General features: G+C 46.6%; 1 long non-coding RNA gene across 1 annotated transcript; it reads left to right on the plus strand.

Annotated features, from left to right (window-relative positions):
- The first annotated feature begins 14,108 nt into the window (after positions 1-14,108).
- On the plus strand, positions 14,109-56,000 carry LOC144123137 (uncharacterized). The gene is made up of 4 exons (XR_013313017.1): positions 14,109-14,278; positions 34,689-34,792; positions 38,468-38,540; positions 55,604-56,000. It is a non-coding gene; the product is annotated as an uncharacterized LOC144123137 (long non-coding RNA).
- Positions 56,001-72,089: the final 16,089 nt, after the last annotated feature.

The raw sequence follows: 72,089 nt of genomic DNA on the forward strand, positions 1-72,089 counted from the left end.
TTCATGTGAAATGTGTGCAAACGAACTCTGATTAAACCATATCTTACTCACAAGCTCTAAATAGGAGCATGAGTAAAACAGAGGCGTGGATATCTAGGAAACAAAACTTTTTCTTCAGTACTCCGAATGGGATTAAATTACACTCTGCACATGTGCTGACGACAATGTGAAATGGTGTGATGGCGATCGTTTCACACTGAGAAGTAATGGCAGCTGACCACTCAGTTCCTTCAGATTTTGCTCCCTACGTTTTTGTTCTGCAAGCTCATAACTGACCACAAAGTTTGTACTTTTTACTTGTGCTTTTGCCACTATCGTCACTATCGCCACAATTGGCACTATGCCACTATCGCCAAGTTTGATATTCTCCCGTCGCGTAGTGGCGGAGCTCAGAGCGGTTCTGGAGAGCTTTACGTAATATGACTTATCTTTTTCGTCATGCAATTGACAGAGACTGCGAGGAACGAACGAAAGATAAGAGTAATATTTTGGAGGGGCCATAAGAATTCTCATTTGGATATAGGTTCCAGGAACTCTCGTGCAATCCATTCCTATGAGCAGTGAGCGCGCTTTCCAGTGCCGTACGTTACCTGGCAGCTGGAGCATCTATGGAACGTGTTATCGCCAGAAATCTTCTCATTTGTTTCATTAAGAATAGGCGCCAACGTTTGCAGCGTTTCCATTCCCTTGGTCTTAAAATTTGACTTCACCTTCTCCATTGATTTTGGAAGGGTGTCGAGCTCATTAGAGAAACGATATTCGCATTCAAACATTGCCCTTCTAGTTTAATTTTCTATGCACAGAAGAGCGGTTCTTGCTCTTTGCCTTGACATTTTCTTGTGGCATTTCGTCTGTTCTTGTGTTTCAGTCCCCTATGCATCTCATTTTGCCGTCGGTTGCGCCTTTTCCACCACTCTATCAAACCTGATAAATGAAGCTTCCAGCGCCGTGGTTTTGTCCGGGTGACTGATCGTGGAAATAAGAGGCTGACTACGAAAGGGGGACGATCGTTTCCATGCAGGTTGCCTAAAACAACCCATTAGAATGGTGAAAAACAGCAGAACTGACAGACAAATATAAAAGGATCATTCTTCGTGAGCTCGCAGAGCGGCAAGTAGTTTTAACGTTGTGCTGTAAGGAAACACTGAAGTATGGAATAAAAGCCTCTATAATCAACCTCTGGTACCCATTTTTTTGCTTCCTCAAAAAAAAAAAAGAATGCGCGTTGAAGTCACCAACTACCCGGTTAGGTTCTGGTAGTTGTTATAAAAGGATATATAACTAATGGAAGCTTAATTTAGGGGAGGTTCAAGATATACACAACATACTATAATTGTTTTGTATCTAACCAGAGTTGCTGGTGCAGTATCCAAACTGGTTTAGTTACAGCTCGCGTGCTGCTGCCACAGCTTTCAGCCGGCTCGCCCCCTCGCGATCACGGCGAAAAATGTATATATTTTAAGCACATTTAGGATCCGAAGACCTAGATTTGTCTCTTTCATGCATAAGGCAGCAGGAGAGATTAAGGTTGAGATGTTTTTATATCATTAGTTTTACTTAAAAGTACTGTGCAGTTACCCTTTGCTATAAAAGCCGCCTTCATGAGTACATATAATAATAAAACTTTTTTAACATGACGGATGCCAACAGTCACCGAAAAGGAAGAGCATAGGTGATGTGGATTTTTATGGTTTTCTAAATATGATTTGTGCTAATCATCAGTAGCACATTAGTAAGGCAACGATCTTTGAAAATTGATTGGGAGGCAGAAGAAAAAACAACGAGATGCCGTTGGTGGGATCCGAACCTATGACCTCCAAATTATGCAATTGACCTATGGCGACGGCTTTGTAATCTGCTTTCGTGGGTATTAATGTAGTGCGTGTTGCGTGACATTGGGAGCGTTCACCAGCGCCAGCCTCGTCCTTAGCGGCGGGCGTAGTACGTCCTGTATTACCGCGAGTGTGACGTAGAATGCCATCGAACAGTCAGGGCAGAAGCCTTGGGAGAACACTCCTATATTTCCTATGGCATGAAGACTCCCAGAATCAAGGCCCTCGTTAGCTATTCTGCAGACAAGCGAAGGTAGAAGAGGATCTTGTTATTCTAAGCATATATACGGCGGAAGCCAACAGTCACTACAAGCAACGGGGATAGGGGATATATTTCTTATTAATTTTAAATATATTTTGTAGTGTACTGCAGTGCAACAAAACTAAGGTAATGATTTTCTCAAGATTATTAGAAAGCAGAAAAAGCAACCACACGCCTCTCCTGAAATTTGAACCTACGACATGAGTTGGTTTTGAGCCCATCACGTGTGGTTTCTCATTGTTTACTGATCTAAGGAGTCCCGCGGTCTGTCTGATGTCGAGGGTACAGGGCGTCCTTGCGTTGAGTGCATCGCTTGTGTAGAGGCATTGTACGCCCGTGCAGTAGGCAGGTCGATGTTCGAGAAAGAACTGGATGTGTGGGAAGAGGCCTGGAGGCCTGCCAACAAGTGGTCGGCGCAGCCTGCCTTAGGGTTGGGAGAGCAGTGTTACCTATTCCGCCAGGGGGTGCAGGTCGCCCTGCCGAAGGCTCACTGTGTGTGGCCTGGACGGCAGCTGAAATCTGGTAGGGTGTGCCGCGTGCGCGGAAAAGTTTTTTGTTATGAAAGAGCATATCTGTCACACCAAATCGTCTTCTTGCCTCTTCAAATGAGATTTTTTCCTGTGCTTTAGGGTGAATATTTGTTTTACCTTCTTCGAGGACGGGTACTCCCTGGAGTGTGCAGCGTGGTCTTCGCTGTCTTCGCAGCGCGATGCAGAGTCTCATGCCTCAGAAGTGTGATCCCTCGTAGCGCATTTCGGCGCGTTTTGCGATGGCGGCCACTCTAAGCCGTGGAAAAACCTCAGCCAAATAAACATCATCGAGGGTTGGTTATGTATGTTCTTACATTGACCTTCAGATAACCGTCTTTGATTATGCCAGGCGATGCGCTTGTGTTGAACGTGAGAATGAGACGTTTTGTGTCTATTTCCTTATTAATCGTCCGCGTCTTGATCCGGTGGACATATATGACATCTTGCTCGGTGCGCCTTTGAGGCATTTCAGTTTCAGTAATGTGGACCCAATTAGTTTCCAAGATTGCGCCTGGGACAGTGTTGAGAGTTCGGCGGGGAGTGACGGAGACGGAAATTTCCCCCGTGGATGCAAAGCTTGCGAGTTTTGAATACTGTGTATTCTCACGCAGTTCGAACAGTAAGTGAAAGCTGGCACCGTGTAGCTAAGGCCCAAGGCATCTGTATTGCACATTGATACTAAGGGCAGGGATATGATTCTTGGTTTTCTTCTTCCTCGCTATAGACGACATTTATTTCAGGTAAAGCTCCCATAATTTTCTGAAATAAATCTGCTGATTCGTTCCGCCCCTCTTTGAGAGAGCTCTCATTTTTGGAAAGGGGCCAGTCACAAAAATTTTTTCGGCCATAACGCAAACCACCCACCATAAAGCCCAAGTAGAGGACGGGGTAGGAACTTGCTAGGAAGTCCTGCTCACACCAGCTGGGCACACGTATTGTAACCACATATGGGGAACTGAGAATATCTGCTCCACATCTGCTTAATATTAATTATCAGGAAAAAAGGAACAACTAGGAATAGAGGAGGAGACCAGAAAGTTGTGAAGAAAAAGATAAGAAATTCAAAGATGACGAACAGGACAGCAAAAGGCTACTGCCAATTTCCCCCTGTGAGGTAATGCCGGAGGTGCCATCTACAGAAAGCTGAGGCAGAATGGTGTCTCGCCTTCACCTGGGGCCCTTAAAAGCCCGAACACTCGGCATTGGCTCAACTAACAGGAACCTCTTTTTCCGGGCACGCCGCTGCCACTGAAGTCTAAGAGTACCCACAAAACATCCGTTGTGTTGTACTGTTGACAGAGACATTTGCTTTTACTGATACCCCCTCCTGAGGGGGAAGGAGTTTTGTAAACAAAGGCAAATGTTTAAGGGAAATTTTACAATCTGCTATTTAAGCTATTTACATTCAGCAAGTTCAGTGGCTTTGTAACCACTCGGAACTCGGCACCTCTCAAAATTCGGCCGGCAATTTGCTGCCGTATCCTCATTGAGTGGTTAATTAGCAAATACACAATGCGCATTGCTCTTTTAGAAAAGAAGCCAGAAACTCATACATAACACTACAAAAACGTTTTCTCAGAAGCATTTCCTAGAGTGCTAGAGCCTTCAGTATTTGACGCTGTAGGCGACCGAGGAAAGAAACAAAAAATAGCGCACTAGTGACATCGAGCTTTCTAACCTCTGTTTTGGGAATGTAGGCCGACGGCAGAGAAAGCATGTTCTTGGAGCTCTATTCATGGCGGCTTTCTTGTTTTCTTGTTTGATGACGCAATGTGATGTAGAATTCCATTAAAATTCCTCTACCTGCTCCGGGTAATTTGCATTCACTCGTGTGAATAGCAGTAAAGGTATATAGTTTTGGTCAGAACTGAAATATATCGTAATTGTCAGACGTACGTAATGCTTTGTATTTCAGCTAGAGATTAGCGTCCCTGACGCGGTGTTTATTATTTCTTTCCAGTAAGTGGTGCTGACAGAGCAAAATACTGCATGCCGTATGATTTACGTTGATCTTTGAAAACTTGTTGCAGCGTCACAGCGTATGATTGCCAGCCATCAGTTTTGACAATATAAGATTTTGTCAAAACCGCTAAAAATCATCGCTTATTTGTTAATTGTTACCCATTTTTTCACCATGACGCGAGGGTAGTGGCTGCAAAACCACATAGTTTTACGTAATATGTTAAAATGCGCTTTAAAACTTCGTCCAGGAAAGAAAGCACCCTCTATACCTGCAGCGCTCGTGATCTACGGGAAATAAACAAGGGCGCAAGGGGGATACGGGCATAGCCAGTGCGACTGTGCTGGGGCTCATACACTCCCGCTCACCATCTTCAAAAATTTTAAGAGATGCTCACTGTTAACTGGGTTTTCGCCAGGGGACACATTTTTACTACTTTTTGTAAGATAACACCCACGCAGAACTGCTTGCCTACACCCCTGGCAGAAAGAGAAAAGACTTAAGGGCCGCGGGTGGCAGGGGACCCTCCGGCATTACACGATTACCAGAGATACAGCTGTGGGCTGAAATGACCAGACACGCCACTCCCAGGTCGACACCTCCTGATGATCGGGACAAATACAAGGAAACTATGCGTTCGCGCTCAGAGAAAAGTATAGCAGTTGTGAATTTTAAATGAACGCTGGCAGGAGTACAGGATAAAAGATCGGCAGTGCTTTGTTGATTGTAGAACAGGCTTTGCCGGCCCTATATCTGCCGCCAAATATGACGAGTTATTGCGACTGCAGCGCGCTTTGGCTTCGTAGGAAAAAAAGTGTTGAAAAGTAACGCTTCTTTCATATTGCTTGATGCAATTCTCAAATTTGTGTCTAATAGAGGCATTGTCAAGATGCAGGGTACTGGGAACAGCGGTGCGGACTTTCAAGCCAGTTTTTTTTTTCTTGACAGTTTGCAGGACCTCTCATAACTCTGCAGGTGGCTGTTGTTAAGAAAGGTGAAATAGCAGCACAAGCATTGCTTATTCTACCTGACAAGATTTCAGACGGAAACTTGAGAGTACAACTGGAATGTTTTTATTTTCATGTATTCCGCTCGTGCAGTCACAGTATGAATCACCATAATAATATTTTTCACTATCACAGTATCAGTCAGTGGTAACAAACTACGATTTTTGCACACGTTTCAGAGCAGCTATCGTAGACAGAGCATGCTGCAAGTCATCGAGCATCAATTTTGGGCGCAGTCTCTGAAGAATGCAAAAACTAACAACGGTTGCTGTGACTTGTTGGTGCTCGCTGAAGAAATGAAAAAAATGGGCATAAGTGAAAAACATTCAGCGGAATTTTTTGATACTTGATAGCGCAAACGCTGATCGAAACTGTTCGCGTTTCGAAACCATTTGAGAGTGAAGAATAAACACGCACAGCTGACCGGCTGCGCACACACCCGAATCATGGCGTTGCCCCTGCTTAACCTCCTGCTCAGGCGACACAGTTCACAGCAGCCTGCGTGGACAGAGCATGCTGCATGTCATCGAACATCGATTTTTTTTTTCAGTTTATTTGTTTGATTCTGATTAACAGAAAGCGGAGGAAATGGAAAAGCTAAGAAGCCTGACAAAGGCCTCTCCTCCGTATGCAGTCAGCAGGGAGGCATCAGAAACATATAGAACTACAATTGCGAACAATTGATTCCATTTTTAGGGGACAAAACGGATAAAAAAGCGACAATGAAAGGTCATAGATACTAGCAAAGTCAAAGGAAAATGAATCAAATAAGTTAAATGTTCTCTTGCAATATTACTTTCTTAGGGAAATTTTTGGAAGTGTGCTTTCGGAAATGAAGTAGTTTTACAGTGCGATTTAGTAGAGACAGTATTTGGAATTGTACGTGTTGCCTACCGTAGTTTTTTTCTGACTTAGGGATTTTTCTATGTGTGCTTTGGAGGCAGTACTGTGCAGCGAGCTTTGCTGCGGTGTAAAGTTTCTGGTTCTAAACAAGTTGCAACAGCCTACAACAGTATAATTAGTTAGCCTTTATCAGGGTATACTTTCGGAATTATGGATCTGTCGGTAAATATTGTCGTTGCCCGTGGTTGTTATGAAATTAGTTTCCGATGAATAGTGTCCGATGGCATAGTCTCCGATGAACGTAAAAAACGAACAGCTGTTGCTGTGACCTGTTGGTGCTCGCTGAAGCAGAGGAAAAATGGGCACAAGTGAGAGAAATTGAACAGAATTTTTCGATACTTGATAGCGTGAAGGTTCAGCGAAACTGTTCATGTTTTGAAACCATGTGAGAGTGAAGACTAAACACGCACAGCTGAACTGCTGCGCACACAGCCGGATCCCGGCGCCGCCCCCGCTTGACCTTTGCTCGGGCGACACGTTTCACAGCAGCCATCGTAGACACAGCATGCTGCAACTCATCGAGCATCGACTTTTTTTTCAGGTTATTTGTTTCATTATGATCTACAGTAAGCGGAGCAAAGCAAAAGGCAAGAAGCCTCACAAAGGCCTCTGCTCCGTTTCCATTCAGCAGACCGGCATCAGAAACATATAGAACTACAGTTGCGAACAAAAGGAATAAGACAGGCAACACTGAAATGCCATAAATGCTAGCAAAGCTAAATAAAAATAAACGAAATGAGTTCAATGTTATCTTGCAATACTACTTTCTTGAGGAACTTTCTGGGTATTGGCTTGCTGAAATGAAGTAAAGTTGCTCAGTGCGATTTAGTAGAGATGGTATTTGGAACTGTACGTGTTGCGAACCGGAGTTTGTCCTTACTAAATTGATTTTTCTGCAATGTGTGCGGAAGCAATACTCTGCAGAGGGGTTTGCTGGGCTGTGAAGTTTCTGGTTCTAAATATGTTGCAAAAGCCTATAACAATTTAATTGGTTGGCCTGTCGGTAAATATTGTGGTTGCCGGTGGTAGTTTTCAAATATGTCTCCGATGATTAGCCTCCGATGAATGCAAAAAATCAACAGCTGTTGCTGTGACCTGTTGCTGCTCACTGAAGCAAAATAAAAATGGGCACAAGTGAGAGAAATTCTACAGAATGTTTCGATACTTGATAGCGTGAAGGTTCAGCGAAACTGTTCATGTTTTGAAACCATGTGAGAGTGAAGACAAAACACGCAAAGCTCAACGGCTGCGCACAGCCGGATCCCGGCGCCGCCCCCGCTTGACCTTTGCTCGAGCAGCACGTTTAACAGCAGCCATCGTAGACAGAGCATGCTGCAAGTCATCGAGCATGGACTTTTTGTTTTTTTCAGGTTATTTTTTTCATTCTGATTTACAGTAAGAGGAGCAAAGCAAAAGGCATGAAGCTTCACAAAGGTCTCTGCTCCGTTTCCAGTCAGCAGACAGGCATCAGAAATGTAGAACTACAGTTGCGCACAAAAGGGATAAGACGGGCAACACTGAAAGGCAATAAATGCTAGCAAAGCGAAATAAAAATAAACGAAATGAGTTCAATGTTCTTTTGAAATATTACTTTCTTAAGAAACTTTTTGGGAAATGGCTTGCTGAATGTAGTAGTTGCTCAGTGCGATTTAGTAGAGATAGTATTTGGAACTGTACGTGTTGCGAACCGGAGTTTGTCTTTACTAAATTGATTTTTCTGCAATGTGTGCGGAAGCAATACTCTGCAGCGGGGTTTGCTGGGCTGTGAAGTTTCTGGTTCTAAATATGTTGCAAAAGCCTATAACAATTTAATTGGTTGGCCTGTCGGTAAATATTGTGGTTGCCGGTGGTAGTTTTCAAATATGTCTCCGATGATTAGCCTCCGATGAATGCAAAAAATCAACAGCTGTTGCTGTGACCTGTTGCTGCTCACTGAAGCAAAATAAAAATGGGCACAAGTGAGAGAAATTCTACAGAATGTTTCGATACTTGATAGCGTGAAGGTTCAGCGAAACTGTTCATGTTTTGAAACCATGTGAGAGTGAAGACAAAACACGCAAAGCTCAACGGCTGCGCACAGCCGGATCCCGGCGCCGCCCCCGCTTGACCTTTGCTCGAGCAGCACGTTTAACGGCAGCCATCGTAGTCAGAGCATGCTGCAAGTCATCGACCATGGACTTTTTGTTTTTTTCAGGTTATTTGTTTCATTCTGATTTACAGTAAGAGGAGCAAAGCAAAAGGCATGAAGCTTCACAAAGGTCTCTGCTCCGTTTCCAGTCAGCAGACAGGCATCAGAAATGTAGAACTACAGTTGCGCACAAAAGGGATAAGACGGGCAACACTGAAAGGCAATAAATGCTAGCAAAGCGAAATAAAAATAAACGAAATGAGTTCAATGTCCTTTTGAAATATTACTTTCATAAGAAACTTTTTGGGAAATGGCTTGCTGAATGTAGTAGTTGCTCAGTGCGATTTAGTAGAGATAGTATTTGGAACTGTACGTGTTGCGAACCGGAGTTTGTCCTTACTAAATTGATTTTTCTGCAATGTGTGCGGAAGCAATACTCTGCAGCGGGGTTTGCTGGGCTGTGAAGTTTCTGGTTCTAAACATGTTGCAAAAACCTATAACAATTTAATTGGTTGGTCTGTCGGTAAATATTTTGTTGCCCGCGGTAGTTTTCGAATGTCTCCGATGATGAATAGCCTCGCAAAAAGGCAGAAAATTAACAGCTGTTGCTATGACCTGTTGCTGCTCACTGAAGCAAAATAAAAATGGGCACAAGTGAGAAAAATTCAGCGGAATTTTTTGATACTTCAAAGCTTGAAGGTTCAGAGAAACTGTTCACGTTTTGAAACCGTGTGAGACTGAAGACAAAACACGCACAGCTGAGCGGCTGTGCACAGAGCCGGATCACGGCGCCGCTCCCGCTTGACCTTTGCTTGGGCGACAGGTTCACAGCAGCCGTCGTAGAGAGAGCATGCTGCACGTCATCGAGCATATATTTTGGGCATAGTTTTAGAAGAATACGAAAATCGGCAACTGTTGCTGCGTTGCTGTGTGACATGTTGCTGCTCGCTCAAGCAATGGAAAAATGGTCACAAGTAGCATCACATGTCACGAGAAAATATCAAAACGATGTCGACAGCTGCTACATAACCCAGGCTGTTTAGACATGTTTGTCAGTGGTGTAAATGCTACTCGCCGAGCGGCGGAGTCCTCCAGAAGGCGAGGCGTCCTCCGATTACAATACAAAAGACGGATGGCCACAACAATGCCTGTACCTCGGCACGTGTGATCCCTGCACAAGGCACACAGTATTTGCGAAACCAATAACGCGGACCTCGCACCGAATCGTAAAGGAGGGAAAGCTAAGGACGTTGGCATATTATTACAGTCTCACTGATAGCAACAGCAGTCGGACAGAACGCACCAGGCTGCAGTTTTGGTCAAAATCCGCGGGCGGAGAATTGGGTGGATAATGGCCCCAAAAGAACAAGTTCGCGAAATTGCTTGGATTGCGCCCTTTGCGGGTCGCGTTTGGCTTCGTTGCTCAGTTCCAGGAGCAGCGATTTGTATAGCACGCGAACGAACCGGAAGCCTAGCCTCAAGACAATAGAGCACAGAAATCCAGTGACTACAATATTAAACAGGGAAGTACTTGCAGCTATAAACATGCACATTTCAGCTACCAACGACTGCTGCGGGAATTCGGTTTGCGTGAGAGAAAGAAATAACTTTATTAAGACTGATAAGCGTCAAGAATTTCCTGCGCCAGGGTAGGGAATTTCAAATGGTCCGATAGCTGGAGTGAAATTTCCTGGCCGCCACGTTTGAGAGTTTGGTGTAGGTAATGGAGGAATTAACGGGAGTAGTATCCGACAACAGGGAATGTTCCAGATTAGGATAGCGTATGAGGCAATTTGTACGCGCAGGAGACGGTCGGAGATGGTAGAGGAAGAAGGGGCATGGGTGAGGAGTGTACTACAGTCGATGCTCCAAGAACGCATAGTTGAGAGTGGTTACATATTTCAGAGGAACAGCAAGATTACGAGGAGTTTATGTAATGTCATCACAGTAAAAATTTATTTCATGTGTCTAACCGGAGAGATGGATAAGGCTAAAGGATCCCAGGATCTAGGAGTTGAAGGACGCGTGCAGGCGAAGCACATCTTAATTGCCTTGGATCCAAACCTGATTACTAGTCCACCTCAGTGTGGCTGCGTGGGGACAAATTTTGGTAAAAGTGTTGCAGTTCACCTCTGAGTTGTGCCAATATGCATCCCATCCCTACAGCGCGAATACCTTGCATCAAGTCGGTGTATATTGTATTACATATATCTGAAATATTTACATGCGATAATTGCGATCCTTGCACGAGGTTTGCGTTAGGAATGTGCTTACGGTATGGGTACAATTTATGATGGCTAAATCTGCGGAGGCAATTAAAGTGAGTGCATAATGTCTTTTTTGCATATGAGGACGGAATAATGGGTCTGCTCTCGACGTTCACTGAGACGCCTGCATCGAAGGGGGTGGGCTGAATGCTGAGAAGAGGCCCGCATCCATAGGTGCGAATTACCGCTAATCTAGAGGATGGAATTTATGTACAAGAATGCTTTCTCCAACTGTGATTTAAAGTGGCACAGTTCAAAGAGACCGAAGTCCTTTTTGGTTTAGCCTGACTTTAATCACTGCATCGAAAGATGCAGTCACTGGTAGAGTACTGCCAACGCATGTCCGACCACATTGAGGAGTGAACGAGAACTGAACGGGAAACTGTCGCTTCTATTAAATAAGTGCTTATCGCGCCGATGTAACGCGTCATAATTCGATGATGGCAGCGCCAGCGCGTGGCCACTCAGCACTTCGCCAATAACCTTTGTTCCTATCCCTCTTCACAACCTCCTCTTCTCTCTCCCTCTTTTCTCTCCCTTCTTTACCAGGTGCAGTCTGCAGTCCGCGCATTACCCTTTTCCTCCCGCTCCGCACGTAACCTGCAATTTAAAATTGGTTTTTAAGGAAAAGAAATGGCAGCAGTATTAATCTCACACCACGGTGGACTCCTGAACCATTCTAAAAGGGAAGGAATAAAAGATGAAGTGAAGAGATGAAGAAAAAGGTTCAATTGTAGAGGACTCCCGAATAATTTCGACCTCCTGGTGATCTTTATCGCGCAGTGACATTCACAGCACACGACGCCTTTGGCGTTTCGCCTCCACCGAAACGCTGCCGCTGCGGTCAGGTTCGAACACGGAAACTTCTTCTCTCTCGTAACCTGCTCTTTACTTATCACGAAAGCGGCTTCATCAGACGGCCTTTTGAAGCGTTAACCTCACTACACCATTTAACGCCGATTTCGACATGCCTGGCACAGCTCTCTACTGCGCATGCGCCGTAATATTTCGAGGAATGGGTAAAAATGAGAGGATACGCACGCTTAGTGAATAAAAAAAAAACCTGAGTAAAAGCCGGGAACAGAACCAGGGCCTTTGGCGATGGCGACAGGGACGCTTCCAGCCCGCCACGATGGCTCGATGTTTAAGAATCAATAGAGGCGCGTCTAGTTTTCCTCCTTTTCAAACCTTTGTTTCCGCCTTTGTTTTTCCGCCTTTGTTTGGACAATGTCCATTCAAGGTCGGGACGGTGATCTGCTCATTGAGGTCTATAGTGGGAAAGTCCATGAAGAGAGGGGAGCGATTGGTAGGGAATGAGTATACGCAAAGAACCGACAACTGAGCGAGTTGGTGCATAATGGACGTGGCAAAAAACAGCGCAGCGATGGCGGACACGTACGAAGACAGAAGACGGACAAGCGCTGAGTATACAGGTCGCGGAGCTCGGTTTGTAAGGCGGAAGGGCGTAGTGGGAACTGGTGCCCTTGGGAAGTGGGAACAAAAGCCGGTTGCTGCTTATGCAGTTAAGTCATGGTCACGGGTTCGATCTGGATTGAGCATGCCTTTTATGTGATCAACTTTATACAGTGGTCTATCGCGAAGGTAGCGAGGTGTTTTTTGACCTGTGGCTTCAATTGGTAAGCGCCTTCGGCAAAGCGAATCACGATAATCAGTGTGCGAAGAGTGTGTAGCAGTCGTTTTCTCCTCTTCGAGTTACAGATCATGTGGTGGCCGGGATTTTGTGAATGGGCCGAGCTGAAATTTTCCTGCGTGGCTTTTTCTGGGCTTGTTTGAGTGCTTTCGTCTAACCCTCAAGATCCCCATTTGTATGAAGGGAATCGACCAACAAGGAAGGACTGCCAATTAGTGAGAGAAATTGTGCTTTTACGGGAGCAGATATATCAAGGAACCACTTTGGAGCGGTCGTAAGTCTCGAGGCACAAATTTTTGCAATTCCCAGTCTGTACTGCTATAGTTATACTATCCTAATAACTCTAAATATTTTAAGGGACAGTGAAATATTCTTTCAACACATCCTGGAGTTATTTGTAACAGATACTGGCTTTATTTGTAACAATCGCGAGCTGATTATTCTTCTATATGCATCACAATCCAGCGCTTGCTACACCTTCTGTTAAATATTCGGCATACAAGGCACTCATCTGCGCTAAACTAAATTGTGTAATTCTATTTTTGACAGTCATCATAGTGTCCTAACCAAAAGACTAGAATTGATTGAGAACCTCGATACTCGACTTACTGACACTAGATCGATTACTCTCAGATTTGAAGTATTAAAGCAATAACAGCACAGCTCGATGAAAATCCTCCACGCACTGCGTCGTATAATGACCGAACTGGTTCTTTTCGGTAGATTTTATCCGCCATTGCCACCAGGTAACAAGAATAATAAAGCGTATGCATAGTCACATACCAAGACTCATTTTTCGTCCGCACTGCCAGTGATTTAAGCCACCTGCCAGATCATATTTCACCATCAGTGACTCCTCAGGCTTCAAGTTAGCAATCGAGTCCATCACCCAAGCCTGCTCACGTAGCGACATCTTAGCCATGTTATGCGCACCCCTCATGTAAAATCACGGCTGGGGACCGCTGAGGCAGAAGCTTCACTCACTTATGTTCACCACCAAGAACGACCACAAAATGCTTGTACTGTTAAAATTTTCTCGAGCGGTCAAAAAGGGTTGAACGTAGCGTTACACGCCGAAGAAAAATTACATTTCACTGCTCATTCAAGAACAAGGATTGGAACGAGTAAATTTATATATCGAGAACACCACTGAAATATTACGAGGCCTCTTCGAAGAACCGTCAATCACAAACAAAGAAACGGTATGCGTGACATGACACAAGCTCATCTTTCAACACAACTGCCAGTTCTATAAACAGAGGGCAACATCAGAAACCAGCTTGGTAACTCGATATAAAGCGAAGAAAAATTTACTTGCACGATTCGGTTGGTTACTGAAAGCGAGCTGTTCCAAAATTTGTTTTCTGCCGTGACGCCTTGTTTCTCTGCGTATATGTCAATTCAAACGAAATCGCTTAGAAAAAAAGAGTGCGTTTTGTTTTGTGCTTTTTTAGTGTACGTGGGCCGGCGCTGAATTTTAAAGCAACCTTAAAATGATATTTTTTTATGATTGCTCCATAGAAGCAGCTAATAAAAACGTAGCAGTTGTGTAAAGCCTCCTTAGAGCCAGCTTGTATTCAGGCGCTAAACGCAACCTATCCGATGTGACTGAACTCTTTGTTCATTTTTGCCTTTATAAGGGAGGCAAGCCGTGCAAGTGCACACAGTCGGCCGTTTCTCGTCGCAGTTCAATACACATTGCAGGCTAGTCGTTGTCCATTGTGCAGCGAAATATTTGGTAAGGTGCGCCAAGTTCTTGATACTTATTCGAGGTTAAGTGCATTTGCGGCGGCACTTAACGAAATAGAAATTCCTTATTTTATTCATGAATGTCAAATTTTATTGCACCACTTTGATGTAACTAATTTTTTATGCACACGCTAATTATGACACGTCTCTTCGCTACACGCCGATCTTTTATTCCGTGGAGGGTTCATTATAGTTTTGTCGCCACCTGTATTTCGTTCGAATGCGGGTTTTCGCTATATGCGAGACCCCTTCCCTTTTTTAATCATAACGTATTGCAGCATTGCTGTTCGATAAAGTTAGAGTGTCTTCTACAGAATAACGTATTCGGGGCGAACAGGAAGGTTTGTGTTCCTCACAAGAAAACTCCCACGACAGAATGCTCGCACAGAAACCTTTCAATGACATGGAGCCTGGCCAAGCTAAAGCATTGCCCTGCCCCTGCCCTTCTATATGTACTAATCTTGATCCTTACCTTTTCACAATAATATGTCTGCCTTTGGGTAATAAACAATGACTCAAGCACAAAAAATCTATCTCGACTGTAACGAACGCTTGCTTCTCCATCAGTACAATTAGAACCGACAGCCTCTTAAACTACCACCGGTGCAGCCGGATAACGTCCGGCACAATGAAATGGGTGGAAAATACAGCTCTGCACTAAACCATAGCTTCCTGCTTTATATCAGCTCCATGTACTCATGCTCTCTTCAACCACAATCCTGTTTCGCAAACGTTTAATGCAACACTGGAGAAACTGCCGGAGCTAAATTGAGATGATATTGTGTGCGAGTGAAATGCTGGCGTGGTCTCGCAGTCATCAGCACAATGTATTTCGTAAAGACGTCCCACTGCAATAATAATGAGATCTCTTAGGCGGCCCTCGGTCGATCTTTTGAAAGTGTTAGCTTTTTCTGGTAGTGCTGATTCTGTTGTACCTCCGCCTTAAGCGTATGACCCGAGAGTCGTACAGGGTTACTGCCCATGCGGGCGGAATTGGTCATCGACTAATTGCAGATCGCTGGCAGTCCCCATGCCACTCCTGACAACGTGAGTCAGTGGTTAAGCGATGCGCCATTGCTCTGGCAGGAGGCTGTTAGGAACACAGCCACCTGCGGGGCTTGTGAGACAGTTTGCTCTAAACGAGCAACGTCTCTCGACCGATCATTAATTTTCCGCCTCACGATCGGCAGTTTTCTCACAGTACTGTGGGTAGGCTGCCACCTGCCGCGATGCTGTAGTTGTGGTGACGTCAGAAGGTTCGCACCGCGCCGAGGGTCACGTGCCCCGTGTCGTGCGTGACGGCTATCACCATTTGGTCATGCGCCGAGCCACTGATGGGTTAGGTGGCTACGCCTTGTAAAGTTCACTTATTGTAAGTATTTCATGCAATGCCTGCAGCGACATGCAATAGGATATGATCAAATCGATCTTGAGTGCTTGACTGGCTTTAGTATGACATGGGTTGTTTGACTCCGGCGCACACTGACTGTTACGTGCTGCAACATTTCATAACATGCCGCTGGACAGCCGTACTTCTGACGTTCTAATTGTGCATTGAAAATGTGGTGAACTGCACCAAAATCGTTCTCGCTGTAAACATTTCGGTAGTTTTTGGCACGCTGTTTACGGAACCAAACGTGTTTGTTTACTCGTTAGCTCATTAATACCTGCATTACGTTTTCAAGATGTTCCCAGCTTTACCTACTCATAGTTACGCTCTATGACTCCGAATTATATTGTCGCCATGAAGCTGCTTCAAACGAGCCACCACCTCTCTGTCATTAAGCTGCTGTTTGTAATCTGCAGTGCGCCCTACCCTTGGTTTAGTGGAAAAGTGCTGAATAATTCCGTCTTATTGGCGTTCGCACAGGTTTTCAAGACTATGCTTCGTGGAGTTAGTAGCTATTTATTAATAAAATAAAAAACAACAATGCAAGGAAAATACCTTGTTGCCGCAGCATCTGCCATCGAAACCTGTAGCACCTGATGTGCGGCTAGAGAGACTAATAAAAAAAACTAACAGGACGGTTACGACTGTGTAATGAGAGATTCAGCGATAGCTGTGTAGGCAGTTAGTTTTGGGGATATTTTCCTGGCGCACTGGAGTAGTGGTCAATTGACGCATCCCTGCACTGGCAGGGAGCTGCTCCAAACAGAGCCACCCGTAGGCATATGCGACCCAGGTTGACCGTGACATAAGGTGAAATGCACCCACCACCCTAAGGTGACGGGTGGATATTATTAACGCCCCAACCGGTTAAGCCGAGAGCAACGATTCCGGACTACTACGGCATCTACCCGCCCATTGGTGATGGGTGGATGCCATTAGCGCACCCACGGGTTACGCCGACGGCGACGACGGCAGCGACACCGGACCAATACACGCCGGGCGACTACGACGCGCAAGCCAGGGACGGGCGCCTAACAGCTATCGCTGCAAAAGGCAGGGAGTGGACAGGGAGACGGAAAGGAAGGGAGAGCGTTAGTATGAAATTATCGGTGTAGGGCGGCAATATGCACTATGTACAAATACAGGATGTTGCCTGGAGCACGCAGGCACGTTTGCGGCTGCCGGAAGACTTTGAGGACATCAAGGTTTGTAGATCGTCATATATTTAAGACTTCGCCACTGGGGCGCATTGCTTGATGCATACGTATAGGATCGAAAAGAGCAGTAGTTGCCCCTAAATAACAAGCATGGCAGTTGTTTATATGGAGGACGAGAAGAAAATTAGTGATAGTGTAGACCTTTACGGATCCCAGATATTCGTCCTAATTGGATCTCATTCCACTTTTGGTTTTAAAGGGAAGTCAGAAACGAGATAAGATAAACACTCTAAGATCCGAAGTGTTGACTTTCGACATTTCTTACGTATTACTTTTGCTAGCCTTCCTTGCTTTTTTTAGAGAGAACGATTGTTCATTGGAGTGTTTTCGCCTGTTCAGAAATTTCGAGAACTTATCATTTTTGCTCACCTTTATGTCGTAAAAAATCGCCAGAAATTTGTGCAATTTTTACAACGCGCAGTTTTTTATTCCGAGTTCTTACTGCTAACTGCTTTTGTTTTGCCACCTATTACTGCAATTTTTATTGGCTTCTCCTTCGCTGCCTTATATGGTGCCCCGGCAGAGGCCTTCAAGGGTTAAATGAATTCATAACGATGACTACAAGAGAAGTATACCTGTGCAAATACCAGAATGTTCCAGCGGGCTTCCTCAGAGTGATGACTTAGCGTGCTTAGCCTTACCATAGGCACTGCTTAGAAGCCAATGCTGTCCAATCGTTATCACGCTTTCATGTGACACAGCCACGTGTTGGGGCTTGAGTGCAGCGGTGTCATTGAGGTAAAGCATCTATCTGCCTTGCGTGCAAGAGTACAGGGGGAAGAATCCCGGTGGTGGCGCGCATATTTTAACCGGGAGAAAAAAGTTGGCTTGATGAAATTAAAGAGGCCTGTGGTGCAGCGTGATCAAAGATGTGCAAATGCCCTCACTTTTAATTTTCCACTGTCACCCTCAATTTGAAGTTCATGGCCCTCCTTCAACCTCGCCCTCATTTTGAAAGTCATCCTGCCCTCCCTCACCCTCATTCTACCTTCCAAAAATTTGCTGGACTTCCCTCGCCCTCGTCCTCATATCGTATGCACTCCCTCACCCTCACTAAGAGTCGTTTTGAAACACGTGTTATTTTTTGTAGTCGGCAAATTCTGGAGATATTATTGAGTATAAAACATATAAACCCTGAAGGCATTATTAGGACGATAGGCTAGATGATTATACTGTGGTACGTGTGGCAATATCCAGACAGTTACAAGACGCGCCCCAAAATATCACTCTGAATTTACTTCTGCAAAACACTGGATGCACAAATGTGCCCTGCACATATAAAATTTCATTGTTATCTATATGTACTGCTCAAATGAGTCAGCGAGTTGCTGTTGTGCAAAAGCTAATGTACTCCAAGGATATTTACAAAACAATGCAGTAGCGTTTACCAGTGTTTTTCAGCAGCGCTTGGGACAAAGGACGAGGCAAGTGCACTGACACGGCACAGATCAGCGCCGTGTCTGTGAATTTGTCTCGTTCTTTGTCCCCTGCGCTGCTGAAAAACAATGTCACGCCAACTTGCCCAAGCTTCTACAGTATCAGCGTTTACCACGACAGTTAAAAATATTAAGCACAGTATAGATTCAGAGCAAGGAAAGATTTTAGGTCGCTTAATTACCAGTACCCGATGACATTGCTGTAACACTAGGTCTTCTTAATTTCACTGCTTCTAATCTGCCGCCATTTCGTGCGGTTTGCTGCATGCTCGTCTGATCACGCTTGCACGCGCATGAATGGAAGATGATGAAGACCACGCTTTCAAACTACAGCCTGAGAGAATGGCAGTTTAACACGCCTGGGCGCGGGTATGCGACGCAGACGACGAGATTGCAAGCACTGCTTCAGAGCTTGGCAGTTCGTTCAGGCAGGATATTAAGATTTCTGTCAACTGATTGTTCATCTGAGGGAAGTGTATGAACCGACCTACTTTAAATCGAAGTGGCGCTCCCTCTTGGTGATGTGCTCAGTCTTACCTCGCGTCTAGTGCTCTGTTGCTCTGCTTTTTGCGATGTGTGATGGTATTTCTTAAGTGCTTTGTAAATACTTTAGTTAATGTCTCAGCTTTACCTCTCGACCAGTTGTCTGTTGCCCTGCCTTTTGCGATGCGTTTCATGGCATTTCTTAATTTATTTATTTATTTATTTACAAAAGACTGCTGGCTTTATTGCAAAGGCTTAAGCAGGAGTGGGTGTAAAATACACTTTGACAAAAAGAAAACCTCCCTGAGGTACACGCAACTCAGCACACAATACCGAAAAAAATGAACGACGAAAAGAAACAACATTATACAATATTAGACGACGCCTGGCGTCAAAATGAGCACTGGGGAAAAAAAAAGGAAAATGTTAAATGCTGCAAAATTGTTACGAATTCCTAAGCGACTCCGTAAATGACTCCACAGTAGAAGCCTCTACAATATTCGCTTTGAGGACATTCCATTCCCGCACAGTACGGGGGAAGAAAGAATTCTTGTATGTTTCAGTGCGGCATGAGTATTCCTTCACTTTTAAAGAATGGTAGGATCGTGTCGAACGACCCGGGACGAGCTCAATGTACTTGCTGCTGTTAATTCCTAATTTGTTGTGAACAATCATGAACATGTATTTAAGCCTCTCGCGGTCTCTCCCGAGCTGCAAAGATCTGGTTAATGTAAATAGAATATATTTTCAATATATTAAATAGCATGCTTAACAAAAAAAGCTGCGCCGATGGCATAGTGGTCTGAATCAGGGGCCAGCGGAACTGACTTTTCAGCGTCGCCGCCGGTTTGGAGCCCGCTCCCCGAGAACTGAACTTTTTTATTTTTTACTGTCTTCCCCCAGTGTGATGCTGGCTTCCCGCTGCAGTGAGGTTCATACCCAGCAATTCTGAACGTAATCATTTCTGAGCTAGAAACCGGTTATGAACGCGTTTTCTTATATAATGCAAGATTTCACTATAAGAATCATATCTGCAGATCACCCGACGGCAGTCTTGTACTTTTTTTCTATTCACCTTTTTGCTCTCGTCAAAAGCGTTCCCCATCGATTTTGTATGGCAGCCTTAACTGCTCGATGCAATCACTGCAAAAAATTTAAAAGAAAGAATTTCCTACATGTCACACTAATGGACGATTAGCTTCAAAATTTCTATAACAGTGCCTTTCAATTTTTCCAGGATCAAAAGTTTTGGCCGAGAAACAGCAGGGGCTTGCTTACGATGTCGCTTGAAATAAAACATTATTCAGGCCACTTCAAAATCAAATGGGTCGCTAAAATGCAGCATATGGGCTGAATAATGGCAGTCACTAACTCCCAGTGTCTGGAGTGAACAATTGCAGTGGTTGCCAGTTTAGTGCCCTAGAGCTTCCACTCCGCCCAAAAGGGGTTGTCTGTATGTCCGAAGCCTGCTTATAGCACGTGGGCCACCTTAGTCATGTGAAGTGTTGACGTCATCACAAGCTGCTCGCCGGATTGTGTGCAAACTGCCCACCGTGTCAGTTCAATTAATGATTTGTCTCGAGAGATTGCTACGGAACAACATGGGTTTCACAAGCAACACCGATGACAGCACCTGTTATTGCAGGGCAGTGGTTCGAGGCTTAACTGCTGCACCACTGCGCCAGGAGCGGAATCAGGACGCCCAGAGATCTGTGAATTTAGAGTGATCAATTCTGCTGGAGTACCAGTCTAAAATGATGCAATATCACGAAAACTTGTATCATATGACATCTCAACCAAAATAAGCCAGTTCAGGTCAAGCACCGAGCTCAAAGCAGACTTCGTCCAGGAGACAAAGCTTAGAACTTGGGAATTCAAAAGGCTTAATAGGTATATTTTCTACATGTTTTGCTCTACACTCTGATCATCTGGGAGACTAGGGGCTGATAACGAAAATATTGACTGTCTGACCACGGTTACGTTGGACCGACGGACACCCGCACGGCCCGACCAGTGCATTATTGTTTGCGCACAAAACAGGGTGTTTCACTTGTCACTTTACGCAATTTTTAGAAATGGGCTTTTTGAGCTAGAAGAGTTCTTTTTTTTTCATAGTACTGTCAGTGGTGTAGTAAATCGCGGCGCCGGAGAAGGCGTGCGGCTCCCCGTCTTTAGTGTTCGCCTCGTGTACTTCCAGACTGCAGAAACTATGTCTTCCCCGGGAAACTCCTCCCCAATAACTAGCGCTTTAAAAAGGGTAATATATAACGGGCTGCACAGCCGAAAAGCATTAGCCCGGAGTACGGTTCGGGCCACCACCCTCGCCCTCAGACCATGCATCTTGTCCTCCCTCAACCTCACCTCACCATGTCTTTCCTCTCTCACCCTCGTCCTCGCGAATTTTCATGCGTCCTTCCTCCCTCACCCTCACCTCACCGAGCGAAATCGTCATGAGGTGAGGGTAAGGACGCTCTCATGAGGGCTAGGCCTCGTGAGGATGCCCATCTCTGGGCCTGATATCAGTAGTGATCACTCAAAATTATAAACAGGATTAGGCCACCTTGGTGCAATACTAGGCCCCAATTACCTTTATGAATACAGCTATTAACCCTCGGCCCTCAATTGCCATCGGCTACAGAACAACTGACCAAGGCGGTGGGTGCTGAGAATCTCTGGCTCCGGACAGGCGTCATTGGCAGCGTAACCTGGCAACGTTCAACGCTAGATCCTTATGCATGAGGCTTGTCTAGCAAAGCTATTCTAAAGATGGCCACGGCTGGCACAAGACATGATTAATTGAAGAGATGTGAGAGAGGTCGCTGTGTTGCATTTGCTGTAGGCAGGCTGATGATAATGATTACGAGGGTTCAAGATTTAGCTTCCCTAATTATGTCTTGTTCAGAAGGCATACCAGTCCCATTACGCATATGTTAAGCCACCAGATTAGTTTCCGCGCTCTAAGACGCTGCATTCGTGACACATGCCGAGAGATCATAACAACTCCTTATGGAGGTCCAAATTTGTCTTTGTGTAAGACACTCATTGAGAGTGAGAGGACTCGCTCCCCTCAATTAAGATTGCAAATGTGTAGAAGGTCATTATGTATCGTGCTCTACAGTGGTGTTCGGACTTCTATGAATCGTGAGAAAAAACATGGGCTTCTATGAGAGCTTCCAGTTGAAATAGCAACCGTTTTTTAATACGAAATATTTGCTATAAATCGTTCCATATTAGCGTGCTTTCACAACGTACAACCATATAATGAGGGCGTGTCCATAACTTTTACTGGCAAATATTTTGCAAAAAAAACATTCCTGGCTCCCTGGAATAATGAGGGGCGCTTTTCCAGCTTGAGATCTGTGTCAGTTGCCGGTTATTTCAGAGCTTAAAGCGGACATACTCCGTACGAGCCACTTTGCAAATCTTGAGGGCAGGCTTTGTTTTCTGATTCTCCTGAAGCACGGAGGAAGACTATTGAGGAGTGGAAACTCCGCTGTCCGCGGCGTCCAGAAAAGGTCCCAAGTCAGCGGAGCCACTATCATGCTGGCGGCGCCTGGCGGCCTGGAAAGAAATTACCGCCGTTTCGGTTGCGATGGCAACCGCTCTAGCGTGTTGCTCCCGTTCGGCCGCGAGCGACTGACTCCTGTTGAGGACACTCTCGCGCGCTTCTTTACCGCTGGTAGCCCGAAGAGCAACTGGTGCGACGCTTCAACCATTTGAGCACAGTAAAAAATAAAACGCCTTCTTTTCCACGACCGCTATAAGATGATCTGTAGCTTCTGGTTGTACGCAGGGCTTTTGTTTGACACCCGTGCGATTACTTTGATTGGATGGATATAAGCGCTGCTGGCATTCGTCGAAGGCAGACATGCCTTCACGTTCGTCGAGTATGCGAGCACACTAAGTTTCACCTGCTGGAGGACAACGCGGGCGTCGAACGGCGCAGCGTTTATGACTGCACGTCAGCCGAGTAGGCAATAGGCGGCTACAACTTCTCACCTTGCTCACCTTCTCCCTGAAACAGTTGTAACCGCTTTTGCAATTTCGAACAAACCACCTACGTCCCATCTTATTCTAGCAAATCCCGAAGGAGGCCGCACTGCGCGTAGCAGCGCTGTTAATATTACGGCCTTTGAACAGACACCTACAAGAATTGTTGCTGCTTGACTTAAGGGCACATAAATACAACGTCACGGCGTGCCCGCTGATGCAAACACCTGTGTCGTTTGCTTGCCGCCTGCTTTGAGCGCGCGCCGCAGGAGAGTGCGCCGGAGCCGCTTGCCCGGGCGCTGCATTTTTTTCTGCGCAGCGGCTTCTACGACGACTTTTTGCATGGCGCCGCCACTGCATGCGGCCCCGTCGGCGCATACAATTGTGACCTTATGTGGTCGCCTGCGCTCGCTTGCGCTGACGGGTGTTTCAACTCCTAAATAGTCTTGCTCCGTGTCCTGAACTGCTGTACACGCGTAAAAAAAACTGGTTACATGGCTGCTCTCGATCCACCATACCGCAAAAATATGTTACTATGCGGCCTTATTATTTTTTCAGAAAAGTGTCGTGCAATAACGTGGTACTTCTAGTTTCTAAAGACTTCATAGGATGGGACAGGGGGACCGGATGCCGAAGTCTTTACGTGCTTGCCAGAGGTTGAGGATGGTGCTCCAAGTGAGCACCATCTTCATAGTCATCGTAGTTATATCATAGCTATGTAACATATCAGGCGTTTGATATCACTGGAAAAGTGCCCCATAAGGCTCACACCCCTTTTTTCTAGTCTTCGTATCCTTCACTTCATCATACCATGCCGGAGAATGATCACTGAGGACTACGTCTCTGAATTTCCTACCAAATAAACCCTTCTATTTCTCTCCAGGTGCAACTATATTTATCTGGACACGAACTGACTCTACTATAGATATTTTATAAGGCAGAATGCCTCCTAGCGAGTTGAATATCGCAGGAGCTTTGCATAATTTACTTGGATCTTTGAAGAATACTCTTAAAGGCTGTCAGCCACCAGATCATCCAAGAGGCTTACGGGCAAATGAAATAACTGAAACGTATAGAAATTCTGTTAATGTGCAGCTGCTACGCCATGACCAGAGAGGTAATCCAGACAATTTCCGTTTGCAACTTCCCCTTTAAAGATTGAAACCTTCAAATATCGAGCCCAGCATTACAACCACTGATTGAACTAGCGAAAGCTAAGCATTATGGCGGCTTCAAACGCAACACATTTTTATTCGTGGATATGAAAGAGTACTCTCATAAAGCGTGCGGGGTAAGCTGCATTGAACAGCGTCACATAGAAACTGGCGCTTAGCTACTTTCGCCAAATAGTCAACAGACGCAGTAAAGATGGAGTTCTTTCGCCGAACACATGGTTACTGGTCAGCCGGAGTGAGTCATATAGGCTTTGAGTTGAGATTTTATTGATGTCGTGAAAACTATAATCTTGTATAGGGTCAAAATTTTAATAAACGGTGTGAAATTATAGGTGTAATGAAATTATCAGAAAGGCAGGGTGTATAGGCCTTTTAAAAAAAATGTAGGGCATCCTCAGCGACATTCTTTGTCAGGTGAACAAATGCGAGGGCTCTGACAGAGAGGCTATAAAAAGTGAGCCATGACCTCAGGTATTAAAAATATGATGATGTTGGGGGCAGAGTGAGATTCCACCGTGGAATATTGAATTTATTCAAACTTAAGGACAGTTTCCACACAAAGAATTTGATCTATACTAGAAAAAATGTCACATGTAATAGTTCATTTTCACACAAATCTGCAAAGTAGTCTCTCCTATCTCCCTTGTTGCCTATGACGCATGATCAAGGCATGGAGAGCAAACGGCTGACCGCAACTCCTCGAACAATGCGGTGCAGGAGGGTTGCTTGAAAGTTCTGAGTGTGTTGTGTATACGTGTCCTACCCTTGGAGCACACAGTGCTACCTCTTGCACTATATACTGCGAACTACCTCCCTTTTCTTGGTTTTCTTGCGTGAAGTTTTGTTGTATAGGTGTGCTGCATTCCTCTTGCCACTGTTTGCTGATCAAATTCCTCACTTGTCGTCTGCGCTCCCAGTATACTTTTGATATATGATATAAATCCGGATAGCGGCCAACACAGCAAGTTCATCGGCTGTCTCGTTGCCAGCTACACTGAGATGAGCTGGCGCCCTGCACGATGCATTTTTCGTTTTTATTTTTGTGCCAGCATTAACCGTTCAAGAACTGTTTGAATAATTGGGTATACGTTTTAATTTTTCGAAACTGAATTTTTTTAATGTGAATATTCACCCAGAGAAGCTCCATATTCCTGAGATTAAGGGGCTTTCCTGGAACAGTTTTCTGACCAGAAGCACTAAGCACAATTATACAAAATCGCGCAATTTTGGCCTAAGGTCGAACAATGAAACAATAACTCAAGGACAGGCTCCAACACTTTATGCTAAGCGTTTTACAGACATGATTTCGAGGGAAAGTAAATGAATTATCATCGAAGCGCGGCAGAATTCAGAGTCGCATTAGCGAGACCTTTGAAAGCCACTAGAAAACCAAACCTATTGTTAACAACGTTTACATGCAAAAAGATGCTTGCAAGGTATTTTTTTGTCAGCTTGTGCTAGAGGGCTAACTATAATGCAAGGACATTCACTTAGAAGTCTAATTCTTATGCGTTACACTTTTTAACGAAGATTATCCACTAATGATACCTGAATTAAATATGGTCTGCATTAGGAAACATATATATAGCTATAAAGAATGTAATGCAGTGCTATTGTGCATAATAGATTTATCAGGGCCAAATGTCTTTCATTGCAATTTTAACAAAAATCGGCACTGACGTTTTCTTTAAAACCCGAGCCATATTTGCCCATTTTTGAAAATGTCTCAAACAGAGATGAAGTGAACCGTTAACTTAAAATATTACTGTTGGTTTCCCACTGCTGACCATGAAATATTGTACGAAAGCAAGTATCTGCATGTGGACAGCATCGCATGTTCATGAAAGGGCATTTCCTTTCCTTTCAAAATTTCCGAACATATAGAAGTTCATGAAAACTACGACAGGCAGTGCACAACCCAAGGGTGTGTTACAACTCAACACGATGCGTGATCGCCTACAGCGGTAGCTTAGCTCTCTTGTGCAGCAGTCAGCGAAATCGATCTTTTCGCGCCATCGCTGGTTCGAAACAAAGTAGCGGCAATATTTATTTTATTTCTACAGGTTGGCCGCGGACACTCTCATTCAAACTGTGGTCAAATTCTCTCTGTTTGCAATATCACGTGATTAACTACAGAGGCTTCAAAACACACATTTTCCAGTTTGAGGGTAATAGTCTTTTCGTAACAAAAATTGTATCCGTCTTGAAATGCGCAGTTGCCCCGACGGCAGTACGATGTACAGATGAAGAGCGAGAAAAAATTTCATCCTCAAGTACTTACAATTTTTTTTTTCAGATTTTTGCCCAAAAAAGCCCTTCCTGGCACATAGCGCTTTAGAACGATTTCTCCAATCGTTACCCTGCTAAGCTATGAAGGGCCAAAATAATTTTTCGAACTCTGCCACCAGAAGAATTGTCATATATCTACAGCAAAGATATTGAGCTTCTAATTTTGTTTTCTCTCTATGCAGATCCAAATTTGCAATTTTGCGGCATCTCTAAAGTGATGTTTTCCACAGCTTTTCATATTGCCACAATGTTAGCCATTTTCTGGCGCCGCCGTGCGGTGGGACAGCACCCGCTGGTATTCTTTGTCTTCCCCGGCTCGTGCGTTCGTTTGCTGAGTGCGTCTGCTTGGTTAGCCCTGGTGTGCGCTTCTGCCCTTTCCGCCGGCTTTCGGTGACGTTTTGGTGGAGGTGCTGGGATTTTCCAAATGCATGAACTCCCGGAAGCCTCCGACGACGCCCAGCTACACCCCGCGGAGACGACACCTGTCCACAAGGCAGGCCGTTGTTTGCGAGGCTTAAATCCTGAGTTCCGACCACTGACGGCACGATTCCGCGCTATGACGTCCACTGCGACAAGTCAGGCCACCCAGAATGTCGTCAGTTCCCCACCGCTGCTTCTTCATGCGCCTCGCACTCCCACGTCGTTTCATTACGACAAGTTCGATGGCGTGGAAGATTGGCTGGCCAGCTACGACCGACTCGCTGCGTTTAACCTGTGGGACGAGGACCGCAAGATACGCAATGTCTATTTTGCCCTGGAAGACTCCGCCAAGACGTGGTTTGAAAACCACGAGTCCGCTATCCCCACCTGGCGAGACTTCCGGCGACAGTTGCTCGACAACTTCGGCAGCAGCAATGAGCGGAAGGAGCGAGCTGAAGTTGCCCTGCAGTCTCGAGCTCAGCGGCCAAATGAGAGCGTCGCCATGTTCGTAGAAGACATGACGCGGCTCTTCACCGCACAGATCCTACCATGTCTGAAACGAAGAAGGTGCGTCATCTTATGCGAGAAATGAAAGAGCAGCTTTTTGTAGGACTTGTGCCCGACCCTCCTAGCACAGTGGTTGACTTTGCTCGGGAGGCGACGAGCATGGAGCGCGCCTTGTAGCAGAAGCTCGCGCATTACGGCCGTCCTGCAAATATAACTGCTATGGACGCCAACATGCCGCTGCTTGGAACCGAGAGTGAGGCCCTCCGTGAGCTTGTCAGGAGCATTGTGCGCGAGGAGCTACAGAAGCTTCGCCCTGTCGAGCAACACCCGGGTGTCGGTGGCATCTCGGATGTCATTCGCGATGAAGTCCGTCGAGCGGTGCATCTAATGGCCTATCCCCAGCCGCTGCCTGAGCCGCATGTAATGACGTACAGTGAAGCGTTGCTCAGCTCTGCGCCAGCACCACCGGTGGTTTACTGCCCTGCTCCTTCTGCATCGCACCAACGCTTTCAGACTTCGCCTGCCCTCTGCGACGCACGACCACCCCTCAGCAAAGCACACGCGTGGCGCACATCGAACAACCGGCTCCTGTACTTCCACTGCGGTGAAACCGGCCCCATATTGCGCCACTGCCTATATCGTCGGATGGGCCTGCGAAGGTTTTCACCAGACACACCACTGCCACGCTATGGTGAACGACCCCGTGACATCGAGCAGTACCCGTCTGCCAGCGTCCCCCCTGCGCCTTTGCCACAGAGCCCGTCCAGGTCGCCGTCGCCCCGTCGGTTCTCTTCCCCAGGTCGCCAGCCGTCCATCCGGCAGTCCCGTAGTCCACGCCGGGAAAACTGAAGACGGCACCTCGAAGGGTAGGGCCGCCGTTGCTCCGCAATTTGAACAAAGTCCTTCGCTTGCCGACTTGACCCTTAAACCCGAGCTTCCACCTGCTCCGACCCCCTTTCGGCGCTCAGAACAGCCTCTTCCCGACGCCCCATTTCTACGAACACATCGGCCCTCCACTCTGGACCCTTCCAAAGCGCGTTCCAGAAAATGAGGTTGTTTCAGCCGAAATACCGGTCCTCGCTGACAACCACCATGTGACTGCTCTCGTCGATACCGGCGCAGATTTCTCAGTTATGAGTCCTGGTCTTGCTACCGTCTGGCGAAAAGTGCTGACACCCTTGCACGGAACACAAATTCGGACCGCTGGCGGTCACGTGCTGATGCCGCTCGGCGTCTGCACCACTAAGATTGAGATTAGTGGTATCATCTTCAATGACTGCTTCGCTGTGCTGGCTGAGTGCTCCAAGGACCTGATCCTCGGCATCAATTTTCTTCGCGAAAATGGGGCTGTCATCGACCTCCGCGAACTCATGGTGACATTCTCCGCCCCATGCACTGTAGCCGACGGCAGTGCGCCAGGAAGAGCCGTTTTTCGCGTGTACAACGACCACGTCACTCTACCAGCTGCGTGCCAGCTTATTTGCTACGGTGGACTGCGACAACCCCCGCGCGTCGAACGGCATCGCAGAAGCAAACTTGTCTTTACTGCTGAGCCAATACGTTTGCATCGCACGGGGTGTCGTTGCCTTGCAAAACCATCGAACTGAGCTTCTGGTTACGAAATTTAGCGCCTAGTACCGCCACTTGGCGAAAAATACAGCCATCGCCCATTTGTATGAAATTAGGGAGCCCGCCACCCACCGCGCGTTGTCAACCTCCAGGGACACCCCTCCAGGAGGACCTAGTCGAACAGTTAAGGCTGACGTGAATCCTGCTTTGTACACTGGTCAGCATCGCGGCTTGAAAATCATCCTTGACTTGTTTCATGACTGCTTTGTGACCACGTCTAAGGTCAGGCAGACGTCAATAACGAAATATGGGATCATAGTTGACAGTGAGCGGCCTATTCGTCAACCCCCCTATCCAGTGTCACCGAGAGAATGTGAGGTGATACGACTGCAGGTGGACGAAATGTCCCGGGATGATATCATACGACCGTCTACAAGCCCATGGGCTTCGCCCATTGTGCTGGTCGCCAAGAAGGACGGGACACAGATTTTGTCTCGACTATCGATGACTTAACAAAATTACCAAAAAGACGTTTACCCGTACCCTCGAATCGGTGACTCTTTCGACCGGCTGCGTCATGCCCGCTACATTTCTTCTCTTTACCTCCGCAGTGGGTACTGGCAGATTGAGGTAGATGAACGGGACCGCGAGAAGACAGCGTTCGTTAGTCCTGACGGGCTGTGATAGTTCAAGGTGCTCCTCTTCGGCTTGTGTTCCGCTCCTTCCACCTTTCAAAGAATGATAGAAACTGTCCTCGTCTGCCTCAAATGGCAGTCCTGCCTCGTCTACCTTGATGATGTCATTTTTTCTGCCACCTACGACGAGCATCCCAAGCGCTTGAATGCAGTACCGAAGGCCATACGATCCGCCGCCCTCTCGCTCATACCAGAGAAATACCACTTTGCGTTCCAACAGCTGAAGTTCCTGGGCCACGTCGTGAGCGCTGAACGTGTTAGCCCTGACCCCGAAAAGACGGCTGCTGTCTCTGCGTTTCCGACCCCCACTGACAAGCGTGCTGTGCGCCGTTTTTTGGGTCTCTGCGCCTATTACCGACGTTTTGTGCGAGACTTCTCCCGACTAGCCGAGCCTATAACTCGCTTTACAAAGGACGATCAACCTTTCATCTGGGCCCAAGAACAGCAGACGGCCTTCGACGACCTCAAGAACCGCCTCCAGACTACGCCCATTCTTGGCCACTTCGACGAGGAGGCGGACACGGAACTACACGCCGATGCCAGCAACGTTGGTCTGGGTGCCGTTCTCGTTCAGTGGCAAGATGGTGGCAAGAACCGCACTCTGTCGGGATCTGAAGCGAAATATTCAACCTCGGAAAAGTGCCTTGCTGTAGTTTGGACAGTATCGAAATTTCGCCCATACTTCTATGGTCGCCCATTTCGAGTCGTGAGCGATCACCACTACCTTTGTTGGCTCGCGAACCTTAAATACCCATCGGGGAGGCTGCCGCGTTGGAGTCTCCGCCTGCAAGAATTTGATGTTACGATCATGTTCAAGTCTGGCAACAAACACAGTGACGCAAACTGCCTTTCCCGTGCTCCTCTTCCGTATACCATTGCTGACACGGAAGACAATCCCGCTTTTCTTGGCGCTTTAACCACGTCCGTCCTTGCTCAACAACAGCGAGATGATGCCGAGCTACGACCCCTCGTAGAGTACCTCGAAAGTCGCACCTCGTCGCCGCCCCGCTTCACACGCGGGCTATCGTCGTTCTGCTTGCGTGGTGGCATCCTCTACAAGAGAAACTACGGTCCCATGGACACTCCGTACCTGCTCGTGGTCACAATGGCGCTTCGAGACGAAGTTCTGCACGCATGCCAGGACGGCCTTTCTTCCGGCCACCTTGGCTTTTCTCGTACGTTGGCACGGTTACGGCAGAAGTATTACTGGCCCCGGCTTGCTACAGAGTTCCAGCACTACGTTAAGTCTCGCCGCGAGTGCCAACGTCCAAAGACACCAGCTGTGAAGCTGGCCGGTCTATTGAAACCCATTGATCCGCCTCGAATCTCTTTCAACCAGGTCGGCATGGACTTGCTGGGACCATTTTCGACATCATCATTGTGCAAAAGGTACATTGTATTTGCCACCTACTACATCACCCGGTATTGTGAGACGGAAGCCCTTCCCTGCGGCACCGCTGCAGAAATTGCGAACTTTTTCATCTATGACATTGTCCTCCGTCTAGGTGCCCCTGCAGCCGTTTTAACTGATCGAGGCACGGCATTTACATCAGCCCTTACTAAGGAAGTTATGCGTCTCAGTGGCACCAGTCACCGTCGAACCACTGCCTACCATCCTCAAACAAATGGGCTGACTAAGCGACTCAATAAGACCATTGTCGACATACTTTCATGTACGTCGACACCGGCCATAAGAACTGGGACCAGATCTTGCCTTACGTAACGCTCGCATATAAAACTGCTTTTCAAGAGGCGACGCGCTTCACGCCGTTCCGTTTGGTGCACGGTCGCGAAGCCACAACTTTGCTGGACGCAATGTTACTGCCAGACGTTGCACGTCCCTCTGTCGCTGGCGCTGAAGAGTTCGTTCGGCACGCAGAAGCCACCCTCCAGCTAGCTAGACAGTGAACCCGTACCCAGCAGGAAAGTGACGTTCAACGTTACAACCTTCATCACCGGGCGGTGCTTTACCACCCCGGCGATCAAGTTTGGGTTTGTACCCCAATCCGTGTGCGGGGTTGCTCCGAAAAACTTCTGCGCCGCTACTTCGGCCCCTACGAGCTACTGAGCAAACTTATTGAAGTTAACTACGAAGTGCTCCCGCAAGAGTCTGTTCGCTCCTCCAGACGGCAGGCGGCATCCGAAATCGTTCACGTTGCCAGGATGAAGCCCTACCACGCCCAGCACCACAGACTTTATTCCGGATTCCCGTGATTCCGCGCGGCACCGGGGCGATGCCGTTTCTAAGAGGAAGGGCAGTGCCACAGTGTTAGCCATTTACTGGCGCCGCCATGCGGTGGGACAGCACCCGCTGGTCTTCCTTGTCTTCCCCGGCTCGTGCGTTCATTCTCTGAGTGTGTCTGCCTGGCTAGTCCTGGTGTGCTCTTCTGCCCTTTCTGCCGGCTTTCGGTGAAAATTTATAATTGCATTCTATAGAAACAACAGCGTTGCGTGCAAACCATTTGGCGACGACATAAAGAAAATTTCATTCAAAACGAAAAATGGTTCTTCGACATTGATTAACCTTTTTGTATGAGCATATCGTTGCTCGAAATATCTGGAAATGTTGAATAGTCTTGGAAGGGCACCCCGGATTCGATACATTGTGATGAATAAAATGTCGGAGACTGCCTCTAGTTAGGACACGTAATATACTCTGATCCGGGTCAGGAGAGTGAAATAAGAATCATCTGAAATGTGTATGGCAGACACTGTCATGTCATGACTAGCTCTATATCAGCATTCCTCAAGATAAGTGCACAAGCGTTTTATCTTGTCAGTGGTCAGATGTGGGGTGGGACATCGGAAGCTTCCAAAATGGTACAAATTAGTTTGATGTCAATGGAGCCGCTATAGGTAGAGAAATGACAGGATACACACTAGTCTGCGAGGTCTTGTGAGGCAGTGTAGGCCTTTTTCTATATCTCTTTAGATAATTATGTAGACCGTTAAAATGTATCAGTTGCTTCCTGAATTTCACGCCGTCGTCGGCGTCGGCGTTTGCGTCCGCAGCGCCGCCTGCCACTTCACACCTGCCTGCTGCCTCTGTTGGCAGGTGGCAAACAGACGGTATAGGAAGGAGAGAGAATGGGGTGGAGGCCGACGGGTGGCCTTGCGACATGGGGATCTGCCTCCGCCGCGGGAGCTGGTTGGCTCACAGCTCGCGGAAACGAGTTGCGGAATATCACTAGTAACCTGTGCGAGTCTGGATTCAGCTCCGGATTTTTAATTTTGCGAGAAAAAACACATTTCTGAAAACTTCTTAGCGGTCACCGTGTCAGCTACTGGCCAGGTACTAGCTGTACAGACTTTGGAATTTCCTGTCATTCTTTTTGCCTTAAACAAACCAAACATCAACGGCTGAAGCAATAAAGTTAAAAGAGGAGAAGACAGCACTGTTGGTCAGAGAAGAGCGTGAGTTAACAATATCTTTTCTGAAATCAAGAAAAGAATTAGGCATGGGCGGGGAAGATAATCCGGAGTCACCTTAATCAGTGTTTCCTTACAGCCCAGAGGAACGGAAATGTAGTGGTGTACTACAGAAAACGAGGCGAGCGGATGGCATTAGGACGTTTCCTGGGATAAGATCAGCGCGTTTGTCCTGCCTCGAACGCAGTTAGGCAGATGAATATTATGATGATCTTCCTTCCTTTGAAAGTGTGGCCAGCCATTGCATTGAACTGTTAATACTGCCGTATACAGCCAGTGGGGAACGCTTCGAACGATAGCAAAATCGTGAATAGAAAAAAAAATAAAAGACTTCCGTCGGGTGGTCTGCAGATATGATTGCTATAGTGAAATCTTACTTTATATTTAATGAATTGTGTGCATAAACGGTTTCCCGATCAAAAATACTTTTGTCCTCAATAGCGGGGTATGTTCACGCTTAAGACTGTTTTCAACGTTTCAGTGTGTGGCAGTAGCAAATACCCCTCCGTGGCGTATCGTGAGCGCAGTGCATGGCCCACACATTTTTGACTGCGGGCCACGCATGTGTATACTCGTGTGTACCGGGACGTGTGTGCATGTGCGGTACAGCCCGTCTCTCCAACTATGAGTGGACTGGACTATTGACACCGTAAAACCTGCAAGAGCATGTGTAGGTGTACTCAGTTTGTCTTTGTAAGTAAGCCCGTCTCTGAAGCGTCTGTAGACGATATGCGTTCGTGTGTCAGCAAAACATAGACCGCGTGTCCTACGCGCCAAATCTACGTGATACGAGTGTCAACCACGACGTGCGTGGATATCTCTGGTGTCCGGATCATTCCATGTAGTTCACTGCAATATGACTATATCACCCTGTACTCGCACTCTACCTCTCTCCCGCTTTCCATTCCTCTTTCTCCGAGTGGAGTAGCAGGCCACGCTCCCGTTACCGCCTGGAAGCCTAGCCGCTCACTTTCTTCCCATCTCAGGTGGCTGAGCCTGAAAAACCAAAACAATGACACAAGTTTTCTGGGAGTTATGGCTGTTGAATGACAACAGTCAATCGGTAGCCTGCAGTCTTATAACGTCTAATTATCGCCAGCAATTATGCAAGCCTTCGCGCAATTGCTCCGCTCTGTTTAGATGCGGGTGTTCTTTGACTCGGAAGGATATTGTTTTCCTATTTCGTATGAACACATTAAAACACTCTACTTTGAAGGTTGTTGCTGTGCCACTGAAAATTTTTGTACGTTCCACAAAGTCTCGCTGGCATCTTCTGCGAAGTGCTGTTTAATGAACTTACATTTGTTTTCTTACTCGTGATGCACGAATATAGCTGCAGGTCGGTAAGCTATAATTTTGCCACGATTTTAAGCAGCGCTTGCCACGAAGTTGATTTTAAGTCGCTCGTCAGCCGTACTATCTTTAAGCTGCCATGTTTTGTATTTCATAGTATGAATACACTTTCGCTCGTGATAACATCCTGCAGGGCTCAGTCGTATGGGTTTCATAGACTGAAGTCCAGGCACACCAACACGTCTAAGTTCTCAATGAGTGCATCACTACGTTTTCAGCTAGTAATCTATACACGACCTAGCCATTACATCTGGCATATTTCTGCACGGAAGCACCTCGGTTAGGGTAGGCCTTGGTGACTTTCCAAGGAAGTGGTTGTGCTTCATAACATTTATCTGAGCCGCAATTCATACAGGGCTCATAGAACAAAATAGAATTCTCCAATATACTTTTCTGGGTACGCAATAACCGTACTTTTTTGTTATGTTCAGCTTTAATTTTTGCAGGGAAGCCTAGACGGAAAGAAGCAAAATCCACGAAGACACAAAATGATCGCTTTTAAAATGTTGTACGTTTTCTTGTTGCTTGGCTTCCTATTTCTACTACAGCGGTGAGTAATTTTTCGGTAGTTTTGACGCAATTTTGAGCTGTTAAATAGACGGAAGTTTTCACCCACTAATAATTTTAAAACGAGATTGACAGGTTGAACCCGTTTGGGGCATTTTCAATGATCTAAAATTGTGGCGAACAGGACGTCCATGAAAAGCTATCCTTAATTACAGCTGTTTATGAACATAAGCTAACAAAGGTGTTGCACCTAGGAGAATTACTTTAAACAAATATAGTGCGTTCCTGTTACTACTGACGTCGAGGGCTTATCCTTACCACGGTGCCTGCTCAGGGATCAATGTGGTGAAATCTTTACCAAGCTCTATGTTTTATTTATGAACTACACGTCTCAAGCTAGAGGCTTAAACGTAGCTTTTAAAGAAATCAAGTGTAGCAAAATGTGCTTTGGATTAAAATATATTCCAGTTAGTCTCTTACACGATGCAGCCACGCACTGAGGCTCAGACGCCCCAAACTACTTTTTATATATTAGTTCATAAGGCATCCTAGTATGACTTGGTGTTCAAAAGGGGGCTTTTGTGAGAAATATCAGGAAAGCATATCCGCTGATGCATGAGTGTCCACATTTACTAAATGTGCAAGATATTTTCTCAGGCTCTGCAACTCGCTCTTAAGCGATAATAGAATGAACCGCTAGTGAAGATAAAATTGATTCTTCAGAAAATTCTCGCGTTGCTTCCTCTATAGTGGTAGCCTCCTTGGCTGGGAGTGGGACGCTATAACCCCCAGCAACCCCCCACCCCCCGAAAAAAAGGAGACTCATAGTGAGAGAGAGCTGCAATGCTAGTTCAATCCTACTCGCAATGCTTGCGCGAAATTATCAATTAACCCTTCAGGAGAACTCTCCGATAGGAATACTAGGAAGCCGTCAGGAAGATTCTAGGTGAAGGCCGATTGAAGACTTGCTTTGTCCAGTTGTACTAGTCACCTATTTTGTTAATGTAGCGCATACAAACCGCACAGGGGAAAGAATGTTTTCATACATAAAAAAGGAACAAAAACTTCAGGACACATTTAAGCTACGCAGTGTCCTGAGGTCCTTTTTGATTATAACATCGCAGACATAGAAGTTCTAGAATTCTTCTTCTTGGACCGCTGGGAGTCCTCATACCACTGCTGGCGGAGTGGTGCAGCGGTTAATCGATGTTCCCACTGCCCGGAAGATTGCTTCTGAGACCCAGCTTGGTCTCCCCAAACAACATATAATTAAGTCCCATCGGCTGCGGTGGGCATGATTTGATGGCGTCACAGGGTTACGTGACCTGGGTGCTAAGTGGGCCACCAAAGTTTTCCCTCGCAACACCGACCACGCTGATGCTGCAATTTCTGCAGAACGCGCGTTTAAGACTGTCGCATTTAAAGTATGGCACAGAGAGTCAATACCGAAGCAGTTTTCAAAGAAAGGAAAAAGTGACATAGCTGGAGAAGCAAAGGTTAAATGTTCTTATACGACTTTTTAAGAACCTAAAAAAACTTCAAAATCAGCCTTGATGTGAAACTAAATCACGTAAAACGCACAAATATGCAACAGAAATAAATGTTCAGATACGCAGTGAGCAACAGCTTGCTTATGTAAAGTCGACATTTTATATGCACAATTTCTCTATTTGGTGGGCAGCACTTATCTAACCACTGCACACGGAAGCGCCGTTGGAGTGGCACGATGTAGTGCTTCCTTTGTGGGGCTGGAAATGTTTTATTCCTGAAACCTTCTGGCTCCCTGTTTCTAAAACTTCTTCGCAGACGGCGGTGCCCATATTAGCGTTGCTGTTGGCGAAATCAACAAATATTTATAAAGAATGCATTCAGCACAGCATAGACACATAACATTTGTTGTTTCACTAGTGTCATGCATAGATCAAGCCGAGGAAGTCATGTTGCTTGAATTACCAGAAGTATGCAGAAAACGCGAAAAAGAGACTTGATATCTTCGTTTTCGTTCTCTCATTCGTGATAGGACATTCAAAATAAATATTTGTGCGTGTTCGCGAATATAACAAGTTTTGGAATATGAAAAGCTTGTGGAATATAACTTGTGTAGTTAATTATGCTGCTTTGCGAATACGTGAGAACGATAGGAGAAGCCCCAGGTTACTTGCCAACGTGTCCAGGACAAGTACTCTTGTCGAAACACTGACACGAGCTCTGACGATTACACCATTGTAGTTCACGTTGTGTTCTCAAAAAAACCGATCTATCTCCTCCTGTCTCTTGTAGATTCTCTTCAAAAATGCTCAGGTAAACTACACCCATCTGGCCACTTCCAGAGGCTTAAGTTGAAAAAATAAATTTAAATACAGAGTGCATGATACACTTCAGTTACTTAAAGCTAAGAGTTCTCAGTGAAGAGCAACAAAACGCTATTGCAGATGTGAAATCAACAGTTAGTTCTGGGCTAGTTGTTACTACAGGACGAATTAAAGCTGCGCTAAAGATGACGAGCGAAGACAGAGAACAAGACAGGACGAGAGGAACCTGCAAACTTTATTCCGAGGAAACAAACGAGCAGAATATGGGCAGCAAGCGAGCGATATAGTAGAAGGTGGGCTGTCACATCGCAAACAATGCTTTATCCAAGAACTAGCGCCGGACAACTAAATTTGGAAGCTTGTTTGATTCGAGAAATATGACTTGCATGGCTGAATTTCAGCTCATGCGAAGCCTCCAAAACACCAATTTTACGATTGCCGGAACCGTATCATGTTCCTTGTAGTGTCAGATGAGGCTTCAAAATGCCTTTCACAACAACAATTTGCTGGAAATAATTGCTGGAAAAATTTGTCCGAAACCATAAGAACCATTCATATTCACACTGGAGGAGCATTGTCGTTCCCATTGATTTGTAGACACGTCCATATTTCAGATCCAGATTATTCTAGCTCCCACGAATGTAAACAAAAAACACCGTAAACTATGCATGCATTTCCTCTCAAAACCACAAAAACAGCACACGGCAAGTTTTAAATGTGGTCACCACTCGTTACTGTGAGTATTCGATGGATTGACGGCAAGCGGTAAGGTCAGGATTCATGGCTGATGAAGATCACTGGTCATTGGCCATAGTGAAAAACAAATGACGTTTCGGGAGCGCTACGCCTTCTCTGTTCACAAAGATTTGTGAACAAAGATGCCGTAAAGCTCCCGAAGCGTGATTTGTTTTCAACCATGGTAACTGACCAAAGAACTTCATCATCACAGCAAGTATACGCATAATTCCCGAAAACTCGTTCTGGGGAAATTTACAAGCTTTTGGCGCATTTCGATCACAGCCGGAAAGATTTTCTGGTGTGTCTGACCGAGATAAAACGCACATGCCCACAAAGGTCAGTTTCAAAGGTTCTATCTGTGCTATTTATCGGAAGAACTTATTTGGTATTGTCGAAATGTTGCCCGCACTATTTCCTCTCATATTCTAATCTAGCAATTTACATCACGAAGGGATAAAACAGCTTCCTACCTTCAATAGCGCCCACTCATCCCTCGGGTTTCGGTCAGCACTCGTGATCTTAGAAATGGTTACGGTGTTATAACTAGGTGGGAGGTCGCGATATTGTTAGTGCGCTCACTATAAAGAACGGGGTGCGCTGCTTCCAGTGACACCACACATATATTAAAAAGTTGAAGTATTTTTCATTACAACTTTTTCTCCTTGCAGTGCAAGAGGCAGCGCACCGGAACAATGTCCCCAGAATCCAGGGAAACACGTAAACTACTCCTGCGTTGGACAAGTACGTCGTGGTTTTTTGAGTTTAGAATTCCGGAACACAAACAGTATCTTCTCAATTACAGCGCAGATAATAACATGTTCAATTTCTACATTATTAGTTTAAAGCAACCCATGTTAAAAACTAGGATACCATTGTGGAGTTACCTGCTGAGAGAATTTTTCCGCGTATTTCTTACGGATCCTGACGCTATAGTAACCAAAGTGCACGATCCACTGTTATAACAACCTTAAGGTTTCTGAGAGCTAAACAGCGACGCAGCGAAGATTTGACAGGGTCAGAAATCGGCATTGGCAGCAAATTATACAGCGCAACGTATAGCGAAGTGGAGTGTAACTGTACAGGAGCCATGAATCACTTCAGATATGAAACACTAGGGCCAATATTTAGGATACCTGCTCCAAATTAAGTGCCATACGCAGCGATACATCATTAAATTGTAGCCCACACAAAAATGCGTGGATAGTACCCAGGGTTCATAATTATTACTTTGAAATCAGGATCAACCATGGAATAATTTCATCATCACCATCATCAGCCTGACTACACAGACTGCAGGGCAGCGGCCTCTCCCATGTCTGCCCAATTAACCCTGTACTTTGCTATCTGCATTCATCGTTTGCCTGCAAGCTTCTTGATCTCATCTGCCCACCTAACCTTCTGCCGGCCCCTGCTCCGCTTACTTTCTCTTGGAATCTACTGCGTTACTCTTAAAAACTAGCGGTTATCTTGCCTTCGCATTACATGCACTGGCCAAACCCATTTCTTCCTCTTGATTTAGACTGGGATGTCATTAATCCACGTTTCTTTCCTCCCCCACTCTGCCCGCTTCCGGTATCTTAAAGTTATATCTATCATTTCTCTTTCCATGGCTCGCGGCGTTGTCCTTAACTTAAACTGAACCGTGTTCGTTCTAAGAACTTTGCGGGTATATTGTGGCCGCAGCTCGCAACTTAGAGGGTTAACTAAAGAGACATGGGAGAGGTTTTTGCTTGCAGTGGGCGTGGTCAGGCTAAAGCTTACAATGATGAGTAATCGGCCAGTGATATTGATAACAATGTAGGGGATCCCTATGTAAAATATACCCTGTGTCTTTCGACGCCAGCTCCGTTCATCATTGGCTTCGATATGCTGCCATTGGAGAGGTCCGGTCATTAATGTGTTCATGCTCGGGTCACCTTCCACGGACGTTTGAAGACTACTGTGTTTCACCGAATAACAGTGAACAATGCCAAATGAAGCATTGAAAATGCCTATTAGAGCTATATAGAGCACGTCCTCTGGTTAAGAAACGTCGAAGCTTGAAAGCCTCTAGCATTAAGGAATAGAACAGTCTCACTTTTGAAAGTTAATATAAAAGAGTAAGGTAACCACCAAACCAGAATAATTTGCAGACAACCAAACATTTTCTGAAGAATCAAGTTATCCTAAAAGCCAAAAAAGGGCCTACTTTTGCATCTCATTACCAAACGGATAACTTTGTTAAAGTACCTGAAAAATTTTACGCCGATCTCTACAGTAGCCGAAGTATTCTGGCTGGTAATGATGAAGCCTGTTGTATAGACAAGGTGATAAATTGAGTATCCTGTCAGTAAAAAAAGTTGACGCGAAAAAATGTTAGATGCAATTAATGGTGAAAATGGACAGGTGAGGAAAAGATGCTTGCAGATCTGTTGACAGCTGCTACGGGAGATGCCACTTTAAGGAAGGCCAACTTGTATGCGTATTAGCTGATTATCTACTGTTAAGTAGAATCTTAGAAGAATGCCAGTGTTATCTGAGTCCATAAGAAAGAAGACATCAAGGACTTAAGAGAAGACAGAAGGATCAGCTTACGCCCCCACTGCCTGCAAGGTATTGGAAATCGCTAACACAGTCAGCGCAACCACAGACTTCAGCCAACCATAGGACCATGCAGACTTCTTCGATGGCTGCATGACAATATAATGATTTCGCAATATTATTAAGATGATAGATGCCCTGAATATTACCAACCCCTTTGAATATTCTTCATAGATTATGAAAAAAAACATTTCACGCAATACATGCCTTAGCAGTCACATAGACAATACGAAACCAGTGCGTTCTAAAAACATGTAGTAATGTACTGTTAATTATGCATGCTGCCACCAGCACTGAAGAGGGCAACGAAGATTTGGGAGGAAAAAGTGCACGGCTCGTGATCTCGCCATGGTCGTCCTTGATGACCGTTGCGGTGCCTAATTGTTCGGGCTTCGTCCTTGATCCACACGCAAGGCTACTTACCTAAGTGACATCTGGTGGAGGGCACTGGGCACGTCTTCCATGCACCGGAAGCCCCCTACAAGTTGGGAATCACACCCAGGACGCAAACCAATTGTACACACACCTGTCCACGAGGCCAGTCGGCGACAGAAAGGCCTGCTTCCCGAATTTGGACTTCTCCTTGTCCGCAAGGTAACAAGAAGCGTTGGCATTTACACAATGAATCCGCCATCATCAACAGTGCCAGTCCTGCTTCACCAAACGCGAGACTCACCTTGTTTTCACGGCTTTCTACATGAAGATGACGAGGACTGGCTGGAGCAGTTCGACCGAGTGGCCGTTTTCAGTGCGTTCCCATGCCCATTATTACTGAAAAGGGACTACTTAACCCCTGTCAGATTGGTTTCAAGCCTGGGTGCTCTATATGGTGTGCGCATACTGACCTCGAAAGCCGTGTCCAACTAGCGCGCCGGCGTCGACAGTATGCTGCGCTGGTAACTCTAGACATCTCAAAAGCATACCACAGTGTCGAACATCGGCCTCTGATGTACAGACTACGGGCTCTGGGCTTGCCAAGTTATTTTGTGGAATGGGTGTCTGCTTTCCTGGCTGACAGAGAATTTTATTGTTGTCAACGCGGAGTTTCTACAAGGAAATTTCATCAATCTAGAGGTGTGCCTCAAGGTGCAGTTCTCTCCCCTGTTCTATTCAACCTCTTACTCAGTTCGATTCCGACTTCCCCTGACGTGACTACGTACGTGTATGCTGACGATATAGCTTTCTTTGCTGCTGCGAGTGATTTACATTCTGTGTATATGGTTTTACAGTCATATTTAAATTCCCTTGACCGATGGTTATCTGAATTACACTTAAGTCTTAATGTAAACAAGTGCGCTTTGTTACCTTTTCCGGTTACTCAACAGGTACACATTTCATTGTCTTATCGTCATCATGTCATTCCTCAGGTATGTTCCCTAAAGTATCTCGGGGTAACTTATGACTCCTCTCTCTCTTGGCGATCACATATAGATCAGGTTGCTGCGAAAGGGATTCGGGCGGTAGGCCTTCTGCGAAGGATGAGTAGCCCTCGCTGCGGTATGCGCAGACATGCTCTTCTGCTGATTTACAAAATGTATATCCGGCCAATCTTGGAATTCGGTTGCGTTTTATTTTCTGGAGCAGCTGCATACAAACTGCGCCCACTTCTGCTCTTAGAGCGAGAAGCTCTGCGCCTGTGTTTGGCTCTCCCTATATACGTGGCAAACAATGTTTTGTATCTGGAAGCGCGGGTGCCGTCTCTTACTGCAAGGTTTCGCCTTTTGACAGTACAAACGTTTTTAAAGTTTTGCGACTCGGAGCAGCATGCATCCGAGTTGATCTTCCTAGGGCAGCGAGCGGAGTTCTTGGGGGTCGGATGGTCTCGCCTTCAAACTCCCCAAATCTGTTTCGTTGAATCTTTGCTGGGCCCACTCAACGTGCGAATACCTGAAATTGTTCCGGTGCGGTCCATCCCTGCAAATGTGTCTATCATCTACGATGACATTTATCCATGTAGTGCAAAATTACTGCCTTTCTCATAGTTAAATGATATGTCGCAGGATTACTTGTCGACCTTCAGCTCACATGGTGCAATTGCGACTGATGGCTCGGTGTGTGCAGAAAAGGCAGGTGTAGGTATTTACTCCTTGTCCCTTGACTGGTCTTTTTCTCTCCGTCTCAAAGATTTCACTCCTATCTATCTGGCTGAGTTTCTAGGAGTGGTCCTCGCTCTGCGCAAGGTACCAATTTCTTTATCAGCAGTAATAATAATTACGGACTCGTTATCTTTATGCACTTCCCTCTCGGCGTCCACTGAATCGCAGCTCTTTCGGATACTAAAATTCCTGATCCCTCCACACATCACATCAATTCGATTTCTGTGGGTTCCTGGGCACAGGGGTCTTCTATTAAATGAATCAGCTGATGCTTTAGCGAAGGCAGCCCGGAGTGGACCGATTGTTGACCCGCTTCCAACAACTGCTTACATCACGGCGGCACGCTTTCGACGGTACACTGTAATGAACAAATTGGGCGCATCAGCGCTTACTTCCTTGGACGACTTCCAGCACCTACTGTTCCCATGGAGAAGCTCAGTCTGGCAATCGATCAATCTTGAAGTTTCCTTCACGAGGCTTCGTTGCCGGGTGCCGAAACTAAATTTTTACCTATACAGGCCTGGTCTGGCGATCTCCCCATTGTGTCCGTATTGTGCGGAGCCGGAAACAATAGAGCACTTTCTTCTTTTTTGCCGTCGCTACTCATCGATTAGGAGGCGACTATTAGAAGTTCCAATACAGAATCTCAGTTTGCGCCTGTCTTCTGCGGTTGTTCTGTCTCTTGGCGGTTCTATGCTTGGCCATACCAATGGGAATGTTTGCTCTGCCGTTCAAAATTATCTCTTAGAATCAAAACGTCTACCATCATGAACTTTCGTCCTGACCATCCCATTATCAGCTTCTGTATTTCGGTTTTTACAACCACTTATAGTAATCCCTACCCCTTCTTTGCCTAAATTTTAGTTTGTATGACCCCCCTAACCTCCTGCAACCACCTCGGCTACGGAAACTGTGCGATCCAAATTTTGGTAGGTCATCCCATGCTTGCCACATGCAACTGGTCATTTAAATAGTCACCGCCTGTTTATGGCCAATCCCCCTTGTGGGTGTGTGCCATTGTGTGAGGTCAACAACAACAACAACAGTGCGTGGGACGCTGACACTAAGCTGCGCTTTATGTACTTCGCGCTTGAATACTCGGCGACGACATGGTTTGAGCATTTTGAATCCAGCCTCTCCACATGGAAAGCATTAAAGGCGGAATTACTGCGCACTTTTACTAGTACATTTCGCAAGAAAGAGCACAAAAAATATATCTCCAGAACCACATCCAGCAACCACACGAGAGCCTGTCCGCGTATGCTGAAGAGATAAAACAGCTTTTCCGTCGCGTGTGCCCGAGCATGTAGGAAGACGAAAAGGGCGTTTCTTGATGAGGGGTGTCAAGGAAGAGCTGTTCGCTGGCCTAGTGCGAAGTACTCTAGTGACTGTAGCAGACTTCCTCAGTGAGGTGGCCACAATGGAAAAGTCCCTTGAAATGCGAGGCCGGCAGTACCAATGCGCCACTTTATTAATAATCGCCGCCATTGCTGAGGGAACTGGGACCCTTTCCGCAGAATCGCTGCGCGAGCTGATCCGGGCCATAGTGAGAGAAGAGGTAGCGAAGTAAATGCCGGCTGCTGCGCAACCACATGTCTCTACGTTTTTTGATCTCGTATCTCGTACGTGAAGAAGTGCTGCAGGAACGAGGCGTCTCTCCACTCTGCCCAGTCACTCGCCTCCTCAGACCTTAAGTTATGCCGCCACAGCAAGCCGTTACGTGCCACAGCCAATACCGCACTTCGAGCCACCCCCACCCCCCTCCAGCCGTTCCTCTGTCATTTCCCAGGCCGAACGTGGTGCAGCGCGCGGGTCTTCGACTGACTGACCTCTGGCGAATCGCAGACCGCCGGCCGTTGTGTTACCAATGCGGCGAAGCTGGCACATCTCTTTCCGCTGCCCGTACTTCTGAGTCTTCGCGGATACCTTTTCGACGGACGCCGACCGCTGCCTGGTCAGAGGCCGCGGGAGATTGCAGATTACATTGCGCAGTCCAATCCCGCCCCAACCTCTTCTCCTGATCCCTTTTGCCTCGCCGATATAGCACTCCTGGGCAGTGGAACCAATCCTAAAGTACCCGCAGGGGAAACTAGACGCAGCAGCCTCTGGAGGTGCGGCTGCTCTACGGCGCAAGCTCGAAGATCCTCCAACGTCGCAAAACACTTTTCCGCTCCTGCAGCCCAACACGTAGCTCTAGACAACTCAGCGCCCAGTCGACCAGACACCACGATGACTTGACAATCCGTGCCGTCACCCTGCCGCCAATAGCCAGCGCAGCGGCACTCCTTCGACGCACCAAAGCCGCGACCGAACACCTCGACACTGGCGAACTAGGACTCCACCCACTACGGACATAAAGATTTAATACGACGAAAACGACGTTACTACCATTGTAGATATTGGCACCGACTATTTCGCGTTTAGTGGACAGTTTGCCGCGGCGCTCAAGAAGGTGACTACCAGTTGCGACGGCCCGCAGATACGTACCACTGGAGGCCATTTGATACAGCCCACGGAAATATGCACGTCGCGAGTAACAGGGCTAGGGTATACCATTCCTGGCAACGTTCGTCGTGCTACGCGAGTGCTCTCGTGATGTAATACTCGGTATGGGCTTCCCAAAGGAACACCGCGCAATCATCAACCTGCAGGCGAAGTGCGTCAAGTTTTCGACTGAGATTGCCCACCGAACCAACAGCACACTACCAGCGGCACTACAAATTATTGACGAGCACGTGAGCGTGTCGCCACATTCTGGTGACGTGGTGACCGTCGGCACAATGACACTCCAAGTAACAAAAGGTATCGCCGAGATCAAACGGGTTGTGCTTCTGGAAAGAGGCTGTTGCCCGGGCAGTTGTTCTCCTCGCCGATGGGAACGTTGATATCTTGCTTACCAACTTCACCAATGAAGACCAGCACATCAATAAATGATAACTGTGGCGTACTCTGATGGCATCAAAGAAACTAAGCCTACGCATAGTTTAACCAGCGCACCGCCAAGAGCATTCGACACCCCTACCTACATGAACTGTGACGTGAATTCAGACCTACTTCACGACCATCAATATTTCCGGACCCAGCTCAACCGCTACCGTAGCTGGTTTGCGTCATCGGCTGGCGTCGGGTGCGCATATCTTGCAGAACACCGCATTATTATAGATTACGGTGTCCGTCCCCTTCGTCAGTCACCCTATCGCGTTTCCCCCAAGGAACGCACGGCTGTCAGGGATCAAGTTCAGGATATTCTGGTACCAATGTCAATCGCCCCTCTCAAAGCCAGTGGGCAGCCACTGTGGTCCTTGCAGAGAAAAAGTTTAGGACATTCCGCTTTTGCGTCGACTACCGTCGCTTGGACACCCTAAAGAAAAAACATGCTTATCCTCTGCCAAGAATCGACGAGGCCTTGTATTGCCTCATAGACGCGAAATATTTCTCTTCCATGGACTTGAAGTCGAGGTACTGCAATTCATTGTCGACAAGAGAGACCGCAAGAAGACGGCTTTCATCACACCAGACGGAGTATACGAGTTCCAGGTCGTGCCTCTCGGTGTTCGCTCAGCCACTTTTTAAAGGCTCGTGGACACCGTTCTTGCCGATCTGAAGTGGCACACTTGTCTTTTGTACCTGAACGACGTGATTGTCTTCGTACCCAAATTTCATGGTGCACCTTTGTCACATGTACGCGGTCTTACAGGCTATAAAGTCCTCTGGCCAAACACATAAAGCCGAAAAATGTCATTTTTCTTACGAGGAGCTGAAGTTCTTAGGCCACGTAACAACCGCGACGACGTCCTTCCGGATCCTTAGAAAGCCTTTGCCATTGCGAATTCTTCCTCTGCCGCGTCAACTGCGAGATGTTCGCCGCTTCCTAGGCTCATGTACATATTACGGCCGGTTCGCCAAGTTTTCCCACACCCGTTACTCGCTTGAACAAGGCTGATGTGCCGCTCACTGGAGGCATCTCGTAGGAGCAGGTTTTTGGGGAACTCCAACGTTGCCTTCAGACACCATTCATTCTGGCGCATTTTGAAGAAAATGCCAAGAGAGATGGGCACACTGGTGTGGGCAGTGTTGGTTTCGGCGGTATTCTGGGCCAGATGAGGAGGGGACAACAGCGTGGTGTCGCCTACGCATGTAGGCCTTTTTCCAAGACTGAGGCCACCTGCTGTGCCACAGAAAAAAGAGTGCCTCACCATCGTATGCGCAATTTCTGTTTCCTCCGTACCTCTACGGGAAACCTTTCGAAGTCATAATCGACCATCACACGCTTTCTTGGCTAGCCAGCCTCCGGGATATGTAAGCGAGCGTCTCTAGATGAAGCACACGCCTTCAGGAATATAATACTCCTGTGACGCCGAAGTTCGGCTCTAAACATTTAGACGCCGACTTTCTTCCTCGTGCTCCCGGGCACTCAGCTCCGGAAGCCCCTGTTGGCGACGAAGCGACAGCGAACGCCCTTACTCTCACCGACTTCGCCGACGAACAGCGCACTGACGCTGGTATCCGAGCTTTACTTGACTTCCTTCAAGACGCACGCGCCACGCTCCCTAAGACATTCAGACACGTTTTTTTTTCTCTCTGCCTCCGTGACGGCGTTTTTGTGAAATTTGTTTTTTCCACGAACAGTCGCCAGTAATTACTTGTGCCAGCAAGCCTACGCGAAAAACGTTTGCACGCCTGTCGCGACAAAATCCCTTCTTGCCACCTCGAAGTCGCTCTAATCCTCACCAGAAATCAGGAAATGTACTACTGGCCTAGTCGATCCGTCGCCGTGACACATTATGTACAATATTCCCGGGACTGACAGCGACGTAAGGTTCCACCTTTCATGCCCAATACACCCCCGTCCAGTTCATTCCAACAAATCGTTATGGACTTGCTTCGACCGTTCGCTGCATCAAGCTCTGGAAATATAGTAATCATAGTCGCTACTGTCTCTACTGATGCGCTACGCAGAAACGGCAGCTCTCCCCACTGGCACTGAGATCGCCAAATTTTTCGCTCATCAAATTGTCTCGCGGAATGGCGCACCAGAGGTTCTTATCGCATAACGAGGGCTTGCCTTCTCGGCTGAGGTAATGCAGCTTATTCTTGTTGTGAGTCGCACACAGCCCCGCAGGACTACGGGCTACCATCCCCAGACAAAGGAAATAACGGAACCTCTCAGCAAGACACTTGCTGACATGCTGTCTATGTACCTGGACGTGTAGCATAGAATGTAGGACCAAATCTTACATGATGTCACGTTCGCTTACAATACCGCCGTCCAGGAAACCCCAACATGACACCATTTTTCCTAGTTTCGAGACGCACGGTAACGGCAACGCTCGACGCACCGCTTCCCCATTTGGACGAGCACATACGTGACGACGTTGCCGCTTTTCTCAAACGCGCCGAAGATGGTCGCCAACTCGCCCGGGTGCCTATCCGAGAACAGCAAGACCGGGGTGCGCGCCGCTACAACCTGCCCGACAATATGCCGAATTTCTCTCAGGCGACCGTGTCTGAGTTTGGTACTTGATCCGATGCCGTGGACCGAACCGGAAATGGGCAGTGGCTTAGCTCGGCTATGCCAGTATATACGTAGCGAAAGGGAAGGCATAGCTTGGTTAGCCTTGGTTAATCTTGATTGAGAGTCCAGGAGAGTCTGCCTATCTGGCTAGTTTTTGCCACGTGCTTGGTCACGTCGCAAGTCACGCGGTTGGCCATTAAAACGGAGACTTGGGCTAGTTGGAAAGCATTTGAGATCATTTTTTCTAGCGCTTAGTGAACGCACGAGACAAAGCACAAATACACAGGACAGACGCTAGTCCTGTGTGGAGCGGTGCGACCACGACGGGAATGCAAGCACGGCGAAACTGCGAGTTCGTGGTCAATGTAGCTTTCGCTACAAAACTCCTGCGCCGTTATTTCGGCCACTAGAGTGTCTACCGTCCAATCGGCGAGCTCAACTATGAGGTTGTGCCTCACAAGACGCCCGAATCCTGGCGACTCCAGCGCTCCGGGATGGTCCACATGGTCCCCCTCAAACCTTACCACGCTAGTACGCAGTGACATTGTGTCACGGGAAGTCGTCTTTAGCATTGGGTTGATGCTTCCTGAAAGGGGCGCGCTAATGCCACCAGCTGAAGAGGGCAACGAAGATTTCAGAGGAAGAAGTGCGCGGCTCGTGGTCTCTCCTCGACCATTTTTGCTGCCCGCTGAGGGCCCAATTATTTCGGGCTTCGTCCTTGATCCACCCGCAAGGGTACTTACTTCAGTGCGAATACAGTGGCTAGAGAGCCAGCACATTCCTCCAAAGAGAATTAAATAAAGCCGAGATGTGAAAAGATTTGAGCAAAGGCGTAACCTACTATTCTGTATGCCTGGTCATCAGCGCCAAGAACAATGGATGCCGACCGTTGAGCTTTTCCCGAGGGCCCGAGCGGCTCTTCCCGGCGATCGGCAAAAGTAGTCGTGCGTCGATGAACGAGGCGATCGCCACGATGAGTTACTCACACCAGAGAAAGCCTGAAACCTCGTTCATCGCCTGGTTCACCGCGGCGCGTCTAGTTTGTCACTGGCCGTGAAGGGGCGCTCCTATCGCAGACAACCCGCTCGAAGCAGAGAGATAGATTGGGCGTAAGTGCTTTGGAAAAAAGACAAACACATAGGGAAGAAAACCCTCAAGACATGAAAAAATGGTTTTCTTCCCTATGTGGTTGCTTTTTTGTGGGCTGCAGTTATGTCCAAGCTAAGCAACCAACTTGCCCAAAAACCCCGTTTCGCAAAGGAGAGATAGAACTTTGTGCGAAACAGCAAAAGGAGCCCATTGGCACATAGTGAAACATGCTCCTGAGCTCCTGACACTTCGTCCGCAAGGAGCTCTGGTAGCCTTGATTTTTCTTGAACGGTGGTTTTCAGCACAATGCCCAGGCATAGAAAATATGAATGCTTACAGCTTACATTCGCAGACCTTCGCGCATTCTCGGCCGGCGAGGATTCCTCCAGACCCCTACGACCTGCAGCATGTACCGAAGTTGCGGTCGCAGCGGACACATCTTTCGGTTTTTTTCCGCGCCATCAATCTTCTGGTTCTTACACACGACGGCATGGCCGCTTGCGGGTTTACTCTGTTACTTCATCGAGGGCATGTAGGTGCTGTTTTCCGAGTTTGGATCGGAATGAGCGGCCCACAAAGGTTGTTTGAAGTTTTTGTTCCTGACTAGTGTAATGCGTCTCGTAGCTCGTCGAAAGTGATCATCAACATCACCAGCCTGACTTCGCCCACCGCAGGGCAAAGGCCTCTCCCATGTCTCTCCAATTATAAGTGTCCTTCCTCCTCTAACACCTCCTGGAGAGCGTAATAACCGCGCAAATTCGTAATAACATGCATCTCACTCGCCACGAAGGTAGAAGGGAGGAAATAATCGCCGCCCTACGACTCACTAACTCTACGTCGTATATACAGACATAAGCACATATCCCAACTCTGACAAGGTTACTGAGGCGGTATCGGATTCGAATCATAAACCAATCCTAGAGGCGTCAATATGCGCGGGCAATCCCCAAAAGGTAGAAACAACTGCTGTCGCCTTAACTAACGTTATCAGAGATAATAATAATTGGTTTTGGGGGAAAGGAAATGGCGCAGCATCTGTCTCATATATCGGCGGACGCCTGCACCGCGCCGGAGGGAAGAAATAAAAGAGAGATTGAAAGAAGAAAGGAAGGAAGAGGTGCCGTAGTGGAGGGCTCAGGAATAATTTCGACCACCTGGGGGTCTTTAACGTGCCCTGACATCGCACAGCACAAGGACGCCTTATGAAGTTTTTCCACGATAAAAACACAGCCGCCGCGGTCAGATTCGAACCCGGGAACTCCGGATCAGTATCCGAGCGCCCTAACCACTGAGCACCGAGGCGGGTCCGTTATCAGAGATAAAGCCGGTTTTTCGTTCACCATCGTAACCAACTCTCAAGAAGCACGCAGACACATCACTCAAGGCCAAGTGCCCGCAATATAGCCAGTCATACTGAAATTCAATCAAACCACAGCACCGCATCGTTTGGATACCCGGACACGAGGGCCTGGAAAGAAATGAGGTTGCGTGAGGTCCAGCTCGAGACCTAACTAATCGAGCGGATGTAGCCCCAAGCCTCTGCCCAATCCTCTTACCCAACACTTATGGGGATCTATTTAAACAGCGTAGGCTAGGAAGGATCATCTACCCTCCCATATACAGGAAGCTTACAACAGCAGAAAGCATGGATTGGCGACGCCTCAAAACAAACGCTCATCCCAGCTTTACGTTATGAGCAAAATATACCAAGTCCACTATAATTCAAATGTGCCCAACCCTTTTCCACATAATATGGAGGTTTACAGGCAACCAATTAAACCTAACACACATAGTACACATATACGAGCAGTTGCAGGTGGCACATCTAACGAGACCTTAGAACACTAACAGCGCATCGTCCACCTGTTCCGCGAAGTGTCAAAAGCCAGCGGGGCCCTAGAATAAAGGAACCGACCAAACGGCTTGTCACACCTCGCTCCTTCCTTTTCCTTTAATAAGGTTTCCGTCTCACCCTTCGAAGTAGCCATAAACGAGCGCGTCGTTATTACAGGGAAAGTCTTCCTACGCTCAAAACATAGGAGTTCAACAGAACAAAAATATTATATATATATATAGTCTTACCACTTTAGCGCATTAATCAGCGGAAGCTGATTTGCATTAGCACCCTAGAGGTCTTGAGCAGTAGTCGCGAATTTGGTTTTGAGGAATGTAAATGGCCCACTGTCTCACATATCTCGGAGGACACCCAAACCGGACACTAGAGGAGGGAATAAAGGAGGGAGTGGAAGAAGGAAGGAGAAACGAGGCGCCGTAGTGGAGGTGAAAGGAGTAATCGTCCACGTAGTGATTTTTAACGTGCACTGACGTTGCACAGCACACGGGCGCGTTTTTTGCATTTCGCCCCCATAGAAACTCGGACGCCCCGGTCGGGTTCGAACCGGCTACTACGGCACAGTAGACCAGCAGGTCAACCACTGGCCCAGCTTGGCCCATTTTGACGTTTCTCGGCCGACTAAACGGCTGCGAGTGTTATAGACACGTTTTGGCATTTATATGCTCGCCTGCACACTCGCCGTGGGTTCGATCGCGTCCTCGGTGCACTTCACCGACTTCAGGGTCTGCTTGAACAAAGCAAATAGCCTAGCTGCCAATTTTGTAGTGTTCACCGCCTAAACCGTCCTTTGAGTTCTGAGGAAAGGAAAGGCGCACAAGTGGCGGCTTGGGTCACTGGGCCCGCCTATTGCGTTAAGAGGTAGGTGACAATGGTCCCCACACAACGTGGTACGCGCAACGCGTGAGACGGCTGCAGTTTTACCCCATAAATTTATGCTACTATCTGGCTTGTGCAAAGCTATAACAGATTTCGCTGTAAAGATTTTCACTTGCAGTTACAAAAACAAAAGCGATGACATTACTAAGCTATCTTAACAACGTAACTGCAATTTATCAGTAAAACGTGCAAGTTGTCATCATAGTTATTATCGTGTTTGCAATTCCTCAATAAAAAAAGGGAGGAAACAAAAATTTAAACAAATGTGCATTGATGAATTCAACACTCCATGTGTCGCAAAAAAGTACGCCTTTTATCGTTACTAAGGAGGGCGGGAAGCAGTGCCGAGTTTCAATGTGTTTCACCAAACAAGAAGTTCGCGCTTCTCGGAACATTTCTTCTCAGATTGGTTGTTGAGGTTCTTGCTTGGTTGTAGCACTGAAATGAGACTAGAAAAGAGAAAAAAACTCGCATTGACGGGTAGCGTATCACCTGTTATATTTTGAGGACATCCTTCGTGAAGTCATTACGTAAGCTGACCAAAAGCCGTACAGTATATGGAAGGCACGGTTGCAACAAGTGTCGTGGCTTAGGCGCCAGGAAAAGCTAATGATCGAGTTGGTACAGCCAGCGTTAGTATTAACTCTTCCCGTGAATAAATACAACATTAGGGCTTCGAGCGGCTCTGGGCTCTTACGAAGGCATCCTTAGAATGATCTATCTGAACTGCATTCAGTGCATACTTAGTTTGAAAACGTGCACCATGTATGCGGTCACGACAGGATTGCAATGACAAGGATGGGGGCCTGCGTTATGCAGAAGTAACGGAGATTAAGACATCGACCCCGCGACTTTAATGAATTTCCACCTCAAAACCACACGTAACTAATAAAGGAAGAAACATCAACTCGTTAAATCGTCTTGCAGAAAAGAGCGCACATTTTCACCCCTTGAAATGAAACGTAGTATGCAACAACTTAATGCCGTATTTGAAATGTAATGCTTTTGATGTTTTATGTTTTATGGGAGTTTAACGCCCCAAACCGACTCAGGCTATGAGAGACGCCGTAGTGAAGGGCTCCGGAAATTTCGACCACCGGGGGTTCTTTAACATGCACTGAAATGGCACAGTACACGGGCCTCTAGAATTTCGCCTCCATCAGAACTCAACCGCCGCGGCCGGGATCGAACCCCCGAATTTCCGGACAGCAGCCGAGCGCATAATGCTTTTGAGTATAATTTTATATGTACATACAAATGAGGAAAAGAAAGAATAAAGCATACCGGCTTAGCGCACTAATCAGCGAAAACTGATTGGAATTAGCGACCGAAAGATCTGGAGTGGCAGGCCCATTTTGCTGTTTCACAGGCGATTTGATTGTTGGACTTCTCACAGGACTATTTTGGCGTCCGTACATTCACGCGCTTGCTCTGCCTTATTCTGCTTACGGTGTTCGTTTTGAATGAGTTCCCGACACGCTTCACAGACTCCAAGGCCTCCTTGCGCGAAGAAAATAGTATAATTCCTAGTTTTGTCTGATATGTGTATAAACACTTCGTTAAGGAAAGGCGCAGAACTGGCTTCCTGGGCATGTAGACAAAACCCGTCGCGTTGGCTCAATGGTAAAGGCGCTCGTCTTCTGAGCATGAGTACCTGCGTTCTAACCCGATCGCGGCGGCCGTGCTTCAACGGAGGCGAAAGGAAAAAGAAGTGCTGTGTGCTGTGCGATGACAGTGCCCGGTACAGATCCTCATGTGTTCGAAATTATTCCGGAGGCCTCCACTACGGCACCTCTTCCTTTCTTTCTTCACTTCCTCCTTTATCTATTCCCGTAGGGCGCGGTTCGGGTGCCCACCGAAATATGTGAGACAGTTACCGCGTCATTTCCTTTCTCCAAAAACAACTTTCATTTTTTTCATCTCAGTGGACACCTCAGTCGCGCTGTTAGGCGGCGGTGGTGAAAATTGCTTATTCATTGAAAGGAAGGTTAGCAGGCCAAAAATATATCTTTAAATAGGCAGACTTCTTAGTCTGGGACTCCGCTTTACGAGAATGCTACTTGCGGCCATTCGACTAGAGCCCTTTGAGACTCCAGCCCCGAGAAATTGAGTAGGGCTATCTTCCGTGCCCTTGGGAAGGGGAAGGTTTTGGGGGAAGGAAAGAATTGTTCTCACAGGTCCAAACTTCGTGAAAGTCACCGGATACTTCCTCAAAGTGAGGGCAGCGCCCATAAATTTTGTGGTCAACAAGTATTCCTAATCCAGGACTCAACAAAGTGTTGGTCTGAAGGCGCCTCAGAGTTCCCTCATTGTATTTACTGAGGCGCTTAGCAGGGACCGGGAAAAGCCGATGCCGTTCGCAATAAAATCGCAACATTTCTCAGAATCACAGATGTTGTTTAATCTCTGAGTTGGAGAAGGCTAGATGATGTGCCCGGTGGGCACGCACTCGGGCGGCCGCGTCCGCAGCCTCGTTAACACTAAGACTCTGATGACCCGAAGTTCAAACTATGCGTTTGGGTTAAGGGTCTGATTTCCTTACTGGCAACTTGAGAATATGGTAGAAGAAAGGTGAAACATCACCAGCCAGGTATTGTTTACAGGCTCGCCTCGAAACTGTGATGTTTACGTTTGAATTCGGGTCCGAGGTAACCATGCAATCGCTACCTCTTCTACTGTCGCTGAATTTGGAGCTCGATATGACAGGCCCTCTAACGTGTTGGTCCTTGTGAACTACGGCAGCCGTATATTATCCAATGGGCGACGGCCCTGCGGCGATGGTGCCAAGCTACAAATTGAGGTAGTTCTTCGCCTTTAGTTTTCTCAAAACCACAGAAGGGTTTAGACTCAGTTGGTTCTGAGGAAAGGAAGTGCGCATCGCCGGCTTCACGGGTCAGTGGACACCTCAATCGCGCTTTGAGGTATGTGGTTATAATTTCCACGTACAAAAAATGGCCTGGCTTAGCTTATGGTTAAGCCTAGGATGCGAAGCATACGTCGCTTGGCAAGCCGTACTTCTCGTTCTTCTCCCGTTTCCGTGGCTCTTTGTAACTTGCGCTTTGCGGTCTGGCGAGCCGCCCTCTCCCTGGCCGACATCTCGCTGCTCAACTGACTCAACGAGTGCGTCGCCTTTTATACAATTGCGTGACGTCAGTATCTCCTAGCGGTAGGAGCGGGAGTTAGGCCGCCGGCGGAGGCTGCGCGTCCGCAAGCGAGCGCACGAGTTGAGACCCAGCTTTCACAGCTGTTGTGACGTCATATCACGTGGTGCGCCGATGTAGGTCAAGTAGCTACGCGGCCGCGCAGCAAGGAAGAGCTCGGTTGTGCGGCTAGTATGCTTCGCATAAAACGCATTACGCTTTGCACGTTTGCCGCTCTACCCCCTAAATTGCTTCTATTAAATTGCTTGTACAAAGCTACTGCAGCTCCCCCTGCACAATCATTAGCTCTGCAACAGCAGCCTTTGCATGTTAACCAAAAAAATTACGGACAATAAGGCGCCTATATTTCCGGGAGCGCTGAAAGAGAGTGCAAGATCGCAAGATCCAAGACTTCTTACAGGAGATTTATCGCGAGTGACCTCTTATACAGATGTGAGATTAATAACTGAGATTCTAATGCATGCTATATAACGCCGCTTTAAAATTCTTGTCCGGAAAAAAGAGTTTACCTTTTGTGTTATGCATTTTTAATTTGTCCCCACATAACTAGGTAGCCTACCTTCATACACTGCAAATTTAAGAAAAACCTCGTTCTGACATTTCCAGTATTGACGCCTTTTATTTCCATGCAGGTCTGTCCACACAACCGCCTTTGCGAGTCGCCATGCAACTGCGTAGGATATAATTTTTACGCTTGTTATGGCCACTGTGACCTGCCTGTACGGCCCCATCGCCAAGGTTAAGTTCGCCTGTACATCATGAGGGTAAAATGCGGCCGACTTGGAACCTGTTTTTCTCCTTACAATTTCAAGTCTCCTTTGCAGAAGGCCTGTAATATTCTCCTGTCTCTAAATTGGTGCGCAGCATTTCGTAAATTACGACGTTGATTCTCGGTTTTGCCAAAAGATATACACGACTTCAACCTATTGAAATTGCAGCAGCAGTAACATGTGACAGCTAAACGCATGAGAACGGGGCTTAGTTGGTTGTAAATCATACGTCACAAATAAACAATGGTCAGTTCACGCTTTATGTGTCGTGTCGGATCTTTGGTTGTCGCCAGTAAAGAGTACAGTGCGGTGCACGTATGAATAACACGCCATCTCAAAGGTTTACATAAACGTGCAGTGTTCAGCGGCCAGTAGAGGTATTGTAATAAAAAGGAAGTTGCCGTAATAAAAAGCTCCTGGAGCGGTCGTGTTATTCCTGCGGCACGTTCACAAGCACGTAGCGAACAGGTAACGCGTCCCCGCCTTTCAGAAGGGGAACGCTATCCCATGCAGGTTAGAAGAGAACAATAAAACAGAGACCAAACAAAACAAAACGAAGCCGTATTTATAATTTAAAAGAAAAGGGGTCAATAAGAAAGGGAAACACCATAAACACACAAACACACGCAACACACGTACAGCACTAGAGAATAAAAGGAAAGAGTTCTCCAAGTACTAAGCGTCCCAGGTGAAGCGCGGATGCCTTGCACACAGGGCGGACGCGGGTCTATGTAGTGCGACACATCGCTGGCGATGCATCGAAGGAAGGGGCGGAAGGGAGCCACGTGGTAGTAGGAGCGGAGAGAAGCACAGGGCGACGCCACTAATCTCCCGTCAACAGCCCGAATCACTTGGCAGCCACAGGAAAAACGTAGCCAGTTCCCGTCGACGGCGCCACGAAATGCCGGAAGGTTAATGCAGGCTATACAAGAGTGCCCTTAGGCAGCACGGACCATCAGACCATCGGCTGCCACCTCCACACCTGCAAACAACGCAGGATGCTTACGTCGGTGATCCAAGGGAGGTGACGGCAGCACGGATCCAACGTCCGACGGCTGCCACACCCATGCTTGAATGACCCGACCTCCGCTGCGGTGTCTTCCTTCACACCTCGGTTTTCTGACACGTCAGCTCTCCACTCCTCGTGCTCGCCACGCTCTTTGTCGCCGTCGCCTCGCACACCCGATTCGCACGCGCATACGCACAACGCTGTGCTGGCACGCGCAGCGCTCCGCTGTCTGACGCACCACTTTCGACGCACCGCGTTCACAAATTCTCCGAGGATATCTTGTGTACCTCAAATATGCCCCCCTCCCCTTCGAATAAGTTTTTTCGCAGAAAAATCGCCGTCGGTGCACACAATACGAATGTTCACGTGGGTATCAGACAAACGCCGTTGAGGCCACAACACTTATGTGCACGTGATAAACTGTCACGTTAGACGCCGCCGTAGTCACCGGAGGCTCTTTGAACAGTGACACATGGAGACACATGGAAATGCGCACAGAGGGAACATGTCAAACCTTATACAAAGACGGTCAAACGTTATACATGTGACAAATGGGAAAAAAAGCAGTAAAAAATATCAGACCCCAACTTAAACATGTTTTTATACCATGAATGTGAATATGTACACAGTGAACAAACCATAACCGGAGAACGAAAAGAAATAAACAACTCGTAGACACTCCTAGACTACATTTGCACAGGTACCCATTGCAAACAAACCGGATAGTACCACTGTACGTACAGTAGGATGGTATATTGGGCATTAAATTGCGGCAATTTATAAACAACACATGCAAACAGCGCCTACGTTCTTCGAGCTTGAGCCACCTTTTTCGATTACGAAGAGAGATGACGCCGGCGAGGTCTCTTGGGACGCACGCTCTTCGTATCTCTTCAGCATATTGATGTGGAATAGCTTCTCAGTGTGGCCCAAGACGATCCAATAATCCACGTCGTTCTTTTTTTCACAAACCACAAATGTTCCTTTCCACTGCATTAGCAATTTATTGTGGCTACTCGGCAAAAGAATGAGGGCATGATTTTCAACCTTTAACTGCCGCTTCTTGCTGTTTCTGACATAGTACCTTTTCCGGGACTGATGGGCACGCAACAGATTCTGATGTGCCGCTATCACAGTTTGCTCGAAACGTTCTCTTCGATCGAGAACGTAACCATATGTCCTCTTCGTGTCTTCTCCCAGCTCCTCCCTTTGTCCAGAGCTCTCTCAGGACTGCGCCGGTCCTCGCACATGTCCAAATATCAATTCAAACGGAGAAAACCCCAGACTCGCCTGCGGCACCTCTCTGTATGTAAACAGAAGGGGAGTGACATAATCATCCCATGTTTTGGGCTGCTCCTGACTGAACTTCCGCAGCATCTGCTTGAGTGTGCCGTTAAATTTATCCACCATCCCATTGCACATTGGATGGTAATGGGCCGTGCTGAGATGTTTCACCGCCAAGAGATCATTGAGCTCTCTCATCATCTCGGAAGTGAAACAGGAGCCCTGGTCACAAAGGATCTCTTTCGGAAAACCTATTCCTGAAAACATCTCTACCAAACCTTCTGAAACAGTCGCTGAATCTGTCTTTGGCAGAGTCACGGCGTCAGGATACCGCGTGGCAAAATCGAGGAGAGTGAGAATATATCTATTCTTTTTCACCGATGTGGGCGACAGCGGACCGAAACTTTTTACAGCGAGTCGATCAAATGGAGTCACGATAAGAGGAATGCATCGCAAGGGAGCTTTCTCTACTTTGATATTCGGGCACGTCCTTTGACAGGCGTCCACGACCTGATAGGATAGCATGAGAGCACGCTACAAACCCGGCGTCCAAAAGCACTGCCATAGAGGATCCAGAATCGGTAGGCCAAGCAAACACGGACACGCTAAACTACTTCAGGGGCGCCATAATGAGATATCCGGCACCAGACAAACAACTAAACAGAAAAGAAGCCTTAATCTGGCGGACCTACAAACGGGAACATACCCGAACTTTACATACTAAACAAAATTTACCCCACCCAACATGAGAACACATGCACCTGGTGCGGGCACAAGCCCACGCTATACCATATCACGTGCGCCTGCTAAAAAGCAAAAGAAATAACCATAATAGAAAACTCGAGTGCGGAAAATGGGAGAGGATGCTTTCCAGCGACACCCTGAAAGTCCAGCAAGGGCGTGCTCGCAGGGCAGCTACCCTCAGCGGCGCCCTGCATTAGGGGCACCAACCCTGGATATCAAAATTGAAGACGCCGTCTGAACAACCGCTAAATCGATATGTAAATTGAGCAAAATAAACGTTTTTCCCCACCACCACCATACACAGACAACACGCGTACAACACTACAGAAGAAAAGGAAAGAGTTCACCCTGTACTGAGCGTCCCAGGTGGAGCGAGGATGCCTTGCAGACATGGCGAACGCGGATCGATCTAGTGCGATGCGTCACTGGCGATGCGTCGAAGGAAGCGGCGGAGGGAGCAAGGTGGTAGTAGGAGCGTAGAGGAACACGGAGAGAGGCCGCTGGTCTCCTGTCATCAGCCCGAAGAACTTGACAGCCGCAGGAAAAACGTATCCAGGTACCCTCGACGGCGTCACGAAACGCCAGAGGCTTAAAGCAGGCTATTCAAGAGTGTCTTTAGGCAGCACGGACCCTTCGTCCATCGGCTGCCACATCGACGCTAGCAAAGAATGCAGGAGGCTTGCGTCGGAGATCCAAGGGAGGTCCGCGGCAGCACGGACCCAACGTCCGACGGCTGCCACGTCCAAGGTTGAATGGCCCTTTTATTGGTCCTCTCAGAAAAAAATACGAGAAGAACATAAATTAAAGAGAGAGGGAGCCCGGACCAACAACGCTTTACAGGGATTAGCGCCAATAAAAAAGAAAAAGCTAAACGCTAAAAAACTTAATTCAAACTGAAAAACAAGACAATAGAAACAACAAACAAGCAAAAAACATGAAAACCCAAATGCAACGAACAGACAGAAGCGCAGAGAATGTCAACACAGATAAAGTCATAGGCACAGTTGGTGCAGACACCACAGACAGAAGCACAGATAAAGGCACAGATGTCAGCACAGATAAAGTCGGAAGCGCAGTTGGTCCAAGCGCAGTGTCAGGCCACAGAGAGATGCATCCTTGTCCAACAAAGGAACGCAGAACACTTCTCTGTACACAGCTTATGCAGGAGAAGTGAGAGTGACGAACGAACTCATCGGGAATGTGTAGGAATTTTGCTGCTTATGAGATGAACCATTTGAATCAGAACAGCACAAGCAGCAGGGTTATTCAAAAGAAAGGGGTAAGTAGACAGTGTAATGTCAGATGAGCAGAGATACTTTAGACGGGAAACTAAAGGAGCGGTAAGGAAACAATTTCGGAAGTAATGAGTGACATCTTCGCACAAGACACCGCATGAGCAAATTGAAGAAGGAGGTAAGCCAATTTTTCTAAAGTAGAAAGGAAATCCACCATGCCCATTGAATAAAGTAATAAGATGACTCCAAGGTAGACGGTTAGAAGGAATATTGAGTGTATCAGGAATCCAGTTAAACAATTTTGTGCCACCATTATTTTTTGCCAATAAGATAGCCATATAAAAAGTGATGATTGGTGTAAACGGGAACGCACGCACGGCGAGAAAGAGTAGAAGTGTGTAAATGGCCCTACTGCCCAGCACTACCAACAGCCTGGTCGGCTAACACATTTCAAAAAATACCGGAGTGACCCGGGGTATGAATTAAATGAAATGAGGCAAGAGAAGACACACGATAGAGATCTTTCTCAATAGAAATAATTGTCGGGTTAAATGAAGTAACTGAAGACAGGGCAGAAAGCAGAGATAGAGAATCAGTGTAGAAACGGACAGGCATAGAAGGAGGGTTATTAATAGCAAACGCAGCAGCAGAATAGAATGCTACAAGCTCAGCGGCATAGGCACTTGAAGGTGGTTCTAAGGATATGCGATGAACGCATAAAATATTTTGTGTGGAGCTAAGAACAACAAAAGCAGCACCAGCACTGTGATGAATGAATGACCCGTCAGTGTATATATGCAATGTGCGTTGACACGTAAAAGCCAAGGCTTCCTGATAACTAAGTTGAGCAAAAGAAAATTTAAATTTCGATGAGGGATGGTCAGACCAGACATTAGGTACAGGCTGAATTTCAGACGGGTTTTAAAATGTGTTGCCGTAGACAACGAGTTGCCGTAATGCAAAAAGCATAAACTCTGCACACAATTGGTCTAGATAAATAGGCAATGGAAGAACATTGGCAAGGACAAGAAGAGCAGCAGTTCCCGTAGTACTGTATGGACCAGTAAGAGCAAGAAGCGAATGCGTTGCAATGATAAGACACGATCTCTGAGTCTGGAAAGTGGACAATGGAACCACCAAGCTGGGGCGGCGTAGGTGATTGTAGGAAGAATAACTTGATGATACATTAGGCGCAAATGCGAAGGAGAAACATGAAGATCAGTTAAGAAGCTTGGTCAAAGATGCAATAATTCTCTGTTGCAAATGATTAACATGAGGAATAAAGCTTAGCTAGGAGTCAAAAACAACTCCAAATATTTAATATTGTGTTCACACTTGAGACTGTAAATGTCTAGGTGTATAGTTGGAACCACCAAGCTGGGGTGGCATAGGTGATTGTAGGAAGAATTACCTGATAGTACATTATTCGCAAACGCGATGGGGAAACATGAAAATGGAAACAGAACCAATTAAGGAGCTTGAAAATAGATGCAATAATTTCCTCTTGCAAATGATTAACATGATGAATAAAGCTTAGCTTGGTGTCGAAAACAACTCCTAATATTTAATATTGGGTTCACACCTGAGACCGTAATTGTCTAGGCGTATAGTTGGCTTAAGTGTGCGCAACACCGGGACTCAATTAAGAAATAAAACATAAGAACACTTTTGAGGGTTTAAGTGAGCACGATACTTGCCACACCAATTTTGGAATAATGTAAAAAAATTGAACCCAATGTTGACAACTTGCCGCTAGTCTTTCCAGGGACAAGGATAATAGTGTCGTCAGCATATGCCTGAATGTGGATAGGTGAGGGGAGAGGGAGATTTAGGAGGTCAAAATTTAAAATATTCCAAAGTAAAGGTGAAAGAGGCGAACATTGCGGACTGCCGACAGAATAATAGACAGAAAGAGTACAAGAAGGAGATTAAGAGGTCAAATATTGGTTATTTAGGAAAGAAGCCAAGATGGAATATAAATTTCATGGACAACGATGTTGTCTTAAAATTTAAAACCAAAGGGTGCAAAACACTATCAAATGCTCCTCTGAAGGACAGAGAAATGAGAACCACAGGAAGCTTTTCTTCGCGATATGTAAATAAGAACTCCCGCAAGCAATAAAGATCCTGAACAGAACTACGGCCATGCGTGAAACCATACTGATTTTTGGGCAGTAGATTATTCTGGAACAGGAAATAGTACCGCCTACCATACAGCAAACGTTCGAGCAGTTTTCCGAAAGAGGAATTAATAATAATAATAATAATCTTTATTTTGCCATCGTACATTTGGATGGGAGGACGGCGGGAAAAAAGCTGCTCGCAGGCAGCTTGACCAGCCCACAGCCCCTGTTTTTTTTTTTCTTTGGCAGAAGAAGCACAACAATACATCAAATCTGTACACAATTTGGCGCAGTAGTCACAGTACAAACAACAGAATAACATGAAATCACACAAAATGAAAGTATCCGAAATCATGAACTATACATAAGGCGGAGATTTCTGTAAGGACCTGAAAATAAATCAAACCCATCTAATTTGTAGGTGTTCAAAAGAGAGGGTAACGTGTAGGATAGGCGCTGTTTCCCGGTGTTCAGACGAGGAGTAGGAACTAACCACCGTTCTGCATATCTAGTGGGGTATCGTGGCAAATTGGTTTGCAAGTTTGCAAGACCCTGTAAGCTATTCAGATTGTGTCTTAATTCTGTTTTGATCTTCACGCTGAGTCGGTATTTATATAAGTTGTATATACTAATTACCTTGGCATTGTGAAAAAGGTCTGCAGTGTGGGATCGGTGTGATGTATTATAAACATGACGTATGTATTTTTTCTGTAAAAGATGTATGCGCTGTAAAATAGACGGTGCTGCGGTTCCCCATACGAGTTGACAATAGTTAAGGTGCGAGTAAAAAAGTGAGTTATATAAAAGCAATTTGGTTCTCGTTGATAGCTGATATTTTAAACTGCCTACCAAGCCGGTGATTTGAGCTAACTTTGTTATGAGATAGTTTATGTGATCATTCCAAGACATATGGGAGGAGAAAATTACTCCAAGACACTTGAAACTCTCCACAATTTCTACGTTACGGAAGTTTAGTACTATGGCATGATGTGGCGGGATGATTTTGTTTATTGGCCGAAAAAAGATTGCTTTGGTTTTCTGTTCATTTATACGCATGGAATTATTTGTTGCCCATTTTCCCAACGCTATCATTGTGTCGTTACATGCGGATATTATTTCTGAGATATTTTTTCCGGAGAAAAAGATGCTTGCATCATCCGCGTACATAATAAATGTTACTTCAGGGTTTATGTTTATAATATCATTAAGGTATAGATTAAACAGCAGTGGTCCTAGTATAGTACCTTGTGGTACACCAGCATGGATAAATTTAATTGCAGAACGGGCATTATTTAACTAAACCACTTGCTTTCTCTGAGATAAATACGACCTTATTAGTTGTAAGGCAGTTCCGCGGATGCCATATCGCTCTAGTTTTAGCAACAGAATATTGTAATCCACCAAATGGAAGGCCTTTGAAAAATCGACAAATACACCAAGTGCCAGAAAGTTTTGTTCAAACTGTTCAAGAATAAATTATTCTTGTGCAAGAAGTGCCAGTTCGGTTGATTTGTTTTTAGTAAAGCCATACTGATGTAAAGTAAGAAGATTGTATTTGTCAATGAATTTGGATAAACGTATGTGCAAAAGTTTTTCAAAGACCTTCGAAAACACAGGTAATATGGACACCGGTCAATAGTTGCTCAGATCATTTCGGTCACCTTTTTTATATATTACAGTTACTTTCCCTATCTGCATTTTGGCCGGAAAGACTGCTGTTGTTAAACATGTATTAAATATGTTGGCAAGACCTGGAGCAATGATGTCGGCTACGTGTTTCACAGGCCGCACCTGAAGGTCATCGATATCTCGGGATGTACTATTTTTTAGGTTCTGGATTACAGATATTATTTCCTGGTCAGTTGCAGGTTGCATAAATATAGAGTCACTGTTCGGAGTACTCATGTACTCTAAAGCGTCGGACGAGCCGCTGCTAGTGGCAGTCCTACAAAAGAAAGTATTAAATGCATCGGCTAAATCGTTTCCAGATAACTCTTGACCATTGACTTGTAGTTCCGAGGGTGCGGCATGAATCTTGCGACGGTGTAGAAGCGTGTTTAGCCGAGACCAAAGTAAATCATGTCTGTCACAATCAACGTTCAGATAAGAAAGGAGGTATTCCTTTCTTGCGAACCTCAGTTTTTTGGTCAATTTATTTCTGTGTTGTTTAAAAGTGACCAAGTCAACTTGGGCTCGTGTACTTAGAAACCGTTGATACAGTTGGTCCCTAATTTTCATTTCATGCTTTAATTCTTGTGTTATCCATGGCTTCCATATTTTACGACTTCTTCGACGAGACTTCAACGGAAAATGAGCTGAATACAAGTTCTTAAATTGATCAAGAAATAAATTGTACGCTTCATTTGCATCACTTAATTGGCATTCATTTGTCCAGTCAAATTTTTGCACCTCCTCGCGGAACCCCGCAAGCGTAGCGTCTGTTATTATCTGGTGGTATATTTCCTCATTTTTTTTCCTCTCTAGTCGACTACCGTTGAGACAGAGGAAAACAGGCAGGTGGTCGCTGATGTCATACGATATTACACCAGCTTTTGCAGCGTGTACTTGCGCGTTTGTAATAAAAAGATCCAAAACAGAACTTGATTCAGTAGTGACTCTAGTCGGTTCAGTGATTACATTTACGAAACCATTTGAAGTGATAACTGTACTAAAATCTCTTGCATGTTGGGTATTAGAGCCCATATCAATATTGAAGTCTCCACCAGCAATTAGAACAAAATTATTTTCAATGGCAAAAGCTAGAAAAGAGTTATAGAATTCTAAGAACTTAGAAAAGCTGCCGTTCGGTGGGCGGTACCAGACAGAAAGTAATGTTTTGTCCGTATACAGTGTAAGCACTTCTATGTCTACAGTCATCACACAATAACGATCAACAAGCTGGCATACAAAACTGTCCTGAACCAGTATAGAAACACCGCCCCCTCGGGCATCAATTCTATTCAGGTAAAATGTGTTGTAATGTTGCAGCCTGAAAACATCTTGATCATTTGTGCACCAGGTTTCGGTCAGCATGATTGTCGAAAATGACAAATTAAACTCAGCAAACATCTCTTCTAAGGAAAACACCTTGTTCTTAACCGACCTGGCATTCAGATGTATGCATTTTACAGAAGTAGGTAATAACCGTGACACAACCGTGTTTAGCTCATGTGGCAAGTAAAATTGCATGGTCATTTCAGCCGATCAAAGTCCTCGGTACTCTTGACATGTATGGCTCCGGCACCATCAGTTTTTCGCCCCAGAATCTTGCCATTCAGATTCCAGACATAGCGATAGTCCTTTTCTTTGGCCGCAGCCTTTATCGATCGAAGTAGTTCCCTATCGTGTCGAGTCATGTTTTCTTGAATGTACACACGTGGTGTACTGTCCTTCAGCTTACTTTCATTTGCCAACCACGCGTCCCTCGTCGTCTGCCTTGCAAATCGAGCTATTATACCGGGAACACTATCTGGTTTAGAAGGCAGCCGGTGGACGGAAACAACATCACATGGCGTGATGTGTGGGACCTCAAGTTTATCTGCAACGGTATTTAATGAAGCAATTAGATCCTCATTCGGTACCGCTGCAATTCCATGCACTTCCAGGTTTTGACGTCGACTTCTGAACTCGAGCTCACGCAGTTCTTGCTGGAGTTGCGCTTGTACGACTCCATTACTATCATCCACCTGTTCTAGCTCTGCGACTCTCGATTTCAGTGCCTTTATCTCGGTGTCTTGCTGGTCTATTTTCTTTTCAAATTCATCAAACTTATCAGACATAAAAGTGATGGCTTGTTCCATTTTCTGAATCGTTTCTTTCAGGGCAGGCAGGCATTCAAGACTTTGTTTGATGGACATAAGAATAACCCTCATATCCGTGTCAGAAGCACCTTCTTCACCAGAACCGGAACCAGAACGCTGCTCAGCGCGGCACGCCTGACAACGCCAAGCTTTTCTAGCAGCATCATTTTTGCCTTTGTAGGATTTTTCTGTTAATCCGGCGCATTTACCGAAGTGGTATCTGTGTTCACATTCAGCGCACTTCACATTCGCTTCTTTAGCGGCAATGTCCTTTTCACACGAAGGGCATTTGTCAGACATTGCACTAGCAGCGTCCTGGTTTCACATTACAGGTTCGCAAAGCACATATGGAACTAGTATGAACAATTGCATCTGGGGCAGCAGCAGCAGCGGAAACCGTGTAAATCAAGAATAATTAAGGGAAATGAATTAGAGCATTTACCTGCAAATACGTAGCGGTACGGTTACGATGTGTACACGGCGCTGCCGCTGCTGCCAAATGGCTTCCTGGACAAGCGACGGGGTTTATCTGCTGTTCGTTCTGCTGTGGCGCCTGCTCAGTGACAGTCCACCGCTGGGTCGGGCGAAGAAGGACGATGAATCTTGGATGCGCTTGATAGCAGCACGGCTGTAGTTCGGCAGTTGCAGACGTTCGCCACGAGCAGGAACGGGAATCCGAGCGGGAGGGCAGCCGTGCGGCTGAGCAGCAACTGCAAATACGTAGCGGTACGGTTACGATGTGTACACGGCGCTGCCGCTGCTGCCAAATGGCTTCCTGGACAAGCGACGGGGTTTATCTGCTGTTCGTTCTGCTGTGGCGCCTGCGCAGTCACAGTCCACCGCTGGGTCGGGCGAAGAAGGACGATGAATCTTGGAGGCGCTTGGTAGCAGCACGGCTGTAGTTCGGCAGTTGCAGACGTTCGCCACGAGCAGGAACGGGAATCCGAGCGGGAGGGCAGCCGTGCGGCTGAGCAGCAACTGCAAATACGTAGCGGTACGGTAACGATGTGTACACGGCGCTGCCGCTGCTGCCAAATGCAGTAGGCAGGTAAGAATTGGAAAGGTGAGCTGGTCTATTCGGTTTGGGAATAAAAATATTCCTTCCAACCCTCCAACTTTCAGGAAAGTAACCCAAATACAAAGCAGAATTAAAAATTGACCGGAAAAACAAGAGATGAGCATTAAACCAGGCGCGAACAACACGAGGAGAGATTAGATCAGGACCAGAAGAAGACGTCACAGCGATCTAATTGATTACAGCTTCAATCTCCGCAGCAGTGAAGGGTAGATCTTGAACTGAGTTATTGTAAGGCTGTGCTAGAATGTCACGAACGTGAGCATGGAAAAGAAGATCGCGAGAAAAAGTATCTGTAGCGATGTGAGTATGAAGCAGCTATTTTATAGTGTCAGAAGCGTTCCAGTGCACGTGCCATCAGAGTACTGAAGAGGAGGAATTACTGAAGGGCACCTGAGCTTGCAAAAAGCATGTTTCAATGGCTTGCCAAACAGAAATTTGCGCGTAGCTGTGGAGCAGACCTCCTTTAAGTAATTATCATTGGTGCTTCGAATGTTAGATCAATACGTTGCAAGAGCCCTCTAATAAACTGAGCGGTGGAAAATTCTTAACTGAGGGTCAGAAATGCGCTGGAAATGGCAGCGAAGAGCGCGTACGCGGGACCACTCCATGCTCAAATTAGCCGTCTAGCAATTGGAAGCCTCCGGAAATGTCGGCTGTAACAAACGCAAGTTTTTCTTATATAGTGTCATAAAAGTGTCGTTAAATTTAGCTAGAACCTCATCAAGAGCGGACGCGGAATGGAACTGATGATTATAAAAATATTGAAACCAAGGTAAAAAAGTTAAGCGGTAAATTAAACGATCCGAGCTGGCTCTGGTGAGCCGCTTGAACGGAGACACAAGTTGGGAGGAGAGCGAATATGTAATAAATCTGCGCTCGGAAAGTGATGCATCAGCACTCACTTGCCAAGAATAGCCCTGTGTTAGCAAATTTGGTGACGCGAAGATAAGGTCAATCCAACTTGAAGCATACGGAGTTTCGTAGGTTGGTAAAGAGTCCGGATTATTAAGAACGACCAGGGCATTGGAGGCCGCGAAAGCTTGAACATCAGTTCCTCTAGTGTTGTGACCTTTCCGCCCCATAAAACGTTTTTTGGATTAAAATCTCCGCAAATGATCATTTAATCAGTGTGCGAGGTTTGTATACAAGTAGTAAGCAAAGCAAGAGCGGCTTCAATATCTGCACGAGGCGGAATGTATACTGCAATAAAAAGAAAATGCTCTGTCGGTGAGGAACATAAGATACCAACAACTTCAGGAGAAATAAAAGCTGGAAAGATATCAAAAGTAGGATTATGGAGAAATATGACACACCTAGGGTCTTGAGGAGCGCAGATTTTGTGAAAAGTAGAGTGAAGTCCTACAAATTCATTATTGGTGAAGATTTATGGGTTGCTCCCAGCATGGTATTGTAATAATGTTGTCCTGAATAAATTTAACCATCGGGGAAGTCGCGCAACGGGTGTGATCTAAATTAACTTGGAGAAACAAAACGTGATCGTGCAAGAGACCCGGGGTAACACGAGGACTAAGGCCCCACAATGAGTGGGGGCGCGGATCCTATCCGCACGTTCACGCAAAAGTGAACAAGACGCATGCCTCGCAGGATGACCGGACGGGCGACCAGCAGCCGCGCAAGTTTCACACTTGCTTCTGAGGTCTTCGGCACTATTCGGGCAAACCGCCAACGCGTGCGCAGCGGGCGCAGCAAGCTTTCGAAGGATCATTTTGCAGCTTACATGCCTTCAAAGCGTGGCCATATTGAGCACAGTAAGTGCAGAATGGGACATGTAAATCTTCGCGGACCTCGACAGAAGTCCATCTAATAGTTTCACGACGTGCCGCACATAGACGGGCGAAGGCAGGGGGGTCAACCTCGAGTACATGCACAAATTATCCAGATCTTTGGGCAAAAGATAACCTAACTTTGCAGGAGGATGGATCCAGATGGAGATTCGGGTTCCGGCTGTTAAGTGTCATGACGAGGTCCTGCGGTCGCACGTCGGGGTCGACCCCGGCAGGGTGAATGTGCGGGTTCCTCTGCTGGGGGACACGGACATTGATCGAAGTACGAGTGGCCTCGATCCTGGTTATTACGGCCTTGAGGCGGTCCAGGTCCGCAAGATCCTTGGAGGAACCATGAAGGCACGACGAGAAGGTTGGAGGGTAGCAGCTCCGATTCTCTCGAGCTCGGGGTCGATGTTTGCCTTAATCAAAGCCGCCGCCTCACGGCCGACGTCCGCCGAGGCCACGACAGACGTTAGTAACAACTTATGCGGCAGTTGGTCCGGTCGGGAGCCTCCCCCAGGAGAATCCCCTGAATAACCAGAGGACACATCCAGGGCTGCATTTGCGGCATCACCCTGCAGAAGAACAGCCGGAGCACTACGCAGAGCGTCAGCAAAAGTCCGAGGGACCAGTGCCTCCTGCCTCACATGGCGAAGTTCCGCCTCAGACACAGTGACTTTGGCAAACATATCTTTGAGCTGTGTTCTGAGGATTTGCAGTTTGCGCTCTCGTGCGTCCAAAAAGGTCCGGAGCGTCCGTGAATAGTTTGTCTCGGCAACCGCACAAGCAAAGAAATGTGCTGTTTGGCGGTATAAGTCACAGACGAGAGGCAGAAGAACACCCCAGGCCGCAGGACCTATCTTGTTCTCCTTGTCAACCTCGGCTGCGCTGTCTTCCTTCACACCTAGGTTTTCTGACATGTCAGCTCTCCGCTCCTCGTGCTCGCCACGCTTTTTGTCGCCCTCGCCTCGCACACGCCCTTCGCACGCGAACACGCACAACGCAGGGCTCACACGCGCAGCGCTCCACTTTCCGACGCACCAGTGTCGATGTACCGCGTTCACAAATCCTTGGAGAATCTTTTGTGCACGTCACTTCAACAAACCAAATTAAATAATTGATGAAAAGTCCTATTATTTTATATTCAATAAAAGTAGTACAGTTTCATTCTTAGTTGTATCGGGAATTGCATAAACGCTGTCCTACACATGCATACATGCTCTTGTACAAGATACCGAAAGAAGTAATATGTGGTATTTTTTTTCGACCATCCGAAATAGGTTTATAGCGGCAATCTGTGCAGCCTCCTTTAGCCAACGCAACCTCGCCTTTTTCAGCGGGACCGACGAGTTTGATGTGGAAGAGGGGCTGACATCTTGGGAACGCGTGAACCTGTAGAACAAATGAGACGATGAGAGACGTCTCAATAACATTTTATTTTCTTCTCACCGGATTGGCTCACTTGTGTTATCAGAATGACTACGCACTTCTGTTTATCATGTGTATTTTGCGCTGCTGGATTGCCACGGGGGTCATTCCACCAAGCTAGCATCCACGTGAACCACTTGGCTGCGACAGATTTACAGTGGCGCTAACGCTACCGGAAGTTATCTTCGTTGACGTTACGTGGACTAGCTTCATAAAAGTACTGCGCGTGACGGAGGCAGTACTTGGCAGCAGCGACAGCTAGCCTGCACTTCGACTTATCGAGCGCGGCTTGCGCTCCAGGTAGGTGCGAAACTATCCTGTGGCTTGTTGGCTTTTTTTTTGCTCTTGTTGTTCTGAAGATTGCGTTTCTTTATGCAATGCCATTGAGCTTTTTCTTAGCACGGCTTCTGCTTTCCTCATAGGAAATGGTAATGCCTAACCCACTGCAGGCCTGAAACCTGGACAATCGCTCCGACCTTCGGGAGATTTATGCAGAGATGAAGACGCAGAAATAGAGGGTGCAATTCATGAGCGACGAGTTCGAGAGCATGATGAAGCAACTGTCTGGGGCGCGGACAGATACGGTTGCTCTGATGCTCTTCAAAAGCAAATAGAGCCGCAGTGACTGAAATGGCGCGACAATAATATTGAAGAACATTAGCTCGGAATCCAATGTGAAATTCGAGTCTTCGTGAATGAACACCTATATCCTGCAATGAAATTCCTGTTGCACCTAGCTAGCACAAAAATAAAGACTGAACGCGGATGGCGCTTTCTGTGAGTGCGGACCGCCAAAGTCTATGCGCAAAAGGAAGAGGGAAGCGATGCCATATAGACTGCTTCTGATAGGGACCTGGGTAAGTTTTTCTGAGCGCTTTTCTTCTTTTCTGAGGCTTTACACTTTTGTTCATGTATGTAGAATATGCCCTACCCTGCGATATTTCACTTCATTATTGTCAAACGCAGAACAGCGTACCTGCTATTCTTATTTGTGCACGCTTTCTGGCTGCTAAACAAGATCAGGTTGATGTCTTACGTAGTGACCACATACTGCAACTGCAAATTAATTGAAGCTCATCGTGTCTATCTTCGCTCGTACTTCACCCCTGCTTCAAGACCGTGCTCACCCATAGGGTGTCCGCATGAACTTCGGGTACACCTCTCTATTACGTGAAATACTAATAAATCTGGGTTATCATTGCCTGCTTTCAAACAAATGACATTGGATCATCTGCATTTTAATCATAATCACCGCACACATGTCTGCACAGAAGGATCATTGACTTCGCCAAGTTCTGCTTGGTCTGTGGTGATACCGGTAAATGAAGGTTACGACTACCTATCTTGCTTCCTCAAGTGGTGCGGAATTATCTGCCCTACGGGCTGCAGTTCAGTTCATCAGTCAGGAATCTGCACATGACTGGACGATTTTCACCGAATAAAGCAGCCGGTCAAGGCCTGCAAGATGCACTACGCCGCGGGTCACACGAACAACACGCTGCAGAAATCCGCAAGCTGTACCATGACGCCACATTGGAAGGACATCATATAATTTTCCAGTGGCTTCCAGGACATCGCGGTATTAATGAAAAAAACCTGGTAGACGAAGCTGCCCGTTCTGACAACAACGACGGGATCCGTGTTAATATCCCTATAACGAGAGGTGATTCGCGTGTGGCCTGCGCTATTTGAGGCTGGCGCTCACACATTCAGCGTGAAACACTGGAAATTTCTGATAACTTCGCCTGAGAGCACTGTACTCTGTATATATGGGACAATGCTCACTGTTGTCACTACTGATTGTAGCAGCTGCTAGAACAGGTGTGTCTGTTTTAACAACAAAAAGATCGGGAACGGTGT

The sequence above is a fragment of the Amblyomma americanum genome, chromosome 3 (genome assembly GCF_052857255.1).
Source record: "Amblyomma americanum isolate KBUSLIRL-KWMA chromosome 3, ASM5285725v1, whole genome shotgun sequence".
Lineage (NCBI taxonomy): Eukaryota > Metazoa > Arthropoda > Arachnida > Ixodida > Ixodidae > Amblyomma > Amblyomma americanum.